This window comes from Miscanthus floridulus, chromosome 8, assembly GCF_019320115.1.
Source record: "Miscanthus floridulus cultivar M001 chromosome 8, ASM1932011v1, whole genome shotgun sequence".
NCBI lineage: Eukaryota > Viridiplantae > Streptophyta > Magnoliopsida > Poales > Poaceae > Miscanthus > Miscanthus floridulus.
Genome location: NC_089587.1, coordinates 126,032,935 through 126,105,023, shown reverse-complemented (window position 1 = coordinate 126,105,023; position 72,089 = coordinate 126,032,935). Strand labels below are relative to the sequence as shown.

At 43.6% G+C, this 72,089-nt stretch overlaps 3 protein-coding genes, 1 long non-coding RNA gene and 2 pseudogenes across 5 annotated transcripts; 2 read left to right on the top strand and 4 right to left on the bottom strand.

The window, feature by feature from the left end:
* Window positions 1-16,761: 16,761 nt before the first annotated feature.
* On the bottom strand, window positions 16,762-23,447 carry LOC136469872 (uncharacterized; annotated as a pseudogene).
* A 3,580-nt stretch (window positions 23,448-27,027) lies between these two features.
* On the top strand, window positions 27,028-29,696 carry LOC136473501 (uncharacterized). Its single transcript, XM_066471137.1, has 4 exons — window positions 27,028-27,352; window positions 28,620-28,673; window positions 29,237-29,300; window positions 29,376-29,696. Exons 1-4 carry the CDS (start codon window positions 27,176-27,178, stop codon window positions 29,489-29,491), a joined length of 411 nt encoding a protein of 136 aa, XP_066327234.1. The 5' UTR covers window positions 27,028-27,175; the 3' UTR covers window positions 29,492-29,696.
* A 9,945-nt stretch (window positions 29,697-39,641) lies between these two features.
* LOC136473500 (auxin-induced in root cultures protein 12-like) lies at window positions 39,642-40,451 on the bottom strand. Its single transcript, XM_066471136.1, has one exon. It carries the CDS (start codon window positions 40,449-40,451, stop codon window positions 39,693-39,695), a length of 759 nt encoding a protein of 252 aa, XP_066327233.1. The 3' UTR covers window positions 39,642-39,692.
* A 2,033-nt stretch (window positions 40,452-42,484) lies between these two features.
* On the bottom strand, window positions 42,485-50,639 carry LOC136477265 (probable galacturonosyltransferase 4). Its single transcript, XM_066475386.1, is given in 6 exon segments — window positions 42,485-43,102; window positions 43,621-44,041; window positions 44,043-44,194; window positions 44,276-44,491; window positions 50,133-50,274; window positions 50,372-50,639. Coding segments are annotated over 5 exon segments (1,176 nt in total). The 5' UTR covers window positions 50,244-50,274; window positions 50,372-50,639; the 3' UTR covers window positions 42,485-42,826.
* A 2,146-nt stretch (window positions 50,640-52,785) lies between these two features.
* On the bottom strand, window positions 52,786-59,459 carry LOC136469870 (uncharacterized; annotated as a pseudogene).
* Window positions 59,460-62,981: 3,522 nt separating this feature from the next.
* On the top strand, window positions 62,982-65,551 carry LOC136473498 (uncharacterized). 2 transcript variants are annotated; one of them, XR_010762643.1, is made up of 3 exons: window positions 62,982-63,260; window positions 64,463-65,143; window positions 65,228-65,551. It is a non-coding gene; the product is annotated as an uncharacterized lncRNA (long non-coding RNA). The 2 variants fall into 2 exon arrangements; XR_010762644.1 differs by having other exon boundaries at window positions 65,219-65,551.
* Window positions 65,552-72,089: the final 6,538 nt, after the last annotated feature.

The window sequence follows — 72,089 nt, the reverse complement described above, 5'->3', positions numbered from 1 at the left end:
ATTAGTAGAGAGACCAAAGGGATACAATGTGATTGGAACCAAATGGGTCTTTATAAACAAGCAAGATCAAGATGGGATAGTAGTAAGGAACAAAGCAAGATTGGTAGCACAAGGCTATACACAAGTTGAAGGTCTTGACTTTGGAGAAACATATGCCCCGGTTGCTAGATTAGAAGCTATTAGAATCTTGCTAGCCTATGCTTGTGCCCACAACATCAAGCTCTTTCAAATGGATGTCAAGAGTGCATTTCTCAATGGTTACATCAATGAAGAAGTATATGTTGAGCAACCTCCCGGTTTTGAAGATGATAAGAAGCCCGACCATGTGTACAAGTTGAAGAAGGCATTGTATGGCTTGAAGCAAGCACCTAGAGCATGGTATGAGAGATTGAGGGACTTCCTACTCTCTAAAGGGTTCATGATGGGCAAGGTTGATACCACTCTTTTCATCAAGAAGATTGGAAAAGATTTATTTGTGTTGCAAATCTATGTTGATGACATCATATTTGGATCAACCAATCAAGACTTTTGTGATGAGTTTGGAAAGATGATGGCTAGTGAGTTTGAGATATCCATGATTGGAGAGTTAAGTTACTTCCTTGGTGTTCAAATCAAGCAATTGAAGAATGGTACATTTGTGAGTCAAGGCAAGTATATCAAGGACATGATCAAGAAGTTTGGCATGAGTGATAGTAAAGTCATTAGCACACCAATGGGAACAAATAGGAACTTGGATAGTGATGCAAGTGGCAATATGGTGGATCAAAAATTGTATCGGTCTATGATTGGAAGCCTACTCTATGTGACCGCATCAAGGCCGGATGTCATGTTTAGTGTATGCATGTGTGCAAGATTTCAAGCCTCACCAAGAGAAAGTTATTTGAAGGCTACAAAGAGAATATTGAGGTACTTGAAGCATACACAAAATGTTGGTTTATGGTATCTCAAAGGAGCAAAGTTTGAGCTAGTTGGTTACTCTAACTCAGATTATGCGGGATGCAAGGTTGAAAGAAAGAGCACCTCGGGCACATATCAATTGTTGGGAAGATCACTTGTTTCATGGTCATCAGAGAAGCAAAATAGTGTTGTATTATTAACCTCCGAAGCCGAATACATATCCACCGGTAGTTGTTGTGCACAAGTACTTTGGATGAAGGCCACTTTGAGTGACTTTGGAATCAAGTTCAAGAAAGTGCCATTGCTATGTGACAATGAGAGTGCAATCAAGTTGACCAACAATCCGGATCAACATGCAAGAACAAAGCATATTGACGTCCGCCATCATTTCATAAGAGATCACCAACAAAAAGAGGACATTTGCATTGAGAGTGTTAGCACCGAAGATCAACTTGCCGATATATTCACCAAGCCATTGGATGAGAAAAGGTTTTGCAAGCTAAGGAATGAGTTGAACATATTGGATTTCTCAAATATGTGTTGATGCACCCCCACTCATATGACATGCCTCTCCTTCGAGCAATCCAAGGTAAAAGTTGATTAGCATGGCATACATCCTTGCTAAGGACATGTTTTGTGCATCTAGACATCTTTCACATTTAATAGGCTCATTCATGAAAAACAAATAAATTTGATGATTATTTGGTACCACTATTGCTACTATGCTTATTTTTGATCTAGTGGTAGCATATGATATGTTTGTGGGCTTATAAACCTAGTGCTTAATCTAGAAAATGAGCTCTAAGTGTTTAACTCAACATGGTACAAGATAACCCTTATTTGGAAGTGTGAAGAAGCTTGTCCTTGAATCAAACCGAGTTAAATATCTTTGGTAAATGACCTAGATTGGACCAAATTTAGGAAAATGATCCTCACCCCATTGATTGACATTGATAATCTCAACCTATCTACATTTTGAACCTTTGTCGCCTTGGGCCGATGAGGTGGTTTCCTTTCTCGCCTTCCATGAGCGCGGGTTAGGATACCCCGTGCACTGGTTCCTGCATGGACTCCTCAATGAGTGGGGTCTAGAGCTATAGCACCTCAATCCGATGGGGGTGTTGCACATCAGCGGCTTCGTCACCATCTGCGAGGCCTTCCTCGGGATGGAGCCGCATACGGACTTCTTCTGGTGGTTGTTCTCTGGGCGAGCTTTGCCGGTGGGGAATCCACCCGAGGTCGTGTTGGTGGGGGGTTTCGTCCTATAGAGAAAATTGAGCGCGAGGGCTCGTATCCTGCATACATCCCCTATGACTCCAACCAGGGGTGGCTTGGGGAGTGGTTTTATATCAGAAATCCAATGGAGGCGCCATTCCCGGCGTTCACCGGTGGGAGGCCGGAGAAGCGGGATAGTTGGTCGTGGGGCTGTTCCCATCGGGAGAAGAAGAAGGTGGAGATCATTGAGGTGGAGCTCTAGAAGCTTGTGTGGTGTGGCCTTGATGGGGTGCGGGTGTTCCATAGACTCTACCACCGCCGGGTTGCTCCGTTGGCGGAGAGGGCATGGCCGATGTGGAGGTACGGTGGCCTGTCGGACCCCGATCGTGCATCGCTGGAGGAGCTGCCGAATGACGAGGTCTGGAGTCGCCTTGACTGGGTGCTATAGCTGAAGCCCAAAGAGAAGGTTGATGGGAAGCCTAGACCTCTCAATGCCTCAGCAGTGTCTAAACTGGTATGCTCCTCTCTCTCTTTACATTGTGTTCTTTCCTCCTTTGCTTCCCTGCTTTTTGATCTTGAGTCGCCTATTGCGTAGAGGCTTGATGCTTACAGGTCCTGGCCGCACCTTCCGAAGGGGCCAGAGGGCATGGCTCGGCAGGCCACCTAGAAGGAGGTGGTGGATGCCAGGAAGAAAAAGAAAGATGAGGTGGCTTAGCGGAAGTATAAGAAGGAGAAGGAGATTGCCCGGCGCATGAAGGCCGGGGAAAATAAGAGCGACGTCGAGTCTGAGCTCGAGTTGGAGGATCCCACAGATGTGGATGACATGGTTTTCTCTGATAAGGAGGAAAGTCGGAGGTCATTGTGACCTCAGTGGAGCATCACGACCCTACAGCAATGTCTACTGGTGATGAGCGGGAGGCAGGAGAGCCACGTCGCGGTTCCCATGCCGAGGAAGCGTGCAGCGAGCGTAGACGCCGCCGACAAACGAGAGGCGAAGCGGGTGCGGTCATCGCTGATGAGGACATGACACCCATGCATATGACCATGTTTGGCACATGGTTTGGAGGGGTAGGAGGCTAGCAAGGGTGTCCAAGTCAAGAAGGAGGCCCGAGGCTAATTCGGTTTGAGTCCCCGACGGTGGAGGACCCAAAGCAACTCAAGTTCGAGCTCGTCTCGGAGTCTAGGAGCAGCACATACTAAAAATGATGCCCAGGTCGCATACAGTGTCCGTTTTTGACAATCTACATATGGATGAAAACCTAATTAGATAAGGAAGCCAGTGCAAGTGGTCTCACATCAAAAACCCTTCGGAATCAATGGGAATCGTCAAAACAAGTCAACATCCAGAATCTGTCAGGGTGCTACGACACCGTCTTTTGGTCTGTTGGACCATATATCGTGTTTGGACCCATTAGAGGGCGCGTCTAGGGGGGTGACGTCCGAGGCTCTATAATTAGCAGCCGTTGCTCTCTTTAGGGTTTGGGTTTTGTTTAGTTCTTGATTTTCTTGTGAAACAGACGTCGTTTTGCTGCAACTATGCCGCCAAGGCTGTTTGCTGTGAACCAGGGCCCCAGTTCTTGATCTTGTTCATCTGTGGTGATTAGTCCTTTCGAATAAAGACTTGAACTCCTTCTTATTTTCATAAGCCTCATATTTATTTGCAATTTCAGATTGCGTTCATCTTGTTCTTGCTTGTGTTCCCGATTCAGCTTGCAGGAAAGCCTTCTCGACGAGGTCAATCGCGTTCGCGTGGTTGATAACCAACGAAGCAGTGGTGTAACGGTTGTAGGGGTCTGAATCAGTCTTGGTTTGAAGCCTAGATCATGAATGTCGAGTCTCCACCAATCGACGCTATCATACCTTTCGGAAGATCGGGCCTTGTCTACATCAAGTGGTATTAGAGATCTTGTTGCCCGCTAGGTATACCTTTGTTTTCCCCTTTAGATTGAATCTTTTTTTGCATTACCTAAAGTCTAGAAAAAGCAAAAAAAAAACCACCACATATTCCTTGTCCTACAACCCCTTTGTGTCGTTGTAATATTTTTAATTTCAGTTTGCTTTATTGAATGGTCGTCCCTTGTCATGTCGTTGTGTTCATCATTTTAGGTTTTGTTCTAGATCTTTAGTTCTTTACTACTCAGTCCTATTTTTTGTGTTGAAGAAAAAGAAAATGTGTTGCTATTGTTTTCGGTGAGAAAAAAAGATGTCTTCAGGTGATGGAGACTGGGGATCTCAATCTTCCGTCAGGTGATGGTAACTATCGTTGTGGCGGAGAATGACACACCGATCTGGCTTCAGATCGAAAGATCGAACCCTGCAATCTTAGCACTACAGCTCCTCTGGTTATCAACCAAGTCACAGGACCAGGTTGACCTTGCACCAAGAAGGCTAATCCCTGCCTGCGCAACTGAAGAACACAAGCAAGAACAAGAAAGAACGCAACCAAATTGCAGATGAAAGATTAATCTCATGAGTTGGGGTCTCACAAACCGAAGAACGGCGAAACTGTTTCTTGACAGAATAATCTAAGCAAAACCCAAACCCTATTGGAGGGCCGGCGGCTGTTTATGAATACTCTAGGGTCATGCAAGACCCCTGGACGCGCCCCTAATGGGCCCAAACTCGATACATGGTCCAATGGACCAAAAGACGGTGTTGTAGCACCCTAGCAGATTCTGGACGCTGAATTGTTTCGACGATTTCCGTTGATTCCGAATAGATTTTGATATGAAACCACTTGGATTGGCTTCCTTATCAAATTATCTTTCCATCCATATGTGGATCATCAAAAACGGAGTCTGGATGCATCCTGGGTGACCAGTTTAAGGAAGACTGGTCCTGAAGGCCGAGGCAGACTCGAATTCTTGTTGGACTGGGCCTCTGGCTTGTGTTGGATGTCCTTGCTGGTCATCATCACCTCCACCACTTCCTCTAAGTCCTTCATGACCCTCTCCAATGTTCATAAGCAAGATAACATCATTAGGTAGTAGTCTATTCTCAAAAGTATAAAAAGTATCGCTTAAGAACGAGCTCACCTCTAAATTGAGTTGTCGCTTTTGAGCCCGGGTCCATTGGACCTTGCATGATGGTTGGAGGATTAGCAGGGTACCTCTGAAGAAGTGATGTCCTCATCATCCTCCCCCTCTTGAATTGGAGTCATCCTCGACTCAAGCTCATCTTCTTCTCCCAAATAAGGTTTCAAATCTGCAATGTTAAATGTGGGACTAACCCCGAACTCGGGTGGCAACTCAAGTTTGTATGCATTATCATTTATTTTCTCAATAATCTTATAAGGACCAGCTGCTCTTGGCATTAATTTAGACTTACATAGCTCAGGAAATCTATCTTTTCTTAAATGTAACCAAACCAAATCACCTAGTTCAAGTTTAATCTCTTTTCTACCTTTACTACCAGCAATTCTATACTTTTCATTCATACTTTCAATATTTGCTTTAGTTGTTTCATGCAACTTACGAATAAAATCAGCACGCTCTCTAGCATCACTATGTATTCTCTCAGTGGTAGGTAAAGGCAAAAGATCAATAGGAGCACGGGGTCAAAACCATACACTACCTGAAAAGGACTTACCTTGGTGGTGGAATGTTCCGCCCTGTTATATGCAAACTCCACATGCGGCAAACACTCTTCCTACATCTTCAAATTGCGCTTCAAAATGGCTCTCAACATGGTGGATAATGTTTGATTCACAACCTTAGTTTGTCCATCAGTTTGGGGATGACATGTTGTAGAAAATAGCAGCTTGGTCCCCAATTTATTCCACAATGTGCGCCAAAAATGACTCAAGAATTTTGCATCGCGATCTGAAACAATAGTAGAAGGCATACCATGCAAGCGAACGATTTCTTGAAAGAAAAGGTCAGTGATATGAACAGCATCGTCGCTCTTATGACAAGGAATAAAATGTGCCATCTTAGAAAAACGATCAACCACCACAAAAATACTATCCCTCCCCCTCTTAGTCCTTGGCAATCCCAACACAAAATCCATAGATATATCTGCCCAAGGAGTAGTAGAAGGAACAGGAAGAGGCATATACAAACCATGTGGGTTCAACCATGACTTAGCTTTTTGACAAGTGGCACACCAAGCCACATACCGCTCTACATCTCGCCTATCCTTGGCCAAAAGAAGTGTGTGGACAGCACCTCCTCTGTCTTCTTGGCACCAAAATGTCCCATCAATCCACCTCCATGTGCCTCCTGCAACAACAAAAGACGAACGGAACCAACTAGAATGCATAGGCGGTTAGCTCTAAACAAAAACCCATCGCTGATCATAAACTTATTCCATGTGCGTCCCTCTCTACAATTAAGCAACACATCCTTAAAATCATGATCAAGCGCATATTGTTCTTTAATGGATTGAAGACCAAAAATCCGGCAATCAAGTTGGGACAGCAATGTATATCTTCTAGACAAAGCATCAGCAATCACATTATCCTTCCCTTTTTTGTGTTTGATAATATAAGGAAAAGATTCAATAAATTCAACTCATTTAGCATGCCTATGATTCAGATTATTTTGAGAGCGAAGATACTTAAGCGATTCATGATCAGAATGAATAACAAATTCTTTAGGCCACAAATAATAACGCCACGTCTCCAAAGAATGAACAAGTGCATACAATTCTTTATCATACGTGGAACAATTAAGAACAAGACCATGCAATTTTTCGCTAAAGTAAGCAACTGGTTTACCATCTTGCATCAAAATACCACTAATGCCAACTCCACTAGCATCACATTCTGCTCAAAAGTCTTACCAAAATTTGGAAGTTGCAGCAATGGTGCATGTGTAAGCTTGTCCTTCAAAGTGTCAAAGGACTCCTCTTGTGCCTCTCCTCATTGAAACACCACTCCTTTCTTCGTCAACTCATGCAATGGGGCAGCAATGGTGCTGAAATCTTTGACGAAGCGGCGGTAGAATCCTGCAAGACCAAGAAAACTCCTCACCTATGTGACGGTTTGAGGAACCAGCCAGCTCTTTATGGCTTCAATTTTCATCTTGTCTACCTCAATTCCCTATGGAGATACAGCATAGCCAAGAAAAGAAACTCAATCCGTGCAAAAGATGCACTTCTCAAGGTTACCAAATAAACGTGCATCACGTAAAGCATTAAAAACAGCACGTAAGTGATCCATATGTTCATCAAAAGACTTGCTATAAATCAATATATCATCAAAGTAAACTACCACAAAATGTCCAATAAAAGCTCTTAAAACCTCATTCATTAAGCATATGAAAGTGCTAGGTGCATTTGTCAAACCAAAAGGCATAACTAACCACTCATACAACCCGAATTTGGTTTTAAATGCAGTTTTCCATTCATCTCCAAGTTTCATTCTAATCTAGTGGTAGCCACTTCGCAAGTCAATCTTAGTAAAAATTATAGAACCACACAACTCATCAAGCATGTCGTCTAGCCTAGAAATAGGATGACGATACCGAATAGTAATATTATTGATGGCTCTACAATCAACACACATACGCCAACTTCCATCTTTCTTAGGAACCAAAAGTATAGGAATGGCACAAGGACTAAGGCTTTCATGTACATACCCGCGGTCCAAAAGGTCTTGGACTTGTCGCTGAATTTCCTTAGTCTCCTCAGGATTGGTTCAATAAGCAGCACGGTTGGGCAAGGTCTCTCCCAGAATCAAATCGATTTGATGATCTATCCCTCTCATAGGTGGCAGCCCCGGGGCTATCTCAGCTAGAAAAATGTCCTCATACTCCTGCAAAAGGTTAGTGATAGCAGGAGGTACCGAACTAACAATATCATCAAGCAAAAACATAGCTCGTTTGCATACCAAAGCATAGCAAATATCATCATCAGAAATTTCAGCAAAGTCACATTTTGTTGCAAGCATAACACCACCCTTCAATTTAATCCCCTTAGCCTTAGAAATAGATGTAGACTTATCCTTTTTAGGTGGGAAAATAGAATTAGCAACTTGCTGATTTTCAGATTGAACATCATTTAAACTAGCAGCGCGTTCTCAATCAGCTTATACAATTTGAGCAGGGGTCAAAGGTACCAAAGTAATTTTCTTTCCTTTATGCACAAAAGAGTATTTATTACTTCTACCATGGTGTGTAGCATCATTATCATGTTCCCAAGGATGACCCAATAAAAGTGAACAAGCTTGCATAGGTACCACATCACAATCAACAGAATCAGCATAAGAACCAATGGAAAATAAAACTCTGCAAGTTTGTGTTACCTTTGCTTTACCAAAATCATTTAGCCACTGAATATGGTATGGACGTGGGTGTGGGCATGTGGTCAAGCTAAGCTTCTTGACCAAATCAGAACTCACCAAATTGTTGCAGCTACCTCCATCAATAATGACACGTGCTCGACGGTCGTTGATGACGAAGAAAATCTAGAACAAGTTATGGCGTTGTAGCTTCTCAGGTTGCTGGACTTGTGAGCTGAGCACCCGCTGTACAATGATGCACCTATAGGATGTAATGGCCTCGTCACCAAGGACTTCGCCGTCCTCCTCATCTGTATCTTGGTCTTCTTCATCCTTAATGTTAGAGGTGCTGATGTAACCATCTTCTGTAGCAATATATGCCCGCTGACTTGGGCAGTCCTTCTACACATGGCCAATGTCATGGCAGCGGTGGCACTGAATACCTAAAGTGCATCCCGTCGATGCAACGGATGAGGAACTCTTGGTAGGCACCTACAAAGAATTTTTACCTGAATCTGAAGGTCGTGCGGGAGGTGCCTTAGGTATAGCAAAAACTCCAGAGGCTGTTGGTCGCTTGCTCGCTGGTGGAGGCGTCCAAAAAGTGGTTGGCTTGGACAGCCCCGAAGATGGTGCCGAGCATGGCGTGTATGTGCTGGTGCTGACCTTGCTCTTGCCCTGTTGTTCACGCCCCTACAATTCCTTTTCTACAAGCATAGCAAACTGAAATAACTGGTTGATAGTGTTAAATTCTTTATAATCAACAATATCCTGAATCTCATGCCTCAAACCCGAATAAAAACGACAAATGGCATCTTCGTTTCCCTCCACAACACTACAGCGCATCAATCCCTTTTGGAGCTCACCATAGTAATCCTATACAGATTTATCTCCTTGTTCTAAATGCATCAATTTCTTATGCAAGTCTCTATGATAAGAAGGAGGAACAAAACAATCACGCATAGCTACCTCAAGTTCTTCCCACGTACCAGGTAAAGCATCCTATGCAGCTAGCCCATTCCACCAAATAATGGCAAAATCCTTAAACTCACTAGTAGCTTGTCTAACTTTATGCTGCTTAGGTACAAGGTGGGCACTAAACTTTTGTTCTACCGTCATCTCCCAATCAAGATATCTCTCAGCATCATAATGACCCGAAAAAGATGGTATTGTGAACTTAATTTTAGCATAAGGATCATCGGGCACACGGTGATTATTACCTTGACGGTGGTGGTGGTGGACACAACCCATACCTATCGTGTTGCGGCGAAGACGTTGTCTTAATCTCTCTTGTCGGACAGCTGCTCGACCTATGTTCCCGTTAGCATCATACACCATGTCTTGACCATCGGTGTTGCTGTCGGAGATGTCGTTGTTGCCCGCCACAAAGGTTTCCAACTCAGTAACCTTGTCGGTTAGCGTGGAAATTTGCTTGTCCAATCTCTCCATGCTATTGCCAATGTTGAGCTCAATGAGTGTGTCAGTGGCGGCCTTCCTGATGGCCTTATTCATCCTTTTTTGGGCATCCTCTACAATAGCCTATAGTTGCTCTTGACTGACACACTCGTTGAAACCCTTAGGATTGTTATCTTCAGTCTGATCACCTCCTGCCATTGTAAACACAAAAATAGGAACAAACGGTGAAAGTTATCCCTACCAAATGACTACGTGGTTGTAGTGGTGTCACTTTTCACAGCAAGTGGAAGCGTCTTACCAAGCTCTTACAAAGTTCTTACCAACATAAGCAGTGGGCGGTACAACCGGCGGCTGGTTCGTGATACCTGTGAGGTAGTGGTACCGAGATTGTAAGGTCCTTTTTCTGTACTGATCTGAAGAATTTGTGGAGCTTGGAAGGCAAACAAAGAGTAATATGTATATCTGGCACACAAGTCAGTAACAAAAAGTAATGTTGAATTATAGTCCAAAGTACTTGTTCTTGTTACTGGTCTAAAGTGTTGCAAGTACCAGGTGTGTGACAAAAGTATGGTGGATAGCAAGGTGATAGGTGTGAGAAAAACAAGTATGGTTGATGGAGACAGCAACACAAATAAGGAACCAGACAGCACACGCTAACACAGCTCACTTTGGTCTTCTCTATATGCTCCTCTAGATATTGTTCCTCTTTTGCCCCTCTCTTTTTTCTATTTTTTGGGCTGTCGTTGTTTTTTGGGAAATTTTGACTTTTTTATTTTATTTTTTTGATATTTTTCCTTTACTTAGGAGCACAAAAGAAGTAACCACAGAAAATATGAGCTCAAACAAATGAAAGACGTGGCCTGTGGAATTTTCATAAAACTAGATCAAAATCGACAAAAACCTTGTGACCACGAAACAAGGATCTTGTGACCACTTTTTGACCAATCTAAAAATTTCGAACCCTGATAAGGTGGGGGATGGACAGATCCAAAAAAATTTTCTGATCAATTTGCATATATGGAATGTCGAAAACGGAGTTCATATGCGAAAACTAGACCAGTTTTAAGAATTGGCTCCGAATTAGAGGACAAAACGGGAACAATGTGTGCAAAATTGGTCACAACAGCCAAGATTTAATGGAAACGATGGGGAAAAACACACGAACTAGACTCTAACACGACCTAACCAGCAACAAGACCTCGACCAGGACACAAACTCAACACGACAGACTCTGAAACTGAAATATGCATAGGCTATGGCGCGGAAGGTTCTAGGACAGGAAAAACGAGTATGGCACTGGACTATGGGATGAATGCGAAACACTCAAACTAGGGAATAAAAGTGAACCCGATGGTATACCTTAGCTCTGATTACCACTTGATGGAGACGGGGATCCCGATCTTCCATCAGGTGATGATAACTATCGTTGTGGCGGAGAATGACACACCAATCCAGCTTCAGATCGAAAGATCGAACCCTGCAATCTTAGCTCCACAGCTCCTCTGGTTATCAACCAAGACACGGACCAGGTTGACCTCGCCAAGAAGGCTAATCCCTGCCTGCACAACGAAGAATATAAGCAAGAACAAGAAAGAACGCAACCAAATTGCAGATGAAAGATTAATCTCACGAGTTGGGGTCTCACAAACTGAAGAACGGCGAAACTGTTTCTTGACAAAATAATCTAAGCAAAACCCAAACCCTATTGGAGGGACAGCGGCTGTTTATGAAGACTCTAGGGTCATGCAAGACCCCTGGACGCGCCCCTAATGGGCCCAAACTCGATACATGGTCCAACGGACCAAAAGACGGTGTCGCAGCACCCTGGCAGATTCTGGACGCTGCTTGTTTCGACGATTCCCGTTGATTTTGAACAGCTTTTGACGTGAAACCACTTGGATTGGCTTCCTTATCAAATTAACTTTCCATCCATATGTGGATCATCGAAAACGGAGTCCAGATGCGTCATGGGTGACCAGTTTAAGGTAGACTGGTCCTGGAGGCCAAGGCAGACTCAAATTCTTGTTGGACTGGGCCTCTGGCTTGTGTTGGACATCCTTGCTGGTCATCATCACCTCCACCACTTCCTCTAAGTCCTTCATGACCCTCTCCAATGTTCCTAAGCAAGATAACATCATTAGGTAGTAGTCTATTCTCAAAAGTATGAAAAGTATCGCTTAAGAACGAGCTCACCTCTAAATTGAGTTGTCACTTTCGAGCCCGGGTCATTGGACCTTGCATGACGGTTGGAGGATCAGCGGGTACCTCTGAAGAAGTGATGTCCTCATCATCATGTTTACCATCCATATATGTGAGAACATGTGATCATTAGAAGGAAAAGAAATAGGAAATAGGCAGTAGCATGTGAAGGAGAAGAGAAAGAATAGGAAGCTTGCATTCAATTTGGATTCTTCCTTGGCATACACATTTGGGTTTTGGATAGCGACTTTTGGAAGCTTGGACATCATGCTACCTTTGATCCTTAGGATTTGAGTCTTGCGTCTCATTAGTTTGTATATTGCAAGATATATTTGAAGCTTGTACCTTGCGGCACTCCTGGTAAAAGAGAATAAAGAAAGAAATAAAAAAGCAAAAGGCAATACGTGCAAGAAAAAAGTCACACAAAAAAGGCAAAGAGGTGAAAAAGAGCCGCACCTAATAAAAAAAGAAGAGGAAAAGGAAGGTGAAAAAAAATTCAGAAGTGCTTGCATTCTGTTTAGTCCTTGTGCTGAGATATTGTTGCTTGTTGGACTAGGTCTAGGACGAGTCTAGGCTGGCGACATAGACTAGCTTGGGACTACTTTTTAATCTTGCAATTTCTGAATTAAATTATTGCTATTCCTTGCTACTATATTGTGCCTGTCCAAGCTCCACTTTCTTCTAACCAAGTACATGTTCGCCTTTGCAACTGTTACACTCAAGCTACAACAGTATCATAGTCACCGATCGATTGCACCGCCTGTTGCTTTGGTTAGAACACTTGTAAGACCGTGGTAAGATGCTTGAGAGTGTGTGACTTTACTCCTTGACCACATCCTATAGTAGTTTGTAGGAAAATACATACTTGTGTATTTTCTTGTTTGATTCTAACAATGATAGGTTGTTCGTATCCATCGACTTATGATGGTAAGGTGTTGATGAGTACATGGAGTGGGAAATTGCTATAGATAACATATTTGCTACTCACTTTATGTGTCCAAGGAGGAAGGTAGAAAATACAGCTAGTGTTTTATGATATTCTGTTTTTATCTTGGTGGGAGTCTTTAGATCCTTCTGATAAACCTCAAACTTGGAATGATATGAAACTCCTTATGCGAGAAACCTTTGTTAATCCACCTCATGTTTTGACTTCATATGCTGAGGTGCACTATTTAGAGGAAGAGTCCGTTGTTATTCCTCTTGCTATGACTAACCTTCTACAGGATAATGTACATAAGCAAGAGGATGACATGGAAGAAAATGAGGAGCTCACAACCTCATGCAAATTTAGAATCATCACTTCACAATGCACCTATTACTCCTACTGAGAACACAGGTAATGCCCATGACGCTACACTCACAGAAGGTGAGAATTGTTTTAATGTACTAAATTTTTCCACAAACCATGCTATCATAGAGCAATTGTTAGTGGAACCCTCTCTTGATTTATCTGTGTCCCATGATAATTTGCTTGATGTTCCTTGTGATAAAGATGAATTGGTTGATGATGCTTCAGTTTTACATGTTTTCAAACCAGTCGCTTGTGCTAAAAATACACTTGTTATTCATATTGCTACTAAAACTGATGGGCTCAAACTGTTGTCTTCTTTACATACTTTGGGTTACATTGAATTTGATGTTTTGTGTAACCTAGATTGTTTGGAGGAGAGCCTTTTTAAATATGCCAATTTGCCTTGGTTTTCTAAACACACATATCATGTGATTGGCAAATATAACAACAAGGGACAATATATGATACATCGAGTATACATTCGTAGTAATATGAATTCTCCTTTTGTTGTACAAGATTATGATCGTTTAGAGGACAACCATAATAATACAAATATTTTCTCATGTTCCTCAAAGAAACAAGTTCACTTCCAAGAAGGAGAGCATTGTTGGTTGCCACCTATGTCTGCTAGACCATCTATTCCTGCATTGTCTTTGGTTAGTTCTAATCTTTTGCAGGATAGTATTGACATACATCGTGTGCATTCGGATCATGGAGTCTACATGCTCGCTAAAATTTTTATGCGAGATGACATGCTAGAAACTTGGAAAAATGGTCATGTTCCTTCTCACAATTATTTCAGTTCCCTTTGTCTTCACAACTCCGTTCTTCTTTGTGTTGTGCAGGATCAGTTTCGAGCACAATCGACGCCGAGGACGACTTTTTGTTAAGAAGGGGAGGATGATGAGGACATGACACCCATGCATATGACCATGTTTGGCGCATGGTATGGAGGGGTAGGAGACTAGCAAGGGTGTCTAAGTCAAGAAGGAGGCCCAAGGCTAATTCAGTTCGAGTCCCCTGAGGTGGAGGCCCAAAGCAACTCAAGTTCGAGCCCGTCTCAGGAGTCCAGGAGCAGCACATACTAAAAATGATGCCCAGGTCGCATACGCTGTCCGTTTTTTATGATCCACATATGGATGGAAATCTAATTAGTTAAGGAAGCCAATGAAAGTGGTCTCACATCAAAAGCACTTTGGAAATCAATGGAAATCTTTAAAATAATTCAGCGTCCAGAATCTGCCAAGGTGCTACGGCACCGTCTTTTGGTTTGTTGGACCATGTATCGTGTTTGGGCCCATTAGGGGGAACATCTAGGGGGTGACGTCTAGGGCTCTATAATTAGCAGTCATCACTCTCCTTAGGGTTTGGGTTTTGTTTAGTTCATAATTTCCTTGTGAAACATACATCGTTTTGCTGCAACTGTGCCGCCAAGGCTGTTTGCTATGAACCAGGGCCCCAGTTCTTGATCTTGTTCACCTGTGGCGATTAGTCCTTTTGAATAAAGACTTGAACTCCTTATTTTCATAAGCCTCATATTTATTTGCAATTTTAGATTGTGTTCATCCCGTTCTTGCTTGTGTTCTCGATTCGCTTGCAGGAAAGCCTTCTCGGCGAGGTCAATCGTGTTCGCGTGGTTGATAACCAATGGAGCAGTGGTGTAACGGTTGTGGGGGTTCAAATCAATCTTGGTTCGAAGCATAGATCATGAACATCGAGTCTCCACCAATCAACGCTATCATACCTTTCGGAAGATCGGGCCTTGTCTACATCAACCGCGCCCCTCGGTGGTGTCGCCGGTCTTGTCCCCGCCTATCATGGGCACGACCGAGCAAGCCAGGTGGTTAGAGGAGCAGGCTTGCAGCCATGCATTGCTAGGACCGGTGCCAGCGTGTGACTGACAGCGAGAGGATGCCCCGCCTACTGCTTCGATCGGCGCATCCCAAGCCAAAGGTCGTGGTGACCCCCAGGCCGGGCAGGAGCCAGTTGGGATGACTCCACCCCTGGTTGAAGTGAGGGGGCATGGGTCATAACCTAGGAGCGGTCCTCACCCTACTGGGCCCATCGACAGCCGGGTCTTGGCTTCAGAGTCATGCCGCTTACCTCCCGGTATGGTTTTCTTTGTTTCTTTCTGATCTTGCTGTGATTGGCTAGGAGGTGTGATCTATGATTGGCTAGGAGGTGTGACTAGCCTCTACTGGACCGGACGCTAGTTGCAAGTTCGGTCGGTGCGTCCGGTACTCCTTCGAGAGCCCAACGACTCTATTTATTGAGGGCGCCTATTTAAGTGAATTGGCCAGCCTTGGGGTGTCTCACTTGGCACTTTGACATACTTGACATCCCTTTGAGCTGAGATACTCCACTCCCACTCATCTCTCTTAATAGTTGATCATCCAAGTGAGTTTAGGAGAGCATCCAAGTGCATTTGCTTTGCGTTGACGCATCTAGTGGCACTTGTGGTTGCTTTGGCTGTGGTTTCTCTTGTTACTCTTGGTGGTTGCCGCCACCTAGATGGCTTAGAATAGCGGAGGAGCATTGGCACGAGTTGGTGATTGTTCGTGGCCATCTCCTAGTGATTTGTGCGGGTTCTTGACCTTCTCCCGGTGAAGAGCCAAAAGGTACTCTAGTAAATTGCTCATCATTGAGTTACCCTCACTTGTAGGTTGGTTCTTGCGGTGCCCATTTGTTGGGCTAGGTTTATGAAATACCTATTAGCCATCGAACCACCAAGTGTGTGGTCGACACAACAGGGACTAGCGTGCCGGCAAGCACGTGAACCATAGGAGAAAAATCGTGTGTCCCTTGTCTCATTGGACTTCTCTTGGTATTCATTTGGTGCTCATATTGTGATTGATTGTCTCTTGCCATGGACGGTAAACTCTCCATACACTCTTGTACTTACTTTACTTGTTTCACTTGTGTAGTGTAGCTATCTAGTTTGCCTAGTCGAGTAGCTTGCTAGTTGTTTAGTTAGTTGCTTTAGTTTCTTGCTAGCTCCACTAGGGTGAGAGTAGTGACTTAGCCTCTTCATTGTGCCTAGAGATTATAACATACTAGAATTATTGGGATAGGTGGCTTGCAACCTTGACTGGAGCTAGAGCAAAAAGTTACGCTTATTATTTGACTAACACCTTGCTCTAGTATTTTGTAGAGAATTTTCTTAGGCTATTCACCCCCTCTAGCCATTAGAACCTTTCACACATGCAGAAGTCTGATAATCATATTGCTTATGAAATATGTTGAACACAAAGTTATGAATTCGAGTATATTCAAGAAAATTATTAGCACTCAGTGCACTTGAAGCATTAATGATAACAAATTATGTAGTCTCACATGAGCTAATACAAGTTTTGGTTTTGCATTTAATTATTATTTTGGTAATGACAATACACTAAAAATAACAACGAAAAATCACAACATCATAAGTGTTGGTGAAATTTTATTGGTATATAGTGTGCAAGAAGTTTCTATAGTCTACATCCTGATTGTCCATCCCCGTCCTTAATCATGAATTGTGGAGGCCTTCCTAATGGACGACTGACAGTGTTCCATGAGGTAGTTGCTTTTTATTCCAGAAGCGTTCTTGCTTATAATGTTTTTCTTCTTCAGACTCATTTGGTGAACCTGTGCCACGTGAGGTATCACCATCTTTCACTGGCATAAAAACCATAAATTATGTATTAGAGCATGGAAGGGAAAACACAACATATTAAACAATAATAAAATAATCATATTTGTTTAAATGGAACTATACATGTATACTAACTTGTACCATTCAAATCTCATGTATAATTTGTTATTGAACATACGCGTTGCCTAGTTCCATATGTAAGAAAACTTCCTATTGAGGCATGTGTTTCAATCAAGAAGGTTGGATGCATCTAATCAACCACACAAGTTTGTACCTTGAGAATGTAGTTCATCACTAAAAGAGGTATTCACTAAATAACCAGGGCTATCCCTTCTGCCCTAGTTTGACATGGATTCAAAGGAAATTCCACATGAGAAGATTTAAGAGGAGGTGAAAATGAACTTGGTGTTGCACAAGCAATAGACCAACTTAGAATATCAATATTAACTAGTGTCACACCCAATTTTAAGGATAAAATTGAATGCACTAACTCATGTCTGCCCAGGGATCAATCACACACACAAGCTGACAAATTATAAAAGAGTATCATCACAGTGTATCTAACATCACGATAATAACATAACTTAGTCTTATACATCATAGCGGAAAATAAAAGATAACTCTCTCTCGTGGAACACCATCACAAGGAAGGTCAACTGGTTGACCACAAGCCTAATAATCCTCAGGAAATTCCTCATACCCATTATCATCTGTTACCCATCTGGGATTTTTATCCAAATAAAGAAAATAAACAAGCGTAAGTACTTCTCGTACTTAACAAGATAATATGGGGTTATGTAGCTCAAAAAGGACGACACTGGTTTACTGCAGTTAGCACTTTTAGTAAGTTAGGATTTTATTACCAATTATTATCAAGCTATGCTTAAGCTCCCATTTGTACCCACATAATCAGATATCTGAATCATTTGCATCATACTATCATCGTATACCATCATAAATGAGCCACAATGAGTAACCAATTATTCTGTGAGTTTTCTGGGCCGCTCGTGACTGTGAGCACGGCTGTTATAATAGTTTGTAACCCTATACAGAGGTGGTGCACATTCACCACGAGTCGTGATTCCCATATGCCTAGGTTAATTACTCCCATGTCACTACCAAGGTGAGTAGGCAGGGTACACTATGAAGCCATTTCATAGGTTTCTCTAACAAGTTAGGGCCGCTAGGTTTCCTCGGTAGGCAGATGTAGGAACCCCCCTTTCCTATGGCACATATCCATCGCGGCTATACACATAGGAATAGAGGCAGTCCTATACCCAACGTGGTAAGCCCCTTTTGTGCCATAAAGGTAACCTCTAACAAGCTAGAAAAGGTCCTATTACTGAGCTAAAGTCAGAGCCATATGACTCTCACGGTTGCACTGTTAGTCCCAGCTTTTGCCGACAGATAAGTCCTTATGGAGGGCCGGGAGCAACATGATCAAAAGTCATTTGCACCTTCGCCCTATGGATCAGTTGTTATAAATCATGTTGCACTTTTAGTTCCATAGAACCATTAACCATCGTATAGATCATGTTTAGTTAGAGCACTGGCAATCTACCCATATGCAATTAACCCATAGGAGTCAAGGGAACGAGTCATCAAATGACTAGAATGTTCTTATGGTTATCAAAATTAGACACATGCACATGAGTAAATGATTAAAGTGAATAGGACATCAAGGTAGGGCCCATGCTATACTTGCCTTGGTTCACAAACTCTTAGCTGGTCCTGTTGGTCAGTCGAAGAACTCTTGGTCTCCAACGTTCTCCTCACCGTCTGAACGCGACCAAAACGGCAACATACAACATTCTAGGAACATTCATGCAAAGCAAACAATCCTACAATTAGAATAGTACACCAACAAGTATAGAAAACAAGATAAAAATGTTTATGAAAATAATCTACGTCTCGCTACGATCACGTCAACGCGAAGTTCATGAAAATCAGAGCTAAAACACAAAAGTTATGAATTAAACAGGGTTTCCTATAACACTTTATTTAATTAAACCTAACCATGAAATTTAAAAGTTACAAAATTGATTAACAGTGGTACTAACACGTAGATTATGAAATTACGAAGCTAACGCAATTTGAACGGATCAATTCGAAGCTAAAACGAAGCTTTTATGAGCAAAACAAATATAGTGGCATTTCTGTAAATACTGAAAACATATTTTGAACTAAAACAGTGTACTTTATGTTTTTAAAACGAGAAAGCGTACTCTGGAAACTATGCTAGGGACTGCGGGTTCAATTTGGTGAAAATAGGGGGTTTCTTAAGCAATTTTACCCGCAAAGGGGTATCAGCCACTGAGAGCTGTTGGATCAAGGACAATCGGCTCAGATTGGATCAGGGAAATGAGAGAGAAGGAGATGACGGCCGGAACAGTGACACCGGTGGCAAGCTCCATGGCCGACGGTGTGGAGGTCACCGGCGCGCGCGGTTAGGGGCCTACGGGCCACGGTTCGAAGAACCGAGAGCACCGGGGAGTAGCGGGGGTTCTCGCGAACCCATCCAGGCCGAGAAGGCGGCCGGAGGGCGCGGCTGGCGAGGTGGCGGCCATGGCCGGCGGTGAGAGCACCCGGGCGCACGCGGCTAAGGCTCTAGAAGCCATAAAACGTGAAATAAAATGCACAGGAGGAGAGAGGGGAGTACGACGAAGCTCATAGTGGGGAGAAACGGGGTCGATGGTGGCTCGGAGATGGTGGTTCGCGCGGAGGGCGGACGGTGGATCCCAGCGATCCTCGGCGCGGTGGTTTTCGGCGTCCACGGCTCATGCGAGTGTGAAATGAGAGCGGGGATAGGCAGCAGGGGTGCGCGCGGGGGTTTGGCTCCTTTAAACGAGGCCGGGGAGCGGGGAGGGGCGCTCCCACGATCGAAGATGTGGGCGCGGCGGCAGTTGCGCCAGGTGCGCGCGGGGCGAGCGGGAGGTTGGGGTGGCTCTGACGGGTGGGGCTGGGATGGCAGTGGCTGGGCACGGGGCGGAGGCGCGACAGCGGTTGCTACGGAGCTAGGCCGATGCACTGCTGGGCCGCGCGAGGCTGGCTGGCATGGAGGAGTTGGGCCAGCGGGAGGGAGAAGCCGAGTGGGCCCAAAAGCAAGGGAAAGAAAGGGGAAAACGAGCGGGCCGGCTCGGGGAGAAAAACAGAGCTGGGCCAAAAGTGGAGAAAAGAAGGGGAGGAAAAAGAATTCCTTTTCTTTTTCCAAATACATTTTCCAATCTCATTTTCAAGTTGAATTTGAATTCAATTCAAATTCTAGTCAAAGTCAATCATTACAAAAACAAATGTGCAGCAGCATGAATGCATCAACATGTTACTAACCTTATATTTGATTTTATTTTTACAAAAATTATTTCTTTCCTATATTTCACTGATCACATAATAACATAATTAAATCAAATTTTCTTATTTCAAAAGACTAAAATTTTGGGGTGTTACAACTAGTATTTTGTGCTATGCATGCCAAGGATTATGGGCATTTGGTCTGGTTAATCATCTATCTAGCACTACTCTTGAAACTTTTATTTGTAAAGTTAACTCTTCAGCTTACTTACTTGGGGTGCTTACAAATTGAGTAAAAGACACAATACAAGACAAATAATTCAAGACCAAACTACAATCTTGCCTGTTTTATCTCAAACTAAGCACATCAGATTTAAAGCTTCCATGTAAGATATGATATTTCATTATCTACTGTTGTAGAGAAAATTAGCAAACAACACTGAGTGTTTTTATAAAATTTTGTGATAGCACATATACCATCATTCCCAATGCACAAAAAGAAATGAGAATACCGTTAGAAGCAACAATGCAAAATTCAAGTAGCAAAAAAAAACAAAATATAAACTTTTGATGACCAACCCCATACTATCTTTGATGTTATGTAAGTATCTGCAAATTTTTAGAACATAAATAAAGTAATAAAAATCAAGCAGGTATGCACACAATTGTACAAGATTTATGATAATAACAACAAATGTAGTAACTTACAGTGGTCTATAGTTCGATCCCGTTTTATTTTCGGTGCTCGACTAGACTGAGATGATCTTGTAGGCTGCTGATAAGGCTTCCCATTTACTATTAATCTACTACGTAAACTTTCATGCTGCCAAAGAAAAGAAAATTAGTCAGTTATATACTAGAATTACCTCTGTAGTTTTCCACTGCTACTCTTTATAGTAATTAGATTTGATTTCGTGCACTATGATATATATGCTCTTCGATATATACTATTGACTACTAGAGTTTTTATTATAATATACCTAAAGTTCTAGAAGGTTACAATATATGTTTAAGAAAACTAAATAGTTTAAAATAATATTATTTTAATACTAGAGACTTTGGAAACAAACTTGTCGAGAACGTAATTTTTTTCTGGGTGGAGGGAGTATAAGAAATCCTTGTCCCAAATTGCCAAAATACCAAGGCCATAAATAAAATTACCACTACAAATCATTAAGTGAAACTTGATTTCCATAACATTGTTAACCCATCACTAATTATTTCCTAGTTACTTATTGCTGATGGTAATGGTAAAACAAACTAGGGATAGAAAGAAATGCAGATACAAAACCATTTGGAAGTTAAGAAAGACAATTCTATATGAACCAAGTGGCAAGGAAACAAATTTCACTACCTTTGATTTCATAATGATATGTCCAAAATGCAAGCAACTAGGAAAAAGTATGTCATGCATCTTTCAAAAGATAAATAGAAAACAAAGAGAACAATTACCAGATCTACTGATATTTCAAAAGAGTACAGATCATGAACACTTGTCTTTTGAATAAATGCACGCCTGGGTACCTTTCAGTTTCTAGGAAGGATAATGCAGATTTCCGTGTGCGGAATGTGTAGGAACTAGCAGGATCCGTGTAATACTGCATGATAAGACAAAATAATGATTCCTAAATCAAGCAATGTTCATTTATTCAATGGTAAAACATCATGACTCAAGAGCCATATTACTTACTAGATCTCTCCCGATCAATCCTTCATTTGTTTTTCTATATACTGGTTCTTTTACCCAACCTTCAGGCAATCCACTTGGCCAAAGGTCCACTTTTGCAGGTATCTACAAATATGTCAAAAGAATAAATAGAAAAAACATCAAACACTCAAAAGATGTAATGTGTTATTTGAGTTGAAGAGGTTCTAGCAAGAGACACACGTTATCTTCAGAACTTGTGTCACATTGTTCATGGGTGTCGCACCCTAGAGACCTTTGCTTCATTGATATAGAGTAGTACATCTTTCTTTGATAGCAATCGCATGCCAGTGACTGAGTGAACATAAAACTACTAATGAAACCATATAGACTATCAATAGTAGCCATCGGTGTATACTAAAATCATTAGTAACATAAAATTGCTTGTAGTTGAAACTCCATTTCAAAATTAATTCCATTACTTATAAGACATGAACATAATATATATATATATAACTTCATTTATAATAATTTTCTTGGATCAAAGATGGACAATGGATTATACAAAATAAATAAGTTTCACTAAGTATCATGATGTATTCATCAACAGAGAACAAGTACACCTCACTGAGGATGTGATACATAACATACAAATAACTGAGAGATTTTTAATTTTCTAAATAAAAAACAATAGTTAATTTTAAGAATATAAAATTGCAATGATCTCATACAGTGATATTCCTTACCTCCACTCTAGTTTGCTCCTCACTAGGTGCAATTATGTACTCAGAATCTAGCTATTCCATACCACCCTCTTCTATAATTCAAATATGTTCAATGTATTTGTTTATTAATTGGGAAATTCCGTATCTACGAGTTTCTTGTTTCAATGTAAGAACTTGCATACAAATAGAAGAACATTACAATAGGATATAACTTGTTTAATTGCAATTACTAGTTACTATGAGAGCCTAAAAGTAAAGTAAAACCAGCAACATATATATAATATAGCAATGGTACCAACTAACTAAACTCGTGGCTATATATCTTGTACATTCTTGTCTGTCTTCTCCCCACTGGCTCTTACCTCCATCACCCACCCTTTTGGAAGCCATTCATGTTGTCTCTGAATATGCAAGCATAATGAACAAACAAAAAATTGTAATAACACATATATAATAAAAGTTGGTCATACATAAAAAATTGTAGTCATGCACCTGAAGCTTGTTTTCTGCACCACGTTCCTTCGATTCTAGCATACGCTCATCTGTCCTAGAAAAAAGGTACTCCAATACCTCCGACTTCGTGGTGAATGTGTAATTTGATATGGGAGAAGTATAGTACTGCTTGCAAAATAGTTCAGAGGTTCAAAGGAAATTCATAAATCTGAGTAATAAGAAAATCTAGTTTATAAGTGACATTTCATATGGCACAATTACTTGTTGAATCATATACAAGCACTATTTCTATTGTTTGAGAAACATACTCAAATAATGGTGCCATCTTCAGTGCGGTAGACCTCCATGATCCATCCATCAGGGAGCCAATCCGATGGCTCCACTAATGCCTCAATATCCTCCTCCTCATCTAGACTAGTTGGTTCCTTTGCTTCCTCATCCGATATCATAGTCATAGGTTTGTCACCCATTTTTTGATGGTTTGGCTACAATCTACTTATGCTTACCTTCTAGCTTTGGATCTATCAAAGCATAGGATTGCTTGAACGATGGGTATTTATACTAATCTTCCTATCCAACTGGTGCTAGCTGGTATCCACCATAGGCTAGAAATTGTCTAGGTTGTTTGGTAAGGAACAACTCAAAGATTCCTTTTCAAGATCTAACTAGATAGTGTAACGCCTAGCTCATTTATTGTTGTAGATACTACAGATTTGAAATGCAGATTACATTATTAATACACAGAACGTAAAATAGGAAGGTGGGTGAGCCAATATCCCTCACAACGGTCATCATCATCTGGGTGCGGTGCTGACTCATGGGGATGAAGACCTCAGACTGGATCATCGGTCCTCCATACCCTCGAACACCCATTGGTCTGCTTCCTCTCATTTAGGGGCAGTGGCTGTAAGTGGGCCACCAATCCAAGGGAGGCTCCACCTTGGCCCTTCGATGTCACTGACTTAAATCAAGGGTGGAGAAGCCTCTTGTGTGTGCTTCCTTGCCTCTCCCATGGATTAGTGATGTGGTAAGGGGGGTAGGCCCACGATCAAAGAAAGCCCATCATCACCATTCCAAATGCGACCCAGGAGGCCATGAATGGATCGAGGTCTCAAGAGCCATCTCTTGCTTAGGAGCTCAGGGACTTAGCCAAGGCATGGGGAATTCCCAAACCTAGGAGAGCTCTGACCAAGCCAAGGCTCCCGCAGTCGTCCTAGCCTTGGCTTAAAGTGAATGTTTGCCCTAGGCAAAGCCAGAAGCCAGCTCTAGAATCTGTCAGGCGCCTAGAGCCTAACATACATAGAAGCACTACACTGTCATCTCGCTCCACTAGCCACGAGGTGTTGTCTGTCACTACCTCAGTAGGGTCATGTCTGGGGCTTGACACGTTAGGACAAGGAACTCCCCCAAGACCTCGAAAGTGGTGGGCTCTGGGCCTGCTTGGTAGCCTCTTCAGGCAGAAGTAGAAGCCTGGTGTCGTAGGTTCATATAACCATGGTGAGCATCGTGGTTGCTCGTCGAAAATTGATATGTGGGTCTCTAGGTGGCTCAGGCACTCAACAACACAAGAGGGACACGATGATCTATCCTAGTTTAGGCTTCTGAGCCCTACATCTAGCAGTGTAGTGTTCTCCGTGTTAAGAGTACCCAAATCAGGGATTACAATGATGGAGATTGAGAGTATGTTCAATGCAAGCCATGACCCTATCTTGTGACGAGATTAATATTGTTTCAAACGGACCAATGGGGCACGGTTTGCCCTGAACATACCATGTTGCAACGTTCTGTATCCCATATGGGAGATCTAGGAGAACATACCAGAAGCGTTGAGACGGCGATAGCACCTCTCTGGCGGCGATCTGGTGATGGACATTCACCAGCATGTAGAACATCTGGCAGCGCTCTGACATAGTGGGGTTTGGGGCCAAACCAATTCAGATCTATCGGGTGAGGGCCTCGAGGTCTACTCCCAAGAGGCCCAGCGGATGATATGACGCCGAGGACTCAGTTGTCCGCCGATGCAGTCTCCTTGAGGGGGTGAAGTTCGCTGTTGGACCCTTGATGTAACTTCACATGGTCCTTCATGAATATGATAATTCTAATGTGCTGAATAATTTGGACAGAAAGGAATGATCTAATCTTCAAAGGAGTGCATCTTTCTCTTCAGGATTGCAGGGCTTTTCTCTATAAACAAATCTCTTTGCTGAAGTTGAGAGCAAATGAGCCTTCCGGCTTTTTTTTACTTATTATGGATCCAAAATCTGTTATAATCTGCCTTTTAGCTTTCATCTTTTTTTGTTTCTTGAACTCTTTCTTGCGATGTTGAACTTTTGCTTGTTTTAATTATATTTTAACGGACCAAGCCCCTCCTAAAATAAATATAGCAAGGAAAACATAGGTTAAAAACTTAAAATGTGAAATCAACAGATTTATTTAAGCACATGGCTAAAATCTGATTCTCACAAAACTGCTTAAACACTAAAGCATGCTTTTATTTTTTTCGACAAAATGAAGGATTTTATTAATTCACAATCATTACATCGAGTTGATACAATATTTGTGGAAGGACTAAATTTTAAAATGACCTATTGTTCACCCACCCGCCAAGTTCTTTAACTTAGATGGACAATTAAACATATCATGTATGTAACTGTACCCACTTGCCAAGTTCCTGAACTTAGTTAGCGTTTGGTTGGGAGACAAAGTAGAGTGGAATGATCATGTCTTTGTTTTGAGGGACGGAACGGTTCCATTTTTTGTTTGGTTGAGGAAAGATAGGACGGATCTGTTTTCTGTTTGGTCAAGAGACATCAAAAGTGGGATCGGCTATCTGACTGGTAGAGTCCACGTGCCAGTCTCTTCTCATGCTTCTTAATTTTTTATTTTTCTTCCTCTTCCTTATCCCATCGTTCTTCTTATCCCAACTGTACACGCGCTTCATCCTCCGACAGCGCTTGGTCGTGCACCCATCGTCTTCCTCCCCTCCTCCACCGTGCGCTGGGTCTAGGGGCGGAACCGCCCACACGTGCGCTGGGGCCGGGTGCGGAGCCAGCCGTGCATGCCCTAGGGCTGGGGGTGGACCGACTGCGCGGGCGCCGGTGTCAGGCGGAGCTCGGCCGCACACGTCGGGGGCGGAGACGGAGTGCACCGGGGCCGGTCGTGCGCTAGGGCTAGGCGACGCCGGAGCTCACGAGGCCGGTCATGCTTGTCTTCCACTGCACCTCCGAAGGCAGGCGCAGGTGAGCTCGGCCACGTGTGCTCCTTCCTCCCCTTCTCCACCGGCTGACGCTCCTAAGTCCTACCTCTCCTCCTCCATCGGACGTCGTTGGTGCCTAGGCCACGGTCTCCTCATGCACGCGTTGATAGCGCTCGTCCCACTTGGGACGTCCCTGTCCGTCGTTTTTTCGGGGGCAAGGTGAGCCCGAGTCTGACGGAAATATACCTAAGTGGGATGTCCTCGCTCCCGATAGCCTCCCAACCAAACACAGTCTGGGTCCGTCTCATCCCGTCCCTACTTATCCTCGCATCCAAACACACACTTAAATGAGCAATTGGAAAGATGATGTATCTGTGTGCATCCACCTAACAAGTTAGTGCACTGAGAGCATCTCCGAGAGCCTTTCTAAAATCTACTCTTTAAATCATTATTTGGAAAGTCATTTGAGTAAAAGTCGTTTTCTAAATCTTTGTATTCTCCGATAGCTTTTCTATAACTTGTGCGCAGTCTAGAGAGTCATCCTTGCTCTATACCTTTAACTACCTAGAAATCTGGAATAGTGGATATTTATATTTAGATATTCAATTGAAGAGGATGTTAGAGGCTATTTTTTCACTAAATTTCTATTCTTGTATATTAAAAAAGATATAAAGAGTCTTTTATAGATAGTCTCCCGTGCATTTTACTCATTTTATAACCATGATACATTTCGTACTGCTTCTGGAGTTCTACAACCGTGGTGGAGCTGCCGGAATCCAGTTGTCCTCACCAGTCACCACTCACACCACCAGATACGGAAACCGACCGTAGCAAAGCAAAAGCAAGGCATGTTTCGAACGGCCCTGACTCATATCATATGGGCCCCACTGCTCATACTCTCAGATCGATCCGACCCAAAGCCGAACACCCGAACCCGATCCCCTTGTCTCTCATCGCGCCACCGCTTACCCCGCCGCTGCCTCCGCCGCGTCGGCAGCGGCGATGGCGTCGTCGTCATCGCGGTCGCTGCTCCACCGCCTCGCAGAACTGGCCAGAGGCCGCATCCGCGCCAACCACCGCATGCTCTCATCCACCTCCTCGTCCACCGCCGCCATCGAGAGGGCTTCGCAGTCGCCGGCGGAGGCCCAGGCCGTGCGCATGACGGAGGGTTGCGTGCGGGTACGTACATCCCTCCTACTACCTACTAGTAGATCGTTCCGCTGCATTTTTCCAAATCTGTAGGCTATTCTAGTTTGTTTTCTGTTTTAGTTGGGATTAATTTTGTGGTAGCAATCGGACTCTCGCCTCCTATAGAGTATATGCGGTTTTTTTTTTTTGTGCTAGCTTAAATTGGTTCCGATTGAGTAAGCTAGAAATACTTAAGGTTTATAGTTCTGAATAAATCCAACATAAGAAAATTGTGGCAACAGTGGTCATGGGGCTAATGCAACCATTTCTGAGCTAGGCCTTATCCATGAATATGTATCCATGGCTGTTATGGGCGTCAAGAAAGGCCAATGGAGCCAATGAGCCAGCCAGCTAGGGAAGAGGTGCATGGGCAACACATGTGGCAATGGATCAGATTTGTTAGGATGATTAAATTAAGCTGTGAAATTATTGTATGGGTTAGACTGGGATTGTGTCAGCGGGCTCTATAGAAACACGCTCTGTATCCTCATTGAAATTAAGCAGTGGAGGCTCAATTTAATTTAAGCGTTTCAAATCTATAATCTAATCCCTCCCCTAGCAGCTGACTCCACCTGGCTGTCGTCGTGGTGGTTTTGACCCCAAATGAACAGTTCACAACAGAGGTGTACCATACTGCAACCGATACAACAGATACACACGCTTTTTTTGGGACTGTCTGTGTTTAAGACAGGCTGAAAGGATGAAGACTTAGTTATTTCCTCTGTACAAAAATGGCTACGTGCTGTAGTGTATGGTTTGGTTCATTGTGATGGTGGTTTTCCCAGTCCTAGGTAGCTTCTACTTGAAAATAGTGTCATTGAAATAGTTTGTGTTGAGATGTTGACGAAAGTTCTGGAATTAGACTTTAAATACCTATTGCCAGAGCCTTATTTTTTAGCCTTGAAGTCAACATGTTGAAGTTCTGAAATGAATGAGATGTTTTATCTTTTAGGCTTTAATGTTTGCCTCTTTCACTTTCCCCAGCACACATGTTTCATGTAGTTATACTTCTCATTGCTTTAAAACCTGAACTGTTTTGGTATGTTCACATGGTTTTTGTTTTCTGGGTAGTGGATGGGCTATGGTCTATGGAGTGGGTTTAGGGTATTGGGCCACTGGGCAAATGGTCCTTGAACTTACATACATGCTATTTTTGTTAGTTTCATGCTACACAACTATCTTGGCTGTTGAACTCAACTTGAGAACTTCTTTATTCTTGAGTTCTGTTGTGATTTATACCTGCCTTTACGATATGCAGGTTTCAACAAATCCTAGTGCTGTTGGGGGCTGCAGCTGCAAGAGTTCTTTCATGGTGAAATAGCTTCAATGTTACCTTGAAGAGATCAATAACCAGAAATAGCATTCTATAGCAAAACATTCGCTTTGGATCTGAGTGTACAATTGGTATTTTTTGGTAGTTCTAAAGATGTTTCTTTTTTAGTTTTGTTACTGTTAGAAATATCATCACAAACTGTCTGGTTCAATCTGTATGCCACTAACTTGTGATAGTTATGATATGATGAAAAATTTATGTACATGTAATCTTGTGGCTATTAACATTTTACTTTATGTTGCTTCTTACAAAAATGATAAATAAGAGGAACAGTCTATTGTTCTATTGATATGACTGAATATACTGAGAATGTCTTTTAGTATCAATCCTCAATAATTCTCACTCCATGTAATAATGTATTTCCACATGCTTGAGTGTGAAAATGTAATGATAATGCAACCATACCACTACTCCCCCCATATCTCTGCATTCTGGTTTGTTCGGATGGAAACATAGTGCATGCTATTTTTCAGGTTCTGTTCAGTCTTTTTGGTAGTGTGTGATGCCGAGGATGACATGGAGTTAATTGTATCTTTTTGAAGGTTTTGGTGAACTTGCTGTTAAACCTCCCCGCATGTTGGTGGGTCACCTCATTGTCTTCATTATGTGAGTACTAGCTGTTTTGGCATAAGTTACTCCTGTTTATAATTGTTCATAGATGATCCACAAAAATAACTTCAGATTTGTTAGAGGCCGGCATTCTTTCTCGTCTTGGAAAAACCTCTTCCGTGAAGAGGCCAAACTTCAAGCTTCTAGGACAAGGAATGACAAACGTGCAACTTTTTTCCTTTGTTTAGATCTTCTTTCTTAGGCCCTCTTGGCTTTTTGGCCTGCTGTTTCCTCCCTGTTGTGCTACCTCAGCCCTCCGTCTGCTTGGTTCTTTGTAATCGCACTTCCTTTTGTACAGTGTTTTTGTTTTTAATAAAATCCTACGGTAGGAGTATCCCCTGATGTATTTCCCGTTCAAAATACAAACCTGATTGGAGGGTCTTGCAATACAACAACGTTGGACCATCTCGGTGCTAGCAAACACCAAATATAACAAGTGTTTATTGCTCACCTATCCCAGCTCTAAGATTATAATCTATCATGATTCACGCTAGGCTTAAACTACCAATAATTCCTTAATCTTGTTCTAATTGTCTTGATATTGCATATCTTCACTTGGGCGACAGAGAACTCCAAATACATGTATGATACCTTTCCTTGAGTTGTAGCAACCTCAAATAGCCAATTGGAGTGGTGTTCATGAGGCCCTCTTTTGACTTTGAATGCATCCGTGGAGATGTTTGGTTCTCCAAGTTCATCACCGTCCATGTAACTAAAATATTTCTGTCCTCCGTTTGTGTAAAAAAGACTGGATGTGCTATGTTTGGAACTACAAAAATTACGTAGTATCCCCAACCTATTTAGATAACCAATGTGAGACTAATTTCACTAGAACAAAACACATGGGACGAATCGAGTCAAAATCAAAACATTGATGGGCCAGTGCATTGTAGACACTGATGGTGGATCTAACGTCCCATAGGGGCAAACCCGTCGATGACAGTAATGACAAACCATGCTGTGGCTAGGTCCTCAATGACGATGTCCATGTCATCTATGAAGGGGAGGTCCAGGGTTTGGGAAGGATGAATGGAGCACCATTCCTTTGATGAAGAAGGGAAGACGGAGAGGGGGAGGTAGGGGTATTTTGGTCTAACTTTTTGAGGACAAAAAACAAAGGGTAAGGAATGCATGTCTCAAAAACCCATGACATTGTAATGGCACGACTAGAATATCATGAAATTGTAATGGCATAGATTGAATTAAATTTATGGTAATGACAAGTTTCCTGAGCTCATAGCAAGTTCTTTCTATTTTTTGTGAGAATTTCTAGATGTATCTCTTTTTGTCTCTTGTGAAGATTAAGGTAGTGGCCCAAAAAATTGCCTTGAATTAGTAATAGTAAAATAGAAGATGTTGCTCCATGGGGTATGCAATGATACACATGAGAGAAGAGCTCTTGGAACACTTGTATTATTTCAAAATTAGTTTTGAAGGATTTAGTATTTGAGAATATATTGGTAGACAAGAAACCATTCACTGGTTATAGATAATTATTTATTATTAGATTAAGAATGTATGTTTATGTACTTGGTGCTTAGAGCAAGGGGGTTTATTGGCCGAAAGGTTAACAATATTTAGAAATCTAATATACAAAATTAACTACACATTCATCAAAAGTAAGCTTTTGTGTTAGTATCAGTTGCCTAGGGAAAAGTGATGGTTGTGAATAACAATTTTTTTTGTTTGGCTGTTTACTTTGGAAGATTCTACATCTTACTAACAACTTTGAATAAATCATGTGCAAGCACTTCCTTATATTGTAGTAGATGACATATGGAGTATAGAAATTTGGGACATTATTAAATGTGCAATTCCTCGAAATTCATGTGGTAGTGGGATAATCAAAACAACATGTGTAAAACATGTTTCTGAATCACGTTGTTCCTCGTATGGAGATTATGATTATGAATTAAGGCTTCTTTGTCCCGTTGTAACACCTCAGGTGTTTAAATACTAAAATATGCCATGTCATCATATGCATAGCGCATAATTCATGTATTAGTGAAAATTTTGATATGCGTACACTAAAACAAGTTTACCTTTATGTGGTATGTGTTGAATTGTATTGTTTGAATCAAGTTCAAAATTTTGTTTGGATTTGAATTTTCAAGAAAAACCCTGATTTTCAGTATTTAAATCCTACCCTGAAAACTCATTTCAAAATCTAAGCATATTTTGGGGTTGAGCCTAAAAGCAAAAGTGTAGAGCTTGTCAAGTTATATAAAGTTTGTTTTTGGAGTTTTCAAAGTTGTTATGAAAAATTTAAAGTAATTTGAAAAGGCGAAATTCTTTAAATGTCCCCTATTTGAATTCAAATTTGCATTTCAAAATGTAGATCGAATTAGGGGGTGGTTATAAAAGAAAAGTTGTAGAACTTTGAATTTTGAGAAACTTTTATTTTTGGAGATTTTTGAGTTGTTATACAAATTTGGGAGTAATTTGGAAATTTAGACGAATGGCAATTCTGTAAATATGGTGAACAGTGCTCCCGCTTAAGCCACACCGCCAGCGTCCTTCTCCTGGCTTCCAGTCACGCCTCTGGCCGCCCTCGGCTTCACGCTGGCATGAGCAGGCCACTGCGTGTCGCCTCCTTGCGCCTTTGCCGCCCTATAAAGCCCTGGAGCCGTCGCCGTTCGTCTCCTTTCTATTCCTCTGCTTTTCCTGTCGCCACCGCTCAACTCCGGCGAGCCCACGTCGTCGCTGTAGTGCCTCCACCATCACAGCCAAGCCAGTCCCAGCTCCGTCTCCTCCTTGCGAACCTAGCCAACCAACTTTGGTCGCCTGATTCCGCCGGGAACCCGCTGTGCACACCTTTCTTCCTCGCGGCCGACAACCTCACCATCGCAAGCGCATCGCCGTGGCCAGCGTGCTACGGTCTGCCTCTGACCTTGCAAAGCCTTGTTTCAGCTGTCTCGATGCCGTGGTGCTTAATACCTTGTTGCTTGATCGTTTTGTCCACTGCAGTCGCTGGAACACCGCCACCGACGACACTTTGCTCCGCCGTGTTTGCTCAGACCGTCAAACCACCTTGCTGTTGCTCCTTCGGCTCGGTCTTTGACTCCAACGTGTTCGGGGTGAGCTACTGGTGCTTCCTAGACCCTTTGTTTAACTACTACTGGTCTCCTTATCGCCGGCGTAGCGCAGCCGCACCACCGTGTCCTGCCATGGACGGCGTCAAGCTCGATCCTCGCTGTAATTGCTTAAGCTAGTGCATTCAATCGATGCGGGGTGGTGTGGGGAGTGTGTTGGTACCTTCAGCCTTGGCCGGAGACCTCATCGGCGGCAGGGTTATCGCTGGTCAGCGTGTCGTTGCCAGTGGTCAGCAGCCGAAGGTTGAAGATGATATGTGGGGTCGGTTGTCAGTGACTCAGTGTTCAAAATGGATTTTTCTATTTTGTAGATTTGAATGAATAGTGATAGTTTTTGTTATTTTTGTGTAGAATTATTTAGAGTTCTAAAAATTATGAAAAATTTTGTGTGACCTCTCTGTGATGTATATTATTTATGAAAAATATGAAATGTTGTTTTTCAGTACTTTTTGAATGTGATGAAAATTGCTCAATTAATTAATAATTGGGTTTCCATGATTTTTCTAGGCTTAATTAATTATCCAAAAATTATGAAATTTGTTTTGCCACTTACTTATCATGTGATGAACCTTTACAAAAATTTTGAGCTCAATTGGAACTAAGTTGATTTATTTCATAATTTTGAATTAAATAATTAATTCATAAAAGCAAATAGTAACCTTTAATGATTTAGGTTTTGCTTGAAATTTTGGATTGAGTGATGACCTTGGGTCATTAGTTGGTAATGATCCTTGGCAATTGGAGTATGTGTTACGAAAAAGGTTTAGTTAGTTTAACTTGCAACTGTACCGCGAAGGAAAGTTGTATTCGAATTGTTAGTTTTGCATCCATCATCAAGCATCATGTTTCGTATTCCGCATCATGTTAAACATGGTATTGTTACTACGTGTAGTGAGCAAAGGTGAACACGTGGTAGTTAATCAAGTTGCGGAGGAGGTTAATCCGTCTGTTGAGGTCAGATCAGATAATTGTGGAACGTCGTAGGAACCTAACTTTTCCGTCAACGAAGGCAAGCCCTGGATGCATTTAACGCTACCTTGTGTTTTACAAATTTTATCGCTTTTGCTTTTATATACTGCATTAAGTGATTAGGAGTCAAGTGGAAACCTAATTGGTGCATTACTAACCTTGTTTTTCCATATCTACCTTGTTACCAGTTTTAATTCGTAAATGACTAGTTATGCTTAGTCCTGCTTAGCCGGGTGATTACCTGTCACCTGAGAGTTTTAAATGGATCTTTGGTTACTTATGTTATCATGAGATATGAGCATGGAAAGTAATAAATCTAGACCGGGCATACTCGGTGTGAGAGCCACAAGACATGGAGGTCTTATGAGCGGCTTCTTTCTGCCTGTGTCAATTAAGGTCCATCCATTGTTGAATTACATGAGGTGAGACTTTGTAGTACTAAACACATACTTTGGTAAGCCTTAACTCGGCTATTCTATTACGAGAATGGCTACTCGCTCATTGGGAGTGGAGAGATGGCGGGAATAGCGTGTACCCACGTGGCAATGGGTTGGATTGGTGGAGTACTGTATTCTCGGGTGGCGCGGACCCATTCTTGTTTTAGAGGATCCGAGGGTAGGTTGGTATATGTAGGTCGGGGACCTGCATATGTCGTGTGGTCTAGAATCCCTAGCTGGGTTTATAATCGGTTTGAATCGTCGTTGCTCATCGGTTATGGAGACTCAACTCACTGTTCATCATCGTAGTTAATAACTGGAACTTGAGTAAGGTTTAAGAAAGTGTGGGATATGAAGTTTCATGATCTCATTACGGATCATGTCAGCTTTGTATATGATCTTTTTGAAGATAAAAATGTTGATATAAAGAATTTTGTTAAAGAGCTTTTACGCAAAAAGAACTTTCATTATTGCTAAAGCCATACCTTGAATCCCATGAGCCTGCATTCCTGAGTCTTCTCAGTTTTTATTTCGGTTAAGTCTTATTGAGTACTTTGGTACTCATGGTTTATTGACCCTTATTGCAGGTGAGCCTCATGAGCAGGTCTGTTTTGGACCTTGCTGCATGACTGTTGTTCCTGTCGATGACGATAAGTGAATGTGTGATCCTTGGGCAGGATGCTTATTTTGTGTGTTATGTTTATGTTAATTATGCCACTCCACTACTACTATGGTTTGTAATAATAATCGTACTCAGTTTGTAAGGTTTGAAACAACTGGTTTGTAAACTAAGTTACCATAAGACTTCTGCTATTTTACTTTGATGTATATATTTGAATAAATATTGTAATACTGCAATGACTCTGTAATGTGATCCTGCTTAGAAATCGTGGATGATTCGGGGTTCCCCGAGGACACCCGACAGACTTCTTAAGTTACCAGAAACATATGCATAGTCATCAAAGGTCATTGGACAGTGACAAGTGCATGTGGGTCCTATAACTTAGGAGGTTCTACCACACCCGTGGACTGAAGAGGTTTTTCCTCATATATATGGAGATCATGTCTACCAAATTGTTGGACATGGTCTTAGGTATAGTGTGGTGGTTTGGAGATGAGGTGAGATGAGATGGAGCGCATGCACTTTGTGCGTGTTTTGTTTAGAGACATGAAGGGCAGAGTCATCCCACCTAGAATATATTTTCATCATATGCACGATGAGCTCGTTCCTATAAAAGAAAGCAGATTTACTAGTGCATCCCTCATGGCTGAGCTCGTTGGTGGAGGAGAGGAGGAAGAGGTGCGGGGAGGAAGAGCAATCCAAAGGTTGAGGAACTGCTATGAGCGAGCTCGGTCGGAGGTAGGGTGCGGTCGTTGTTTGGACAGAGGTTGAAGAAAGGGAAAGAAATGTGAGAGGCCGGCAGGTGTCACCCTCCTTATCCCATTTTTTTATGTCCCTAAACCAAATACACAATAAGGATCGTCCTATCTTTTAGACCGAAGGCACATTGGCCTAGCTTCTATTGAAAGCTTTAACAGAGTAACTGCTGGGACTACCAGCTTTACAAGAGAATGCCTAGACCCAAGCTAACATTATCAACGACACAGCAAACCACCACGCACACCTAATGCAAAAGATTAAAAAAACACTGACCAAACAGAGGTGCATTTACAAAAGCTAGATGACCCATAATAGAAAAGGAAATGAACATCTTCGGGGTCTTCATCTTCATCAAAAAACATAAGTCACTAGGCTGACAGCCCCTCCTCCAGTTTTCCCAGCGCTACCTCCATCTTGCTGCGGTCCTCCACCTTCGTTAACCTGATCCACTATTTTAAGAAACCGTAAGCTCTATAAGCAACTTGTTTAGGGGATTTATCAATAATATTTGAGGAAACTAGGTCATTCCTAGAATTCCACTACTAAAGTTATCACCCCCTCTCTTCCCAAATCTTGATAAGAAATAATGGATATTGGGATTTTAGGCCAGCCCAGACTATCCCTCACCCAACTTCCTGGTCTGCAACCTTTTCTCCATTTTCTTAGCAGCATCACTCAATTCAGCCATGGAGAGTCTACTGTCACTAATAGGAAGGCCCTAGATACTTCATAGGGAACTTGCATAGTTTACAATTGAAAGCATCTGCCACCTCTTGTCCAGCTTCCTCTGATAAGGCAACATTAAAAACTTCACTCTTAGAGTAATTAATCCTCATTCCAGACATCTCTTCGTAGCAGAATAATATGAACTTAAGATTTATGATATCCTTCTTGGAATTTTGTAAGAAAAGTATAGTATCATCTGTGTATTGCAAATGTGTCAAACCACCGTCAAATAACTAGGTACCACTCCATGTATGACCCCTCTTGACTGGGGATCTCCCTGCCTAAGCCCCTTGTAGCTCCTAGAATAAGAGCCAACTTCACCATTTAAGTTCACAGCCACTTTACCCTCTTGCACAGCGCTGATCACCAAATCAATCCACTTTTCACTGAAATTTTTCCTCAACAAAACATCCCTCAGGAAGCTCCGGTTCACCTTGTCGTATGCCTTCTCAAAGTCAAGTTTTAGTACAATTCCTTATTTCTTCTTCACCCTCAACTCATGTAGGACCTCATGAACAATCAACACACCATCCAAGATGAACCTCCCAGGGATAAAAGCTGTTTGAGCTTCACTAATTACTTTACTAGCCACATTGTTTAGCCTCAAAGTAAGAACTTTAGTGATAATCTTATAAATCACATTAAGCAAGCAAATTGGTCTAAACTGTTTAATTTGGTTAGCCCCCTTGATCTTAGGAATTAGTACTAGCACCCCATAGTTGAGCCTAGCAATGTCCAACTTGTTCTAGTGCAGCATTTGAAGCATCTCAAAGATATTATCCTTTACCAAACCCCCAAAAAGATTTGAAAAACAGAGTGGAGAAACCATCAGGCCCAGGTGCAGAGTTAGCCTTCATCTCCTTGACAACATTTTTCTAACTCCTCCATAGAAAAAGGTTTAATTAAAGCTTGATTGTCTAATGCCTCCACTCTTCCTTCAAATCTCCAGAAATCTTCCCCTAGTTTGATTCTGGGATCTCTTTCACTTCCAAACAATCCCTTATATAAATCAGTTATGTATTTCTTCAGGTCCTCTTTCTCCTCAATCAATCTATCCCCATCAACCAAACTCTTTATTAAACATTTTCTCTTTCTGCCATTTGCCACCCCCATGAAAATACCCCCTGTCACCTTGCAGCAGCCAATTCTCTTTCTCCTCTTCTTTGCCACATTAATTCCTTAGCCTCATAAATAGCTACTAGTTCATTCTCCTTCTCATATCTGCCCAGCCATTCCTGACTGTTCAAGCCTCTGCTTTCTGCTAGCTTATCCCACTCCTCAATACATGTCAACAGTTTTTGTTTTAGTTTCCTCTGATCACTCCCCCAATTTCAGCTCCATCCTTTCAAACTTCTCCTAAGACTTGAGGCCAAAATCTTCAAATGATCTAAAATATACTGTTTATTCCTTTGAGGCCATTTGTCTACCACCCACTCCCTGAAACCTTCCTGTAACAACCAAGCTAACTCAAATCTAAAAACTAATGATCACACTCTACTATCACTTTCAGTTTGGACTGATAGAGGGTTATGATCAGAACCTAATCTGGTCAAGGTCTACACTGTAGCTAATGGAAATTGAGAGTCCAAATGTGCAGAAACAAAAACTCTGTCCAGAACTGCCATAATTGGATTCTCTTGCTTATTTGTCCAAGTATAACTACCACCATGCCTGTGAAGTTCTCTCAAACTAGTATCATTCACAAATTGATTAAAAATATGAACCAAATTTCTATTAATGACCCCATTAGATTTCTCTGCCATATCTCTTACCAAGTTGAAATCCCCACCTACAATTACAGGGTTTTGCTGAAATCAAATTTCCTCCATAAGCTCCTTCAAAAAGTCAGTCTTGAGCTCCAACTGTACAGGGCCATAAACATTTAAAATATCCCACTTAAATCTAGAATCAATAGATTTCAGACTAAACCTTTGGAAATAACTACCCTCCTTGTAATACAGCACCTCCAAAGAATCCTTGTTAACCCTAACAGCAAACCACCAGATCTCCCCCTAGGAGCAATCCACCTCCAATCCATGTCTTCCCCTCTAACTAGATTACTTAGCTCTCTTGGCTTGAAAGATTGTTTGATTGTTTCTTATAGACATACCACTTCTACTTGATGTTTATGGCAAAGTTCTCCTAGCTGTACACAATAAGGATCGTCCTATCTACACAACTAAATAAGAAATGAGATCATCTCATTTGAGAAATCAGAGATAGGGTCATCTCATCACTAGCTATCTTCAAACCAAACACAACCTTATATATTCAGAAAAGAAAGAGATCTTTTAGATAGTCCATGGCTCCCGTAAGAAGTGGAGAGGAATAGGTCAAGGCTTTGTCCAAGCACCTCGATCCCTCGAAAGGGACAAACAATTGCACTAAGCATGAACTGGTCCTCCTCCACGGCTGCACCCAGGCCAGATTGACCGCCTAAGTGTCTCCGTGGTGGTCGTGGTCACCAACTTGTCATGGTAGAGACCGGTGTGGTGTGCCATCGACGAATCATGCCACTATCCCTGAACCATTTGCTGCTGCATCCGTCCAAGCTTTAGAGAGCACAGCCACCATGATGAAGAAATATGTATTATTAAGTTGCATGCAACTACCACTTCAACCCAAAAGCTTAAGCTTATAGGAGAGGTGGGCAATTCACTTATATTCCAACACTCCCCCTCACGTGGAGGCTCCCTCAGACCTCAAACGTGGAATAGGAGCGAGCAGTAATTATTTTATTTAATTGTGCTAACCAGGATTCGAACTCGAGACCTCTAACATCATATTAAGTTGCATGCACCTAACAGTTCAATCCAAAAGCTAAAGCTGATGGGGAGAGGTGGCAATTCACTTATATTCCAACACTTATGACCGTTGCTGCTCTTTCTCTCCTTCAGTGCTATTTTTTTATGGAACGATTGAAGAACACTCCATTGGTAAGGACCTCTATTTTGCGAGTCTTTTTTCCTTTTGGGCAGCGCATCGAGTGACACCACAGAGTTGACAATCATTCAGTGATTCACGCCTTAATCGATTTGATGGGAATTGAAAACGATTCAAAGGAATTAAGGGGATTAACTGAACGAGTCTTTGAGAACATAAAAAATAAAGGGTGTAAATCGATGTAAAAAAATAGCGACCTCAAAACTTCATTGCGGAATGCCTAGAGCACCGAAGGTTTAACATTCGCATCTTCGAAAATGGTGTAAAGCTAAAGTAAAATTGTTGCCCAGGAACTCGGCGAGTGTCAGTCTCAATAGGAAGTTTTATGACACAGTTACAATGAAATAAAACTCTCTCTATCTCTCTTCACATTTAACCTGCCAGCTTATGACGTGTCACAATATTAAATAAGAATGGAACATGTTTGTAAACCCTATTGAGACGAGCTTTAAACAATTTTTATCCAAAAACATGCAATACGGTTTTGTCCATTCAATTTGTTTTACTACCCCGTTGAGAGAAGAATATAGTTCTAGAGTAATGTTAAATAAAAAAATTAAAGTTTTTACTAAGGTTATATAAAAAATACTGACATTTATCGTACTAAATAAATAAAATATATTTTATATTATGTTTATTTAGAGTCAGACATGTTAGTAACATTTTCATAAATTTAGTTATTAAGTTTAAAATAGTTTAATTTTAACTAGACCTATTACATTATTTTTTGAGACTGAGATTGTATTTATCTTTATTGCATCAAGGAAGGATGGCAAGGTAGAGTAGAATACAAACCATAATGACACACAAAAATAAAATGAATGATGTGGTACATCAGCAGCTATCCTACCATCGCCCAGAAACCCAGCAATGCCAGTACAACGTGTGCCGTCGGGGAGACCCTGTGCGTGCCTGCCGCCCGTGGGATCTGCCTGCCTGACGGCGGCCAAGAAGACGACCTGTCGCTGGACGGGCCGCCGGCGTGAGCTGGAGGGCTTGCGGCAGCCCCGACAGTGAGGACGAGCTCGCCCATGGCAGCCAGGTTTTCGGGGGCCATGGCGTGCACATTGGGCGCTCCTCTGGTGACGGAGGACCCGACCTGCCACACCTGGTTCACCACCTCCATCCCCTTGCCCAGCTGCAGCGTGGCGTACAGCCGGATCCTCCCGCCGCTGCCCACGTCGGCGGCGAGGCCGTCGGCGGGGAACGCGATGGGCGTCGAGGCGGCGCCGACCGCGTAGTAGCTGGTGATGTTGTAGGTTCTGACGGTGGGCGTGGACGCGGACGAGGAGGCGCCGCCAGCGACGAACGCCAGCAGCGCCTGCGTGCCCACCATGCCGTTGTCGCCAGTGGGGTTGATGCCCCAGGCCACCCACCCGCCGGGCGCTGCCGGCACGGCCACGAACGCCAGCGACAGCGACGGCCTGGACGCGTCGTCGTAGTAGGTCCAGTGCAGCGCCGCGCCGAGCTGTAGGAGGTCCTGGCACGTCACGTAGGTCTTCCCTGATGGGAAGACCTCACTGGTGCACGCGGACATGGCGGCCGGCAAGGCCAGACCGAGCAGGAGCACCACGAGCTGGTGCACCGTCGCCGAAGCCATGAACAGTTGAAGCTGATCCCCTGGCTACTTGTACTTGAGCAGCCGCCTCTGCTTCTGCTAGGTGCTGCTCTGTTTTACTACTAGCAAGTGGAGGATTGATTCGACTGGATCAAGCGTAATAATGCTGTGGCGACTTGCGACGTCCAATGAAAGTATCAAAGGTTGGTTAATGGATATGTGATGGACAACCAAACATCATGCCTGGAGAATGGTCTACTTTGGTGGACGTGTACAACGGGTTGCCGGAGACGTTAGTATTACGGGTGCCGTCAGATTTTAATTGTCTCTCCATCTCTCTAAAATATCTCTCCATCGCTTGCTGCTGCGTCGTGCGCTCGTTGCTGCCATCTTTCCCTGCCGCGCACCCCATCTCGCGCTGCGTAGCTCCTCTAGCGTCGCGCTCCATCCCCGCTACCGCTCCACTCGCTGGCCCGGCCCGTCCTCCATGCGTCGAGGTGCTACTGGGGTGCTACCGTGGTGCTGCTGCCACCGCTGTTCCCCACCAGAATGTCGTGGCCGCTGCAATGCGCGACCTCTGCAAGAAGATGTTGCGATGAAAACGCATGTTGCAAACATATGTTTCAAGTGTTTCAGATATTTCAGGGGTATGTTGCAATTGTTTCATATGAATGCCGCAAAAGTAGATCGGGAATATTGCACATGTTGTATATGTTGAAAGTGCTTCAGAGGCATGTTGGAAGTGTTTCAGAGGCAAACATTCTGATCTGGATGTTGCATATTTTTTACACATATGTTGCAACAATATATTCCAAATGTTTTAGTTGTTTGAATATCATGTTGCAATAAGTGTTTTCTTGTCACAAGTTGCAAGTGTTTTATATGGATATTGCATATGTTTCACACATATATTGCAAGTGTATGTTCCAGATGTTTCATCTGTTGCATACGTATGTTGCATTCAAGTGTTTCATTTATACATCTTTCATGTTGTTTGGAGAGTTATGGGCGCGGAGAGTGATGGTAGCATGGCATGAGCACCGGGGAATGGGGCGTAGCGAGTTGGAGGTCAAGGTGTGCGGCGCGCCGGTGTCCTGCGGAGGGGGGGGGCGCTCAGGGCCACGGTCGGGGCACGACGGGGGCGGGGTGCGACTACGGGGTGGGCGAACTGCCTCGAATCGAGGCAGATAGGGCAGGCTGCTGGTGCGCCTGTCCGGATGCCCGCGCGCTAGCACCTCCCATTGTAGTTTTGTCCAGAGTTAAATTTGTCTAATTTGATCAAATTTATAGAAAAAAATATTGATATCTAAACTATAGAACAAATACACTGTCAAAATATATTTCATTGTGGAAATCTAGTTTATTGTTGTATATGTTTGAGTATTTTTCTATAAACATGATTAAAGATGGAGAAAATTGATTTAGGAAAAAACTAAAATAACTTATAGTTGGGATGGTGGGACTATTTTCGGATTATATCTTCTTTGTTAGTATATTTGTTCCTATAGTTCATCAATTGGAATGTTGTGACATATGTGTTCAAAAATAAAAAGGTCAAAAAATAAGCTTCGCATTCCTCAACTGATATAATCAAGGAGTTGCACCTAGACTAGGCAACAAGTCGTGGTAATAAATAAGTAAATAACAGTGTCCTCGTTACAATTTATAGCACGAATGTCAGACGTCAATAGAGATTAAGCCATTAAGGCATTGTTTATTTGCTAGTAGAGCACCCTGACTGTCACACTCACACCTTGTACCTTACTAAGAAAATAAACATTACAGCTGCCGCAAGGTGTAAGGAGCTGCTGATCTATACCAACAAAATGTTAGACCGTGGAGAAATGACATGACAGTCTGAATTCCCAAGTAACCGTGGCTCACGACTGCTCAAATTCATAACACACGTAGGTCGATTAATGTAAGAATGACATGATAACCAGTCCAAGATCTTCTGGACAACAATATTTAATAGGACACGCAAACTTCAATCTGTACAATGGCACTGAAGTTCTGCTACTGTTTCTGTCCAGAAAAAATTATAATAAAGGGCAACATCGCAACAAACTCAAGGGTGCAATGCAATATCATACCCAGTTGAATACCTACTAAATTGTTGGGAAAGTCTGCTTCCAAATTTCATATCACCACGTTTGCAGCAAACATTCAGTACATAAAGGCGATATCACATAAGAGCATTGCACTATCTAAATTTTTCCCTGCTCTAAAAACATTACAGCTATATCTGCAATTATGCTGAGGGGTCTAACAAGACGCACAGGAATTAAGAGATCTTGTTAACAGCTGAAATCTAAAGCAAGAATCAAATTGAATACTATGCTGACTACACTAAAGGGCACAGCGACAGAAAACAAGCTATTGGTTATGTCAGAAGGGATTAGAAGGACCAGGTTCCTTCATGGATTAATGTTGCATTCCTGCAGGAAAGATTGGTCATAATCCAGATACTTGGACCAGTAGCTCCGGAACTTGGGCAGGCCAATCTCCAGCCAGGGCTTCATGTTGCCATTATAATGTATGACCGCAGCACGCTCAATGTCTCTGCTGTTTACATGGGGATTGTAACCTAGACCAAGAACATGCCATGACCGGCTGAGGGGAAATGTCTTGTTCCAGAATGTGATCAAACCCGGAGGGAGAGTACCAAGTTTCCAGAGCGATCTATCTTCATTCTGCAAAAAGATAAAAAAAAAAAGAGGAAACAACTTAAAACTACTCAGTACTGAATCATAATCAGTGCATGTAACCAAAGTTCCCATGAAAGAAGACAAACAGAATAGAATCAAATATATTTGAGTGAATATAAGTTATGAAACAAAGTTTTCTACATTATTTAAAACAGAGAAAAATTGTTCAAAAATATTTATATACATTCTCTATAGAAATTATGGTCCCAAATCTTTTCTTGAGTTTTAATGTCCCCATAATGTAAGATTATCTTCTCTGGTGGCACAGTATAGACTAACACTCCGCAGAATATATGGTTCAAATCATTGTGGGTATTTCCAGTGCATCCTTTCTAGGTATAAACCCCAAGAAAGTTCTAGTTTACTACTGAACCCTAACACAAACAAACACTGCTACTCACAATTGCAGCACAGTTAATTTCTTTTTCATGAACATGTATGAAAAAATGAGAAAAATGAGCTGACATAAATAACCCAGTGTGACAAGGGTGTGAGAATCTTACAAGCTTCTGCCACAAGTGATAGACTTGTGTTATGTTCTGCTGCCTCCATTCAGCCAGGTCAAACACATTCATTCCAAAAGCCCAACCACAAGCATGCGGGTCAAAACTCTTGGCGATAATAGGATTTGAAAAATTCAGGTATCGATCATAGCGATGGAAATTCTCTCCACAAGTCTCAACAGCACCATTTATCTTCCCCTTCATATTGATTGACCAAAGGCCAGTCAGATCCTTCTTTACTACTATGTCATCATCAAGAAAGACCATCTTCTCAAGCTTTGGATAAATCTCAGGTAGGTAAAAACGCAGATGATTAAGGATTGACAGGTACTTCGGGTTTCGATATTTCAAGTTTGAATCTGAGTTTGCATGATTCGTTCCGAAGTAGTAATCAATCATGGATTGGGACCCAAGTTGTTTGTACTGGACTGTAGTTGTCATTTAGCCATGTGAACTCCCCAATATGCTGTACTTCAATTGTTGCTTTCCCTGGAGGATTAGAGAGGAACCACATTCTCATTGGAGCATAATTCAGTTTGTCAGTTACTATGTGGAAAACATGATCAGAAGGATGCTGGAAACAATAGTTCCACTCAGTATGATGCCATCATTCAGTTAAAAGTCAAATATAGAACCATATACTAAACTTACATACCTTAGCATTTAACACTGTCGAATTAACAACAACCGCTGTTGCTAGTATATTATCCGAGAACAAGGCATAATGATACAGTTTTGGGTTAATGAGTTTTTGTTGGTTTGGGAACTGCTGCCGAACAGGATCCAATGAAAAGTATTCATTAGCTAGTCTCAGGGGGAGGCAGTGAAGACCTTTAGGAAGGGTTTTAGCTGCAAGTTGTGTCAGAAAAACTGTTATGACCGGCATCTCTTACACGCGACGAAGGAGCTCAGGTGAGTAGCACGAGGACGCAAGGCTACGTGCGTACGCTGAGTTGGGCTCCAGGCCCAAATTATCGTTATATACTATTATTAGAAATATTGGTATTGTTAGGGAGTTATTTCTATTTTTAGTAGAGAAAAGAGATATAAATATTCTTGTAAGACTCTTTTGAGAATTTAAGCAGAAAACATATTGTTTTCTCGGCTTCCCAAAGGAGCCGGGAGTTTCACCGTAACCCCGCCCTAACTCGCGTAGGCAAGCAGCCACGGCGCCGCCGCGCCGTCTTCCTCGCGTCCTCAAGCCTCGTCCAGCAATCACACACACATACAACCTTCGTTCCATCCCAGGGAGAGCTAGGCATCATAGCAGCTTGGTATCGGAGCCAGGCACGATGACCACTGCCCCGCCGAGCGCCGCTACTTCGCCGCCGCTGCCCTCCGCGCCGCTGTTCTCTGCGCCGCTGCCCGCGGCGTCCTTCGAGATCTCGGACACCTCCACGTCCTCCGGTGGACCTCTGACCTTGGAGTCCCTGGCCGGGGTGGTTGATCAGATCGGCCGCAACATGGACCTGCTCAGCCGCAACATGGCCGCCATGCAGTCGGCCTTGGCGGGTCTCCTTCCGCCGCCGCCCCCATCGCAACCGGCGCCTCCACCTCCACCACCACCGCCGGCTATACCGTCTGCGTCGCAGCAGGCGCGTTTCCCCTACGGCATGCCGCAGAGCGGGACAGGGGTACCCCTCCATCTTCTTCAGTGGCCGTCCTCACCGTCCCCCATCCCGACCTGGGCACTGGCAGGGTCGGTGGCCGCGCCCATCTACACAACGGCCACCTCGCCTACACCGTCCGCCTCCATCGCTCCCTCGGTTCCCACCTCGGGGACGTTCTACGGCGGCACGGACGGGACGCTCCTCTACGGTGGCGCTCCTGCCGCGACCGCGTCGGCGGTCCTCGGAGGCGGCAGCCCCCCAGGCGCCCTGCCCCATGCGGAAGCAGCGTTCAGCGGCGTTCTCGACCCGCCGAAATTCTACAAGCTCGAGTTTGCTACCTACGACGGCAGCGTGGATCCCCTTAATTGGCTTAACCAGTGCGAGCAATTTTTCCGCGGGCGGCGCACCTTGGCTTCAGCTCGCACATGGTTGGCATCGTACCATCTTCGTGGCACTGCCCAAACATGGTATTACGCGCTCGAGCAAGATGAAGGCATGCCCACCTGGGAGCGCTTCCGCGCGCTGTGCCAGCTGCGTTTCGGTCCGCCCACGCAGGGTACTCGTTTGGCGGAGCTGGCTCGGCTGCCCTTCACCTCCACTGTCCAAGATTATTCGGAGCGTTACAACGCCGTCCTCTACCATGAGCGCGACCTCAATGCTCGTCAGAAGGCACAACTCTACGTCGGCGGCCTTCCGGAGCACATCAAGGTGGATGTGGAGCTGCACCATCCGCAAGACTTGCAGTCCGCCATGTACTACGCGCGGGCTTACGAGCGTCGCGTGGCTGCCTTCCTGCCTGCGCAACAACCGCAGCAGCAACGCGGCCTTCGTCCTCCGGCGCGCCCTGGCCTCCATACACCGCCCAGACCGGGGGCAGCTCCATCTGCGGGGGCCGGTCAGCAGGTCCAGTAGCCGGCCGCGCCTACACAGCCAGGGCAGCCGCGGTTCCGCCGGCTGTCACCGGCTGAGCAACAGGAACGGCGTCGCCAGCGCCTCTGCTTCAACTGCGACGAGCCGTACGTCCGCGGACATGTTTGTCAGCGCTTGTTCTACTTGGAGAACGACGACTACGTCGACGCCGATATTCCGGCCGAGGTCGCCGCGGCGGCTGTGTTACGGGAGGAGCCCGCCGTCGCCCCTGTCCTGGAGCCCACGGACGACGCGCCGTCCGCAGGGGCACACCCCACCGTGTCCCTGTACGCGCTCGCGGGCGTTCGGCCCAAGAACGCCATGCTGCTGCCCGCGACAGTGCGCGGCCACCGTCTGGTGGCTCTCCTCGACTCCGGCTCGACGACTAACTTCCTCAACGCCGACCTCTTCAGTCATCTGCAGCTGCCCTCCGTTTCGCATCCCTCGCTGCGAGTGCTCGTGGCCAACGGCGACCGCGTGCCTTGCCACGGCCTAGCCAGTGACGTCGCCCTGACCATCGGCACCGAGGAGTTTTCCATCAGCTGCTTCGGCATTAGTCTCGGCGAGTTCGACCTCATCCTGGGGTTCGAATTCCTGAAGACCCTCGGCCCTGTTCTGTGGGACTGCGAGAACCTCTCCGTGGCCTTCACGCGAGCCGGACGCCACATCCTGTGAAGGGCCTGGGCTCCCCCTGCGACGACACCAGGGAGCCCAAGGTCCGGGCGGTCTGTTCCTCTTCCGACCAGCCCCTCTTGGATCGACTATTGCTCCAGTTCGGCTCGGTTTTCGACGAGCCGCGCGGCCTGCCACCGGCGTGCCGCTACGACCACCGGATTCACCTCCTTCCGGGCACCGCTCCAGTTGCCGTCCGCCCCTACCGCTACCCACAGCTCCAGAAGGACGAGTTGGAGCGGCAATGCGCCGCTATGCTAGACCAGGGGATCATTCGTCCCAGCACATCTCCATTCTCTGTCCCGGTTCTCCTTGTTCGCAAGGCGGACAACTCCTGGAGGTTCTGCATCAACTATCGCGCCCTCAACGCGAAGACCTCCAAGGACAAGTTCCCCATCCCGGTGGTGGAGGAGCTCCTCGACGAGCTCCACGGCGTCCACTACTTCACCAAGCTGGACTTACGTTCCGGCTATCACCAGGTGCGGATGCACCCAGACGACATCAGCAAGACGGCCTTCCGCACGCACCAGGGTCACTACGAGTTTTTGGTGATGCCTTTTGGCCTCTCCAATGCCCTGGCCACGTTCCAGGCGCTGATGAACGACGTCCTCCGCCCATATCTCCGCAGGTTCGTGCTGGTGTTTTTCGATGATATCCTGATCTATAGTTCCTCTTGGGCGGAACACCTGCAGCACATCATCGTCGTCCTCAACGCTCTTCGCGCCCACCGCCTGCACCTCAAACGTTCCAAGTGTTCGTTTGGGGCCTCCTCCATGGCCTACCTGGGCCATGTCATCTCTGCAGCGGGCGTCGCCATGGACGCTGACAAGATCGCGGCGGTTGCCTCTTGGCCCGTGCCGCGGTCTGCTCGGGCGCTGCGGGGCTTCTTGGGCCTCGCCGGCTACTACCGGAAATTCATCCGGGACTTCGGGATCATCGCGGCGCCCCTAACGCGTCTCTTGCGGCGAGACGCGTTTGCCTGGGACGACGAGGCCGCCGCGGCCTTCCAGGCGCTCAAGGGCGCCCTCACTACGGGGCCAGTCTTACAGATGCCCGACTTCGACAGGCTCTTCACGGTGGACAGTGACGCCTCGGGTCCGGGGTTCGGCGCCGTCCTACATCAGGGCGCCGGGCCCCTCGCCTTCTTCAGCCATCCGCTCGCCGCTCGCCACCTCAAGCTTGCTGCTTATGAGCGCGAGCTTATTGGGCTGGTGCAGGCTGTGCGGCATTGGCGGCCTTACTTGTGGGGGCGCCACTTCCTCGTACGCACGGACCACTTCAGTCTCAAGTACTTGCTGGACCAGCGCCTGTCGACGGTGCCGCAACATCAGTGGGTCAGCAAGCTGTTCGGCTTCGACTTCGCCGTGGAATATCGCCCGGGGCGCCTCAACACGGTCGCGGACGCGTTGTCCCACCGTGATGCCGAGACCGCCCCCAGGGATGACGGCAACCTACCAGCAGCTGCGGCCCTCTCCGGGCCATCCTTCGCTTACCTCGACGACGTGCGCCGTGCTACAGCCGCTGCACCGGATGCTGTACTGCTGCTGGAGCGCCTACAAGCCAGTGAGCTAGGCGCTCCCTGGCACGTGGACGGTGGCCTCTTGCTACACGGCACACGTATATTTGTGCCTGACTCTGGTGATCTCCGGCACCAGGCCGTTCAGCTCGCCCATGATGCCGGCCATGAAGGGGTCCAGAAGACACTGCACCGCCTTCGCTTGGACTTTTATATTCCAGGTGATCGGGCGATGGTCCAAGATTGGGTGCGTGCTTGCACTACTTGCCAACGCAACAAGACCGAAGCCCTGCAGCCCGCCGGTTTGCTCCAGCCGCTGGAGGTACCGTCCCAGGTATGGGCGGATATCTCCATGGATTTCATTGAAGGGCTGCCTAAGGTCGGCGGCAAGTCGGTCATTCTCACCGTCGTCGACCGCTTCTCGAAGTACGCACACTTCATCGCGCTCGGCCACCCCTACACCGCGGCGTCTGTCGCCCGCGCCTTCTTCGACGGCATCGTCCGGCTTCACGGGTTTCCGACCTCCATCGTGAGTGATCGGGACCCCGTGTTCACCGGCCATGTGTGGCGTGACCTATTCAAGATGGCGGGCGTGACTCTACGTATGAGCACGACGTTTCATCCCCAGACGGATGGGCAGTCGGAGGTGGTGAACATGGTAATCGCAATGTATTTGCGCTGTGTTACAGGTGATCGGCCTCGCGCTTGGGTGGATTGGCTCTCGTGGGCGGAGTATTGCTATAATACTTCCTTCCATACTGCCCTCCGCGCGACGCCCTTTGAGGTGGTGTACGGGCGGCCCCCACCGGCCATCCTGCCTTATCGGCCGGGGACTGCACGTACCGAGGCTGTGGATGCTCTTCTTCGCAGTCGTGACGAGATGCTGGCTGAGGTTCGCCAACACCTTATTCAAGCCCAGCAGCTTGCGAAGAAGTATTACGACGCCAACCACAGGGAGGTGGAGTTCGACGTCAGGCGCGTGGGTCTGGCTGCGCCTTCTTCACCGCACGGCGCAGTCTCTGGACCCCCATGCCAAGTACAAGCTCGGGCCACGATGGGCTGGTCCGTTCCGCGTGTTGGAACGCATCGGTCGCGTCGCTTATCGTCTTCAGCTACCCGCCGGCGCGCGCTTGCATGATGTCTTCCACGTCAGCCTGCTGAAGCCGCATCGCGGCGATCCTCCAGCGTCGTCTGGTATTCTTCCTCCGACGCAGGATGGCCGCATCCTGCCAGCCCCGGACCGCGCTTTGCAAGCGCTGCAGCGTCGCGGAGTTTGGCAGGTTTTGATCAAGTGGCGTGACATGGCTGTTGACGATGCCACCTGGGAGCACCTCGACGAGTTCAAGATTGCCTACCCCGACATCCAGCTCGAGGACGAGCTGTTTTCGCAGGCCGGGAGAGATGTTATGACCGGCATCTCTTACACGCGACGAAGGAGCTCAGGTGGCTAGCAGGAGGACGCAAGGCTACGTGTGTACGCTGAGTTGGGCTCCAGGCCCAAATTATCGTTATATACTATTATTAGAAATATTGGTATTGTTAGGGAGTTATTTCTATTTTTAGTGGAGAAAAGAGATATAAATATTCTTGTAAGACTCTTTTGAGAATTTAAGCAGAAAACATATTGTTTTCTCGGCTTCCCAAAGTAGCCGGGAGTTTCACCGTAACCCCGCCCTAACTCGCGTACGCAAGCAGCCACGGCACCGCCGCGCCGTCTTCCTCACGTCCTCAAGCCTCGTCCAGCAATCACACACACATACAACCTTCGTTCCATCCCAGGGAGAGCTAGGCATCATAGCAAAAACAGTCTGCTTTTTGTGTGCATGCAGCTGCTCCTCTGCTGAATGAAGCATAGCTCGAAGCTTTTTGACAACAATAGAACAATCATCCTGCATCTGTTTTCCCTTAATCAGCATCTGCTCCAGTGCTTTAACCTTCTCATTTGCACTGAACAAGTAGAAAATGTTACTGCATCCAACTGATTCCTATGCACAACAAAATGCTATAATATGAAGCAAGTCAGCAGAACTAATGAGAGCCTTACTTCTTTGGTAGATCAGAGTCCTTGGATGCATCACCAAGCACCTTTTGAACTTCTCGTATCCTCTGCCGTAGGTCTTTAAGATACTGGGAATTCGCTCTAATGGATCCAAGACCAAGGTAGACCTTCGCCTTGATTAACTGATCCTTGATATTTCAGATCCGCACATCAGGTAAAACAGTAATTTTAGTTTTACCATCTGTTTTAGCTGATTGGAATTTCTCCATTATAACCTTTGCAGGTGACTGTTTAGGCATAGTGTCCTGTGAACTTTCCTGTAAATAGGTCATGCGATAAGGTCATAAAGATCCAGGATCCATGAAAAACTATGAAAGTAATTTTCTACCAAATAAAATACAACATACTATGGCAAAAGATTAAGGTGTATGTGACTGGCTGATTGCAGTATGTAGACAAATATTTTACAATGTAAACGAAACAAAAGAGGAAAATATTGACTAAATGATTGGGCATCATGGCTTCTTGAGTATAAGACCATGCCTGTTTGGTTTATTTGGTCAGAAACTGCAACTTTCCTGTTGGCACTAAATTTGATGGAATATTTGGATGATGTTCTACTTTAAATAAGCCACAAAGTGGGGCCTTAGTTCAAGCTTTTAGCATTACTTGCAAAGCTGATACAAGAATCCCAAGTTAAGTGATGATTTAACATATTAGAAGGAAAAGAATATTGGGAGGCAAAACTTGGGGGCTAGTATAAGCATACCGAGCAAGCCAGGTGGTTAGAGGAGCAGGCTTGCAGCCATGCATTGCTAGGACCGGTGCCAGCGTGTGACTGACAGCGAGAGGATGCCCCGCCTACTCTGCTTCGATCGGCGTCCCAAGCCAAAGGTCGTGGTGACCCCCAGGCCGGCAGGAGCCAGTTGGGATGACTCCACCCCTGGTTGAAGTGAGGGGGCATGGGTCATAACCTAGGAGCGGTCCTCACCCTACGGGCCCATCGACCCGGGTCTTGGCTTCAGAGTCATGCCGCTTACCTCCCGGTATGGTTTTCTTTGTTTCTTTTCGATCTTGCTGTGATTGGCTAGGAGGTGTGATCTATGATTGGCTAGGAGTGTGACTAGCCCTACTGGACCGGACGCTAGTGCAATTTCCGGTTCGGTGCGTCCGGTACTCCTTCGAGAGCCCAACGACTCTATTTATTGAGGGCGCCTATTTAAGTGAATTGGCCAGCCTTGGGGTGTCTCACTTGGCACTTTGACATACTTGACATCCCTTTGAGCTGAGAAACTCCACTCCCACTCATCTCTCTTAATAGTTGATCATCCAAGTGAGTTTGGAGAGCATCCAAGTGCATTTGCTTTGCGTTGACGCATCTAGTGGCACTTGTGGTTGCTTTGGCTGTGGTTTCTCTTGTTACTCTTGGTGGTTGCCGCCACCTAGATGGCTTAGAATAGCGGAGGAGCATTGGCACGAGTTGGTGATTGTTCGTGGCCATCTCCCAGTGATTTGTGCGGGTTCTTGACCTTCTCCCGGTGAAGAGCCAAAAGGTACTCTAGTAAATTGCTCATCATTGAGTTACCCTCACTTGTAGGTTGGTTCTTGCGGTGCCCATTTGTTGGGCTAGGTTTATGAAATACCTATTTGCCACCGAACCACCAAGTGTGTGGTCGACACAACAGGGACTAGCGTGCCGGCAAGCACGTGAACCACGGGAGAAAAATCATGTGTCCCTTGTCTCATTGGACTTCTCTCGGTATTCATTTGGTGCTCATATTGTGATTGATTGTCTCTTGCCATGGACGGTAAACTCTCCTTACACTCTTGTACTTACTTTACTTGTTTCACTTGTGTAGTGTAGCTATCTAGTTTGCCTAGTCGAGTAGCTTGCTAGTTGTTTAGTTAGTTGCTTTAGTTTCTTGCTAGCTCCACTAGGGTAAGAGTAGTGACTTAGCCTCTTGATTGTGCCTAGAGATTATAACATACTAGAATTATTGGGATAGGTGGCTTGCAACCTTGACTGGAGCTAGAGCAAAAAGTTACGCTTATTATTTGACTAACACCTTGCTCTAGTATTTTGTAGAGAATTTTCTTAGGCTATTCACCCCCTCTAGCCATTAGAACCTTTCACACATGCAGAAGTCTGATAATCATATTGCTTATGAAATATGTTGAACACAAAGTTATGAATTCGAGTATATTCAAGAAAATTATTAGCACTCAGTGCACTTGAAGCATTAATGATAACAAATTATGTAGTCTCGCATGAGCTAATACAAGTTTTGGTTTTGCATTTAATTATTATTTTGGTAATGACAATACACTAAAAATAACAACGAAAATCACAACATCATAAGTGTTGGTGAAATTTTATTGGTATATAGTGTGCAAGAAGTTTCTATAGTCTACATCCTGATTGTCCATCCCCTCCTTAATCATGAATTGTGGAGGCCTTCCTAATGGACGACTGACAGTGTTCCATGAGGTAGTTGCTTTTTATTCCAGAAGCGTTCTTGCTTATAATGTTTTTCTTCTTCAGACTCATTTGGTGAACCTGTGCCACGTGAGGTATCACCATCTTTCACTGGCATAAAAACCATAAATTATGTATTAGAGCATGGAAGGGAAAACACAACATATTAAACAATAATAAAATAATCATATTTGTTTAAATGGAACTATACATGTATACTAACTTGTACCATTCAAATCTCATGTATAATTTGTTATTGAACATACGCGTTGCCTAGTTCCATATGTAAGAAAACTTCCTATTGAGGCATGTGTTTCAATCAAGAAGGTTGGATGCATCTAATCAACCACACAAGTTTGTACCTTGAGAATGTAGTTCATCACTAAAAGAGGTATTCACTAAATAACCAGGGCTATCCCTTCTGCCCTAGTTTGACATGGATTCAAAGGAAATTCCACATGAGAAGATTTAAGAGGAGGTGAAAATGAACTTGGTGTTGCACAACAATAGACCAACTTAGAATATCAATATTAACTAGTGTCACACCCAATTTTAAGGATAAAATTGAATGCACTAACTCATGTCTGCCCAGGGATCAATTACACACACAAGCTGACAAATTATAAAAGAGTATCATCACAGTGTATCTTACATCACGATAATAACATAACTTAGTCTTATACATCATAGCGGAAAATAAAAGATAACTCTCTCTCGTGGAACACCATCACAAGGAAGGTCAACTGGTTGACCACAAGCCTAATAATCCTCAGGAAATTCCTCATACCCGTTGTCATCTGTTACCCATCCAGGATTTTTATCCAAATAAAGAAAATAAACAAGCGTAAGTACTTCTCGTACTTAACAAGATAACATGGGGTTATGTAGCTCAAAAAGGACGACACTGGTTTACTGCAGTTAGCACTTTTAGTAAGTCAGGATTTTATTACCAATTATTATCAAGTTATGCTTAAGCTCCCATTTGTACCCACATAATCAGATATCCGAATCATTTGCATCATATTATCATCGTATACCATCATAAATGAGCCACAATGAGTAACCAATTATTCTGTGAGTTTTCCGGGCCGCTCGTGACCATGAGCACGGCTATTATAACAGTTTGTAACCCTCTGCAGAGGTGGTGCACATTCACCATGAGTCGTGATTCCCATATGCCCAGGTTAATTACTCTCATGTCACTGCCAAGGTGAGCGGGCAGGGTACACTATGAAGCCATTTCATAGGTTTCTCTAACAAGTTAGGGCCGCTAGGTTTCCTCGGTAGGCAGATGTAGGAACCCCCCTTTCCTATGGCACATATCCATCGTGGCTATACACATAGGAATAGAGGCAGTCCTATACCCAACGTGGCAAGCCCCTTTTGCGCCATAAAGGTAACCTCTAACAAGCTAGAAAAGGTCCTATTACTGAGCTAAAGTCAGAGCCATATGACTCTCATGGTTGCACTGTTAGTCCCAGCTTTTGCCGACAGATAAGTCCTTATGGAGGGCCGGGAGCAACATGATCAAAAGTCATTTACACCTTCGCCCTATGGATCAGTTGTTATAAATCATGTTGCACTTTTAGTTCCATAGAACCGTTAACCATCGTATAGATCATGTTTAGTTAGAGCACTGGCAGTCTACACATATGCAATTAACCCATAGGAGTCAAGGGAACGAGTCATCAAATGACTAGAATGTTCTTATGGTTATCAAAATTAGACACATGCACATGAGTAAATGATTAAAGTGAATAGGACATCAAGGTGGGCCCATGCTATACTTGCCTTGGTTCACAAACTCTTGCTGGTCCTGTTGGTCGTCGAAGAACTCTTGGTCTCCAACGTTCTCCTCACCGTCTGAACGCGACCAAAACGGCAACATACAACATTCTAGGAACATTCATGCAAAGCAAACAATCCTACAATTAGAATAGTACACCAACAATATAGAAAACAAGATAAAAATGTTTATGAAAATAATCTACGTCTCGCTACGATCACGTCAACGCGAAGTTCATGAAAATCAGAGCTAAAACACAAAAGTTATGAATTAAACAGGGTTTCCTATAACACTTTATTTAATTAAACCTAACCATGAAATTTAAAAGTTACAAAATTGATTAACAGTGGTACTAACACGTAGATTATGAAATTACGAAGCTAACGCAATTTGAACGGATCAATTCGAAGCTAAAACGAAGCTTTTATGAGCAAAACAAATATAGTGGCATTTCTGTAAATACTGAAAACATATTTTGAACTAAAACAGTGTACTTTATGTTTTTAAAACGAGAAAGCGTACTCTGGAAACTATGCTAGGGACTGCGGGTTCAATTTGGTGAAAATAGGGGGTTTCTTAAGCAATTTTACCCGCAAAGGGGTATCAGCCACTGAGAGCTGTTGGATCAAGGACAATCGGCTCAGATTGGATCAGGGAAATGAGAGAGAAGGAGATGACGGCCGGAACAGTGACACCGGTGGCAAGCTCCATGGCCGACGGTGTGGAGGTCACCGGCGCGCGCGGTTAGGGGCCTACGGGCCACGGTTCGAAGAACCGAGAGCACCGGGGAGTAGCGGGGGTTCTCGCGAACCCATCCAGGCCGAGAAGGCGGCCGGAGGGCGCGGCTGGCGAGGTGGCGGCCATGGCCGGCGGTGAGAGCACCCGGGCGCACGCGGCTAAGGCTCTAGAAGCCATAAAACGTGAAATAAAATGCACAGGAGGAGAGAGGGGAGTACGACGAAGCTCATAGTGGGGAGAAACGGGGTCGATGGTGGCTCGGAGATGGTGGTTCGCGCGGAGGGCGGACGGTGGATCCCAGCGATCCTCGGCGCGGTGGTTTTCGGCGTCCACGGCTCATGCGAGTGTGAAATGAGAGCGGGGATAGGCAGCAGGGGGTGCGCGCGGGGGTTTGGCTCCTTTAAACGAGGCCGGGGAGCGGGGAGGGGCGCTCCCACGATCGAAGATGTGGGCGCGGCGGCAGTTGCGCCAGGTGCGCGCGGGGCGAGCGGGAGGTTGGGGTGGCTCTGACGGGTGGGGCTGGGATGGCAGTGGCTGGGCACGGGGCGGAGGCGCGACAGCGGTTGCTACGGAGCTAGGCCGATGCACTGCTGGGCCGCGCGAGGCTGGCTGGCATGGAGGAGTTGGGCCAGCGGGAGGGAGAAGCCGAGTGGGCCCAAAAGCAAGGGAAAGAAAGGGGAAAACGAGCGGGCCGGCTCGGGGAGAAAAACAGAGCTGGGCCAAAAGTGGAGAAAAGAAGGGGAGGAAAAAGAATTCCTTTTCTTTTTCCAAATACATTTTCCAATCTCATTTTCAAGTTGAATTTGAATTCAATTCAAATTCTAGTCAAAGTCAATCATTACAAAAACAAATGTGCAGCAGCATGAATGCATCAACATGTTACTAACCTTATATTTGATTTTATTTTTACAAAAATTATTTCTTTCCTATATTTCACTGATCACATAATAACATAATTAAATCAAATTTTCTTATTTCAAAAGACTAAAATTTTGGGGTGTTACAACTAGTATTTTGTGCTATGCATGCCAAGGATTATGGGCATTTGGTCTGGTTAATCATCTATCTAGCACTACTCTTGAAACTTTTATTTGTAAAGTTAACTCTTCGCTTACTTACTTGGGGTGCTTACAAATTGAGTAAAAGACACAATACAAGACAAATAATTCAAGACCAAACTACAATCTTGCCTGTTTTATCTCAAACTAAGCACATCAGATTTAAAGCTTCCATGTAAGATATGATATTTCATTATCTACTGTTGTAGAGAAAATTAGCAAACAACACTGAGTGTTTTTATAAAATTTTGTGATAGCACATATACCATCATTCCCAATGCACAAAAAGAAATGAGAATACCGTTAGAAGCAACAATGCAAAATTCAAGTAGCAAAAAAAAAACAAAATATAAACTTTTGATGACCAACCCCATACTATCTTTGATGTTATGTAAGTATTTGCAAATTTTTAGAACATAAATAAAGTAATAAAAATCAAGCAGGTATGCACACAATTGTACAAGATTTATGATAATAACAACAAATGTAGGAACTTACAGTGGTCTATAGTTCGATCCCGTTTTATTTTCGGTGCTCGACTAGACTGAGATGATCTTGTAGGCAGCTGATAAGGCTTCTCATTTACTATTAATCTACTACGTAAACTTTCATGCTGCCAAAGAAAAGAAAATTAGTCAGTTATATACTAGAATTACCTCTGTAGTTTTCCACTGCTACTCTTTATAGCAATTAGATTTGATTTCGTGCACTATGATATATATGCTCTTCGATATATACTATTGACTACTAGAGTTTTTATTATAATATACCTAAAGTTCTAGAAGGTTACAATATATGTTTAAGAAAACTAAATAGTTTAAAATAATATTATTTTAATACTAGAGACTTTGGAAACAAACTTGTCGAGAACGTAATTTTTTTCTGGGTGGAGGGAGTATAAGAAATCTTGTCCCAAATTGCCAAAAAACCAAGGCCATAAATAAAATTACCACTACAAATCATTAAGTGAAACTTGATTTCCATAACATTGTTAACCCATCACTAATTATTTCCTAGTTACTTATTGCTGATGGTAATGGTAAAACAAACTAGGGACAGAAAGAAATGCAGATACAAAACCATTTGGAAGTTAAGAAAGACAATTCTATATGAACCAAGTGGCAAGGAAACAAATTTCACTACCTTTGATTTCATAATGATATGTCCAAAATGCAAGCAACTAGGAAAAAGTATGTCATGCATCTTTCAAAAGATAAATAGAAAACAAAGAGAACAATTACCAGATCTACTGATATTTCAAAAGAGTACAGATCATGAACACTTGTCTTTTGAATAAATGCACGCCTGGGTACCTTTCAGTTTCTAGGAAGGATAATGCAGATTTCCGTGTGCGGAATGTGTAGGAACTAGCAGGATCCGTGTAATACTGCATGATAAGACAAAATAATGATTCCTAAATCAAGCAATGTTCATTTATTCAATGGTAAAACATCATGACTCAAGAGCCATATTACTTACTAGATCTCTCCCGATCAATCCTTCATTTGTTTTTCTATATACTGGTTCTTTTACCCAACCTTCAGGCAATCCACTTGGCCAAAGGTCCACTTTTGCAGGTATCTACAAATATGTCAAAAGAATAAATAGAAAAAACATCAAACACTCAAAAGATGTAATGTGTTATTTGAGTTGAAGAGGTTCTAGCAAGAGACACACGTTATCTTCAGAACTTGTGTCACATTGTTCATGGGTGTCGCACCCAGAGACCTTTGCTTCATTGATATAGAGTAGTACATCTTTCTTTGATAGCAATCGCATGCCAGTGACTGAGTGAACATAAAACTATAATGAAACCATATAGACTATCAATAGTAGCCATCGGTGTATACTAAAATCATTAGTAACATAAAATTGCTTGTAGTTGAAACTCCATTTCAAAATTAATTCCATTACTTATAAGACATGAACATAATATATATATATATAACTTCATTTATAATAATTTTCTTGGATCAAAGATGGACAATGGATTATACAAAATAAATAAGTTTCACTAAGTATCATGATGTATTCATCAACAGAGAACAAGTACACCTCACTGAGGATGTGATACATAACATACAAATAACTGAGAGATTTTTAATTTTCTAAATAAAAACAATAGTTAATTTTAAGAATATAAAATTGCAATGATCTCATACAGTGATATTCCTTACCTCCACTCTAGTTTGCTCCTCACTAGGTGCAATTATGTACTCAGAATCTAGCTATTCCATACCACCCTCTTCTATAATTCAAATATGTTCAATGTATTTGTTTATTAATTGGGAAATTTCGTATCTACGAGTTTCTTGTTTCAATGTAAGAACTTGCATACAAATAGAAGAACATTACAATAGGATATAACTTGTTTAATTGCAATTACTAGTTACTATGAGAGCCTAAAAGTAAAGTAAAACCAGCAACATATATATAATATAGCAATGGTACCAACTAACTAAACTCGTGGCTATATACCTTGTACTTCTTGTCTGTCTTCTCCCCACTGGCTCTTACCTCCATCACCCACCCTTTTGGAAGCCATTCATGTTGTCTCTGAATATGCAAGCATAATGAACAAACAAAAAATTGTAATAACACATATATAATAAAAGTTGGTCATACATAAAAAATTGTAGTCATGCACCTGAAGCTTGTTTTCTGCACCACGTTCCTTCGATTCTAGCATACGCTCATCTGTCCTAGAAAAAAGGTACTCCAATACCTCCGACTTCGTGGTGAATGTGTAATTTGATATGGGAGAAGTATAGTACTGCTTGCAAAATAGTTCAGAGGTTCAAAGGAAATTCATAAATCTGAGTAATAAGAAAATCTAGTTTATAGGTGACATTTCATATGGCACAATTACTTGTTGAATCATATACAAGCACTATTTCTATTGTTTGAGAAACATACTCAAATAATGGTGCCATCTTCAGTGCAGTAGACCTCCATGATCCATCCATCAGGGAGCCAATCCGATGGCTCCACTAATGCCTCAATATTCTCCTCATCTAGACTAGTTGGTTCCTTTGCTTCCTCGTCTGATATCATAGTCATAGGTTTGTCACCCATTTTTTGATGGTTTGGCTACAATCTACTTATGCTTACCTTCTAGCTTTGGATCTATCAAAGCATAGGATTGCTTGAACGATGGGTATTTATACTAATCTTCCTATCCAACTGGAGCTAGCTGGTATCCACCATAGGCTGGAAATTGTCTAGTTGTTTGGTAAGGAACAACTCAAAGATTCCTTTTCAAGATCTAATAGATAGTGTAATGCCTAGCTCATTTATTGTTGTAGATACTACAGATTTGAAATGCAGATTACATTATTAATACACAGAACGTAAAATAGGAAGGTGGGTGAGCCAATATCCCTCGCAACGGTCATCATCATCTGGGTGCGGTGCTGACTCATGGGGATGAAGACCTCAGACTGGATCATCGGTCCTCCATACCCTCGAACACCAATTGGTCTGCTTCCTCTCCTTTAGGGGCAGTGGCTGTAAGTGGGCCACCAATCCAAGGGAGGCTCCACCTTGGCCCTTCGATGTCACTGACTTAAATCAAGGGTGGAGAAGCCTCTTGTGTGTGCTTCCTTGCCTCTCCCATGGATTAGTGATGTGGTAAGGGGGGTAGGCCCATGATCAAAGAAAGCCCATCATCGCCATTCCAAATGCGACCCAGGAGGCCATGAACGGATCGAGGTCTCAAGAGCCATCTCTTGCTTGGGAGCTCAGGGACTTAGCCAAGGCATGGGGAATTCCCAAACCTAGGAGAGCTCCGACCAAGCCAAGGCTCCCGCAGTCGTCCCAGCCTTGGTTAAAGTGAATGTTTGCCCTAGGCAAAGCCAGAAGCCAGCTCTAGAATCTGTCAGGCGCCTAGAGCCTAACAGACATAGAAGCACTACACTGTCATCTCGCTCCACAGCCACGAGGTGTTGTCTGTCACTACCTCAGTAGGGTCATGTCTGGGGCTTGACACGTTAGGACAAGGAACTCCCCCAAGACCTCGAAAGTGGTGGGCTCTGGGCCTGCTTGGTAGCCTCTTCAGGCAGAAGTAGAAGCCTGGTGTCGTAGGTTCATATAACCATGGTGAGCATCGTGGTTGCTCGTCGAAAATTGATATGTGGGTCTCTGGTGGCTCAGGCACTCAACAACACAAGAGGGACACGATGATCTATCCTAGTTCAGGCTTCTGAGCCCTACATCTAGCAGTGTAGTGTTCTCCGTGTTAAGAGTACCCAAATTAGGGATTGCAATGATGGAGATTGAGAGTATGTTCAATGCAAACCATGACCCTATCTTGTGCCGAGATTAATATTGTTTCAAACGGACCAATGGGGCACGGTTTGCCCTGAACATACCACGTTGCAATGTTTTGTATCCCATATGGGAGATCTAGGAGAACATACCAGAAGCGTTGAGACGGCGATAGCACCTCTCTGGCGGCGATCTGGTGATGGACATTCACCAGCATGTAGAACATCTGGCAGCGCTCTGACATAGTGGGGTTTGGGGCCAAACCAATTCAGATCTATCGGGTGAGGGCCTCGAGGTCTACTCCCAAGAGGCCCAGCGGATGATATGATGCCGAGGACTCAGTTGTCCGCCGATGCAGTCTCCTTGAGGGGGTGAAGTTCGCTGTTGGACCCTTGATGTAACTTCACATGGTCCTTCATGAATAAGATAATTCTAATGTGCTGAATAATTTGGACAGAAAGGAATGATCTAATCTTCAAAGGAGTGCATCTTTCTCTTCAGGATTGCAGGGCTTTTCTCTATAAACAAATCTCTTTGCTGAAGTTGAGAGCAAATGAGCCTTCCGGCTTTTTTTTACTTATTATGGATCCAAAATCTGTTATAATCTACCTTTTAGCTTTCATCTTTTTTTGTTTCTTGAACTCTTTCTTGTGATGTTGAACTTTTGCTTGTTTTAATTATATTTTAACGGACCAAGCCCCTCCTAAAATAAATATAGCAAGGAAAACATAGGTTAAAAACTTAAAATGTGAAATCAACAGATTTATTTAAGCACATGGCTAAAATCTGATTCTCACAAAACTGCTTAAACACTAAAGCATGCTTTTATTTTTTTCGACAAAATGAAGGATTTTATTAATTCACAATCATTACATCGAGTTGATACAATATTTGTGGAAGGACTAAATTTTAAAATGACCTATTGTTCACCCACCCGCCAAGTTCTTTAACTTAGATGGACAATTAAACATATCATGTATGTAACTGTACCCACTTGCCAAGTTCCTAAACTTAGTTAGCATTTGGTTGGGAGACAAAGTAGAGTGGAATAATCATGTCTTTGTTTTGAGGGACGGAACGGTTCCATTTTTTGTTTGGTTGAGGAAAGATAGGATGGATGTTTTCTGTTTGGTCAAGAGACATCAAAAGTGGGATCGGCTATCTGACTGGTAGAGTCCATGTGCCAGTCTCTTCTCATGCTTCTTAATTTTTTATTTTTCTTCCTCTTCCTTATCCCATCGTTCTTCTTATCCCAACTGTACCCGCGCTTCATCCTCCGACAGCGCTTGGTCGTGCGCCCATCGTCTTCCTCCCCTCCTCCACCGTGCACCGGGTCTAGGGGCGGAACCGCCCACACGTGCGCCGGGGCTGGGTGCGGAGCCGTCGTGCATGCTCTAGGGCTGGGGGTGGACCGACTGCGCAGGCGCCGGTGTCGGGTGGAGCTCGGCCGCACGCGCCGGGGGCGGAGACGGAGCGCACCGGGGCCGGTCGTGCGCTAGGGCCAGGCGACGTCGGAGCTCACGAGGCCGGTCATGCTTGTCTTCCACCGCACCTCCGAAGGCAGGCGCAGGTGAGCTCGGCCACGCATGCTCCTTCCTCCCCTTCTCCACCGGCCAACGCTCCTAAGTCCTACCTCTCCTCCTCCATCGGATGTCGTCGGTGCCTAGGCCGCGGTCTCCTCACGCACGCGTTGATAACGCTCGTCCCACTGGGACGTCCCCGTCTGTCGTTTTTTCGGGGGCAAGGTGAGCCCGAGTCTGACGGGAATATACCTAAGTGGGATGTCCTCGCTCCCGATAGCCTCCCAACCAAACATAGTTTGGGTCCGTCTCATCCTGTCCCTACTCATCCTCGCATCCAAACACACACTTAAATGAGCAATTGGAAAGATGATGTATATGTGTGCATCCACCTAACAAGTTAGTGCACTGAGAGCATCTCCGAGAGCCTTTCTAAAATCTACTCTTTAAATCATTATTTGGAAAGTCATTTGAGTAAAAGTCGTTTTCTAAATCTTTGTATTCTCCGATAGCTTTTCTATAACTTGTGCGTAGTCTAGAGAGTCATCCTTGCTCTATACCTTTAACTAGAAATCTAGAATAGTGGATATTTATATTTAGATATTCAATTGAAGAGGATGTTAGAGGCTATTTTTTCACTAAATTTCTATTCTTATATATTAAAAAAGATATAAAGAGTCTTTTATAGATAGTCTCGCCGTGCATTTTACTCATTTTATAACCATGATACATTTCGTACTGCTTCTGGAGTTCTACAACCGTGGTGGAGCTGCCGGAATCCAGTTGTCCTCACCACTCACACCACCAGATACGGAAACAGACCGTAGCAAAGCAAAAGCAAGGCATGTTTGGAACGGCCCTGACTCATATCATATGGGCCCCACTGCTCATACTCTCAGATCGATCCGACCCAAAGCCGAACACCCGAACCCGATCCCCTTGTTTCTCATCGCGCCACCGCTTACCCCGCCGCCGCCGCCGCCGCGTCGGTAGCGGCGATGGCGTCGTCGTCGTCGCGGCCGCTGCTCCACCGCCTCGCAGAACTGGCCAGAGGCCGCGTCCGCGCCAACCACCGCATTTTTCCAAATCTGTAGGCTATTCTAGTTTGTTTTCTGTTTTAGTTGGGATTAATTTTGTGGTAGCAATCGGACTCTCGCCTCCTATAGAGTATATGCTGGTTTTTTTGTGCTAGCTTAAATTGGTTCCGATTGAGTAAGCTAGAAATACTTAAGGTTTATAGTTCTGAATAAATCCAACATAAGAAAATTGTGGCAACAGTGGTCATGGGGCTAATGCAACCATTTCTGAGCTAGGCCTTATCCATGAATATGTATCCATGGCTGTTATGGGCGTCAAGAAAGGCCAATGGAGCCAATGAGCCAGCCAGCCAGGGAAGAGGTGCATGGGCAACACATGTGGCAATGGATCAGATTTGTTAGGATGATTAAATTAAGCTGTGAAATTATTGTATGGGTTAGACTGGGATTGTGTCAGCGGGCTCTATAGAAACACGCTTTGTATCCTCATTGAAATTAAGCAATGGAGGCTCAATTTAATTTAAGCGTTTCAAATCTATAATCTAATCCCTCCCCTAGCAGCTGACTCCACCTGGCTGTCGTGGTGGTGGTTTTGACCCCAAATGAACAGTTCACAACAGAGGCGTACCATACTGCAACCGATACAGATACACACGTTTTTTTTGGGACTGTCTGTGTTTAAGACAGGCTGAAAGGATGAAGACTTAGTTATTTCCTCTGTACAAAAATGGCTACGTGCTGTAGTGTATGGTTTGGTTCATTGTGATGGTGGTTTTCCCAGTCCTAGGTAGCTTCTACTTGAAAATAGTGTCATTGAAATAGTTTGTGTTGAGATGTTGACGAAAGTTCTGGAATTAGACTTTAAATACCTATTGCCAGAGCCTTATTTTTTAGCCTTGAAGTCTAACATGTTGAAGTTCTGAAATGAATGAGATGTTTTATCTTTTAGGCTTTAATGTTTGCCTCTTTCACTTTCCCCAGCACACATGTTTCATGTAGTTATACTTCTCATTGCTTTAAAACCTGAACTGTTTTGGTATGTTCACATGGTTTTTGTTTTCTGGGTAGTGGATGGGCTATGGTCTATGGAGTGGGTTTAGGGTATTGGGCCACTGGGCAAATGGTCCTTGAACTTACATACATGCTATTTTTGTTAGTTTCATGCTACACAACTATCTTGGCTGTTGAACTCAACTTGAGAACTTCTTTATTCTTGAGTTCTGTTGTGATTTATACCTGCCTTTACGATATGCAGGTTTCAACAAATCCTAGTGCTGTTGGGGGCTGCAGCTGCAAGAGTTCTTTCATGGTGAAATAGCTTCAATGTTACCTTGAAGAGATCAATAACCAGAAATAGCATTCTATAGCAAAACATTCGCTTTGGATCTGAGTGTACAATTGGTATTTTTTGGTAGTTCTAAAGATGTTTCTTTTTTAGTTTTGTTACTGTTAGAAATATCATCACAAACTGTCTGGTTCAATCTGTATGCCACTAACTTGTGATAGTTATGATATGATGAAAAATTTATGTACATGTAATCTTGTGGCTATTAACATTTTACTTTATGTTGCTTCTTACAAAAATGATAAATAAGAGGAACAGTCTATTGTTCTATTGATATGACTGAATATACTGAGAATGTCTTTTAGTATCAATCCTCAATAATTCTCACTCCATGTAATAATGTATTTCCACATGCTTGAGTGTGAAAATGTAATGATAATGCAACCATACCACTACTCCCCCCATATCTCTGCATTCTGGTTTGTTCGGATGGAAACATAGTGCATGCTATTTTTCAGGTTCTGTTCAGTCTTTTTGGTAGTGTGTGATGCCGAGGATGACATGGAGTTAATTGTATCTTTTTGAAGGTTTTGGTGAACTTGCTGTTAAACCTCCCCGCATGTTGGTGGGTCACCTCATTGTCTTCATTATGTGAGTACTAGCTGTTTTGGCATAAGTTACTCCTGTTTATAATTGTTCATAGATGATCCACAAAAATAACTTCAGATTTGTTAGAGGCCGGCATTCTTTCTCGTCTTGGAAAAACCTCTTCCGTGAAGAGGCCAAACTTCAAGCTTCTAGGATAAGGAATGACAAACGTGCAACTTTTTTCCTTTGTTTAGATCTTCTTTCTTAGGCCCTCTTGGCTTTTTGGCCTGCTGTTTCCTCCCTGTTGTGCTACCTCAGCCCTCCGTCTGCTTGGTTCTTTGTAATCGCACTTCCTTTTGTACAGTGTTTTTGTTTTTAATAAAATCCTACGGTAGGAGTATCCCCTGATGTATTTCCCGTTCAAAATACAAACCTGATTGGAGGGTCTTGCAATACAACAACGTTGGACCATCTCGGTGCTAGCAAACACCAAATATAACAAGTGTTTATTGCTCACCTATCCCAGCTCTAAGATTATAATCTATCATGATTCACGCTAGGCTTAAACTACCAATAATTCCTTAATCTTGTTCTAATTGTCTTGATATTGCATATCTTCACTTGGGCGACAGAGAACTCCAAATACATGTATGATACCTTTCCTTGAGTTGTAGCAACCTCAAATAGCCAATTGGAGTGGTGTTCATGAGGCCCTCTTTTGACTTTGAATGCATCCGTGGAGATGTTTGGTTCTCCAAGTTCATCACCGTCCATGTAACTAAAATATTTCTGTCCTCCGTTTGTGTAAAAAAGACTGGATGTGCTATGTTTGGAACTACAAAAATTACGTAGTATCCCCAACCTATTTAGATAACCAATGTGAGACTAATTTCACTAGAACAAAACACATGGGACGAATCGAGTCAAAATCAAAACATTGATGGGCCAGTGCATTGTAGACACTGAGGTGGATCTAACGTCCCATAGGGGCAAACCCGTCGATGACAGTAATGACAAACCATGCTGTGGCTAGGTCCTCAATGACGATGTCCATGTCATCTATGAAGGGGAGGTCCAGGGTTTGGGAAGGATGAATGGAGCACCATTCCTTTGATGAAGAAGGGAAGACGGAGAGGGGGAGGTAGGGGTATTTTGGTCTAACTTTTTTAGGACAAAAAACAAAGGGTAAGGAATGCATGTCTCAAAAACCCATGACATTGTAATGGCACGACTAGAATATCATGAAATTGTAATGGCATAGATTGAATTAAATTTATGGTAATGACAAGTTTCCTGAGCTCATAGCAAGTTCTTTCTATTTTTTGTGAGAATTTCTAGATGTATCTCTTTTTGTCTCTTGTGAAGATTAAGGTAGTGGCCCAAAAAATTGCCTTGAATTAGTAATAGTAAAATAGAAGATGTTGCTCCATGGGGTATGCAATGATACACATGAGAGAAGAGCTCTTGGAACACTTGTATTATTTCAAAATTAGTTTTGAAGGATTTAGTATTTGAGAATATATTGGTAGACAAGAAACCATTCACTGGTTATAGATAATTATTTATTATTAGATTAAGAATGTATGTTTATGTACTTGGTGCTTAGAGCAAGGGGGTTTATTGGCCGAAAGGTTAACAATATTTAGAAATCTAATATACAAAATTAACTACACATTCATCAAAAGTAAGCTTTTGTGTTAGTATCAGTTGCCTAGGGAAAAGTGATGGTTGTGAATAACAATTTTTTTTGTTTGGCTGTTTACTTTGGAAGATTCTACATCTTACTAACAACTTTGAATAAATCATGTGCAAGCACTTCCTTATATTGTAGTAGATGACATATGGAGTATAGAAATTTGGGACATTATTAAATGTGCAATTCCTCGAAATTCATGTGGTAGTGGGATAATCAAAACAACATGTGTAAAACATGTTTCTGAATCACGTTGTTCCTCGTATGGAGATTATGATTATGAATTAAGGCTTCTTTGTCCCGTTGTAACACCTCAGGTGTTTAAATACTAAAATATGCCATGTCATCATATGCATAGCGCATAATTCATGTATTAGTGAAAATTTTGATATGCGTACACTAAAACAAGTTTACCTTTATGTGGTATGTGTTGAATTGTATTGTTTGAATCAAGTTCAAAATTTTGTTTGGATTTGAATTTTCAAGAAAAACCCTGATTTTTAGTATTTAAATCCTACCCTGAAAACTCATTTCAAAATCTAAGCATATTTTGGGGTTGAGCCTAAAAGCAAAAGTGTAGAGCTTGTCAAGTTATACAAAGTTTGTTTTTGGAGTTTTCAAAGTTGTTATGAAAAATTTAAAGTAATTTGAAAAGGCGAAATTCTTTAAATGTCCCCTATTTGAATTCAAATTTGCATTTCAAAATGTAGATCGAATTAGGGGGTGGTTATAAAAGAAAAGTTGTAGAACTTTGAATTTTGAGAAACTTTTATTTTTGGAGATTTTTGAGTTGTTATACAAATTTGGGAGTAATTTGGAAATTTAGACGAATGGCAATTCTGTAAATATGGTGAACAGTGCTCCCGCTTAAGCCACACCGCCAGCGTCCTTCTCCTGGCTTCCAGTCACGCCTCTGGCCGCCCTCGGCTTCACGCTGGCATGAGCAGGCCACTGCGTGTCGCCTCCTTGCGCCTTTGCCGCCCTATAAAGCCCTGGAGCCGTCGCCGTTCGTCTCCTTTCTATTCCTCTGCTTTTCCCGTCGCCACCGCTCAACTCCGGCGAGCCCACGTCGTCGCTGTAGTGCCTCCACCATCACAGCCAAGCCAGTCCCAGCTCCGTCTCCTCCTTGCGAACCTAGCCAACCAACTTTGGTCGCCTGATTCCGCCGGGAACCCGCTGTGCACACCTTTCTTCCTCGCGGCCGACAACCTCACCATCGCAAGCGCATCGCCGTGGCCAGCGCGCTACGGTCTGCCTCTGACCTTGCAAAGCCTTGTTTCAGCTTCGTCTCGATGCCGTGGTGCTTAATACCTTGTTGCTTGATCGTTTTGTCCACTGCAGTCGCTGGAACACCGCCACCGACGACACTTTGCTCCGCCGTGTTTGCTCAGACCGTCAAACCACCTTGCTGTTGCTCCTTCGGCTCGGTCTTTGACTCCAACGTGTTCGGGGTGAGCTACTGGTGCTTCCTAGACCCTTTGTTTAACTACTACCGGTCTCTTGTCGCCGGCGTAGCGCAGCCGCACCACCGTGCCTGCCATGGACGGCGTCAAGCTCGATCCTCGCTGTAATTGCTTAAGCTAGTGCCTTCAATCGATGCGGGGTGGTGTGGGGAGTGTGTTGGTACCTTCACCTTGGCCGGAGACCTCATCGGCGGCGGGTTATCGCTGGTCAGCGTGTCGTTGCCATGGTCAGCGCCGAAGGTTGAAGATGATATGTGGGGTCGGTTGTCAGTGACTCAGTGTTCAAAATGGATTTTTCTATTTTGTAGATTTGAATGAATAGTGATAGTTTTTGTTATTTTTGTGTAGAATTATTTAGAGTTCCAAAAATTATGAAAAATTTTATGTGACCTCTCTGTGATGTATATTATTTATGAAAAATATGAAATGTTGTTTTTTAGTTCTTTTTGAATGTGATGAAAATTGCTCAATTAATTAATAATTGGGTTTTCATGATTTTTCTAGGCTTAATTAATTATCCAAAAATTATGAAATTTGTTTTACCACTTACTTATCATGTGATGAACCTTTACAAAAATTTTGAGCTCAATTGAAATAAGTTGATTTATTTCATAATTTTGAATTAAATAATTAATTCATAAAAGCAAATAGTAACCTTTAATGATTTAGGTTTTGTTTGAAATTTTGGATTGAGTGATGACCTTGGGTCATTAGTTGGTAATGATCCTTGGCAATTGGAGTATGTGTTATGAAAAAGGTTTAGTTAGTTTAACTTGCAACTGTACCGCGAAGGAAAGTTGTATTCGAATTGTTAGTTTTGCATCCATCATCAAGCATCATGTTTCGTATTCCGCATCATGTTAAACATGGCATTGTTACTATGTGTAGTGAACGAAGATGAACACGTGGTAGTTAATCAAGTTGCGGAGGAGGTTAATCCGTCTGTTGAGGTCGGATCAGATAATTGTGGAACGTCGTAGGAACCTAACTTTTCCGTCAACGAAGGCAAGCCCCAGATGCATTTAACGCTACCTTGTGTTTTACAAATTTTATCGCTTTTGCTTTTATATACTGCATTAAGTGATTAGGAGTCAAGTGGAAACCTAATTGGTGTATTACCAACCTTGTTTTTCCATATCTACCTTGTTACCAGTTTTAATTCGTAAATGACTAGTTATGCTTAGTCCTGCTTAGCCGGGTGATTACCTGTCACCTGAGAGTTTTAAATGGATCTTTGGTTACTTATGTTATCATGAGATATGAGCATGGAAAGTAATAAATCTAGACCGGGCATACTCGGTGTGAGAGCCACAAGACATGGAGGTCTTATGAGCGGCTTCTTTCTGCCTGTGTCAATTAAGGTCCATCCATTGTTGAATTACATGAGGTGAGACTTTGTAGTACTAAACACATACTTTGGTAAGCCTTAACTCGGCTATTCTATTACGAGAATGGCTACTCGCTCATTGGGAGTGGAGAGATGGCGGGAATAGCGTGTACCCACGTGGCAATGGGTTGGATTGGTGGAGTACTGTATTCTCGGGTGGCGCGGACCCATTCTTGTTTTAGAGGATCCGAGGGTAGGTTGGTATATGTAGGTCGGGGACCTGCATATGTCGTGTGGTCTAGAATCCCTAGCTGGGTTTATAATCGGTTTGAATCGTCGTTGCTCATCGGTTATGGAGACTCAACTCACTGTTCATCATCGTAGTTAATAACTGGAACTTGAGTAAGGTTTAAGAAAGTGTGGGATATGAAGTTTCATGATCTCATTACGGATCATGTCAGCTTTGTATATGATCTTTTTGAAGATAAAAATGTTGATATAAAGAATTTTGTTAAAGAGCTTTTACGCAAAAAGAACTTTCATTATTGCTAAAGCCATACCTTGAATCCCTGAGCCTGCATTCCTGAGTCTTCTCAGTTTTTATTTCGGTTAAGTCTTGTTGAGTACTTTTGTACTCAGGGTTCGTTAACCCTTGTTGCAGGTGAGCCTCATGAGCAGGTCTGTTTTGGACCTTGCTGCATGACTGTTGTTCCTGTTGATGACGATAAGTGAATGTGTGATCCTTGGGCAGGATGCTTATTTTGTGTGTTATGTTTATGTTAATTATGCCACTCCACTACTACTATGGTTTGTAATAATAATCGTACTCAGTTTGTAAGGTTTGAAACAACTGGTTTGTAAACTAAGTTACCGTAAGACTTCCGCTATTTTACTCTGATGTATATATTTGAATAAATGTTGTAATACTGCAATGACTCTGTAATGTGATCCTGCTCAAAAATCGTGGATGATTCGGGGTTCCCCGAGGACACCCGACAGACTTCTTAAGTTACCAGAAACATATGCATAGTCATAAAAGGTCATTGGACAGTGACAAAGTGCATGTGGGTCCTATAACTTAGGAGGTTCTACCACACCCGTGGACTGAAAGAGGTTTTTCCTCATATATATGGAGATCATGTCTACCAAATTGTTGGACATGGTCTTAGGTATAGTGTGGTGGTTTGGAGATGAGGTGAGATGAGATGGAGCGCATGCACTTTGTGCGTGTTTTGTTTAGAGACATGAAGGGCAGAGTCATCCCACCTAGAATATATTTTCATCATATGCACGATGAGCTCGTTCCTATAAAAGAAAGCAGATTTACTAGTGCATCCCTCATGGCTGAGCTTGTTGGTGGAGGAGAGGAGGAAGAGGTGCGGGGAGGAAGAGCAATCCAAAGGTTGAGGAACTGCTATGAGCGAGCTCGGTTGGAGGTAGGGTGCGGTCGTTGTTTGGACAGAGGTTGAAGAAAGGGAAAGAAATGTGAGAGGCCGGCAGGTGTCACCCTCCTTATCCCATTTTTTTATGTCCCTAAACCAAATACACAATAAGGATCGTCCTATCTTTTAGACCGAAGGCACATTGGCCTAGCTTCTATTGAAAGCTTTAACAGAGTAACTGCTGGGACTACCAGCTTTACAAGAGAATGCCTAGACCCAAGCTAACAGTATCAACGACACAGCAAACCACCACGCACACCTAATGCAAAAGATTAAAAAAACACTGACCAAACAGAGGTGCATTTACAAAAGCTAGATGAACCATAACAGAAAAGGAAATGAACATCTTCGGGGTCTTCATCTTCATCAAAAAACATAAGTCACTAGGCTGACAGCCCCTCCTCCAGTTTTCCCAGCGCTACCTCCATCTTGCTGCGGTCCTCCACCTTCGTTAACCTGATCCACTATTTTAAGAAACCGTAAGCTCTATAAGCAACTTGTTTAGGGGATTTATCAATAATATTTGAGGAAACTAGGTCATTCCTAGAATTCCACTACTAAAGTTATCACCCCCTCTCTTCCCAAATCTTGATAAGAAATAATGGATATTGGGATTTTAGGCCAGCCCAGACTATCCCTCACCCAACTTCCTGGTCTGCAACCTTTTCTCCATTTTCTTAGCAGCATCACTCAATTCAGCCATGGAGAGTCTACTGTCACTAATAGGAAGGCCTAGATACTTCATAGGGAACTTGCATAGTTTACAATTGAAAGCATCTGCCACCTCTTGTCCAGCTTCCTCTGATAAGCCAACATTAAAAACTTCACTCTTAGAGTAATTAATCCTCATTCCAGACATCTCTTCGTAGCAGAATAATATGAACTTAAGATTTATGATATCCTTCTTGGAATTTTGTAAGAAAAGTATAGTATCATCTGCATATTGCAAATGTGTTAGACCACCCTCAACTAACTAGGTACCACTCCATGTATGACCCCTCTTGACTGGGGATCTCCCTGCCTAAGCCCCTTGTAGCTCCTAGAATAAGAGCCAACTTCACCATTTAAGTTCACAGCCACTTTA

What these genes read in the sequence shown, in the direction of transcription:
- LOC136473501 (XM_066471137.1), top strand. Translation starts at nt 27,176, where the DNA reads ATGGCGTCGTCGTCATCGCGGTCGCTGCTCCACCGCCTCGCAGAACTG. An exon ending in TGACGGAGGGTTGCGTGCGG is followed by an intron (nt 27,353 to 28,619) that starts GTACGTACATCC and finishes TACGATATGCAG; the next exon opens with GTTTCAACAAATCCTAGTGC. An exon ending in GCTGCAAGAGTTCTTTCATG is followed by an intron (nt 28,674 to 29,236) that starts GTGAAATAGCTT and finishes ATCTTTTTGAAG; the next exon opens with GTTTTGGTGAACTTGCTGTT.
- LOC136473500 (XM_066471136.1), bottom strand. Translation starts at nt 40,451, where the DNA reads ATGGCTTCGGCGACGGTGCACCAGCTCGTGGTGCTCCTGCTCGGTCTG.